This window comes from Ylistrum balloti, unplaced genomic scaffold, assembly GCF_031769215.1.
Source record: "Ylistrum balloti isolate Yb309-2 unplaced genomic scaffold, AGI_CSIRO_Ybal_v1 Utg369756, whole genome shotgun sequence".
Taxonomy (NCBI): Eukaryota; Metazoa; Mollusca; class Bivalvia; order Pectinida; family Pectinidae; genus Ylistrum; species Ylistrum balloti.
The window spans coordinates 1,584,010-1,656,098 of record NW_026781957.1 but is presented as its reverse complement, the minus strand read 5'-3'; the positions used below and the strand labels follow the sequence as shown (position 1 = coordinate 1,656,098).

The following is a 72,089-nucleotide window of genomic DNA, read 5'->3' as shown; positions in this document are numbered from 1 at the left end:
ATCTCACCAGTAGAGAGACTAGGGATATCTCACCTGTAGAGAGACTAAGGATATCTCACCTGTAGGGAGACTTGGGATGTCTCAATTGTAGGGAGACAAGGGATATCTCACCAGTAGAGACTAGGAATTTCTCACCTGTGGGGAGACTAGGGATATCTCACCTGTAGGGAGACTAGGGATATCTCACCTGTAGCGAGACTAGGAATATCTCACCTGTAGCGAGACTAGGGATATCTCACCTGTAGCGAGACTAGGGATATCTCACCTGTAGCGAGACTAGGAATATCTCACCTGTAGCGAGACTGAGGACTAATGATAATCTACAGGAAGGTTACAAATATCTCACCTGTAGATAAAACAGTAATGACTCACCACAGGTAGGGACAAGGAATACTTACCTGTAGACAGACCTATGATATCTTACCTGTTGGCAAGCTTGGAGTACCAAAACCATACATGTTGGCAGCCAACACTCTGAATCGGTAAGCCACACCTGGTTTGAGATTATCCACTATAGCAGAACGTTTGTTGGAATCTCCAACTAATACAGCACTGGGCTGGGAAATATCTATAAAGATAGCAATAATGATAAGTTAAAATCTCACTCAATGTAGAGAGAATGCATGGGCTGTTAAAATATACGCTGCATTTTGGCGATGGTGAAGAAAGACAAAGATATATTATTCAAACCTTATATTTCGAGACATTGACCATGTTTTCTATTCATCCTGCAACATTGACTGAAAATCAGAGTATTGAAACCTTAACAGTTTTGTTATTCAATCTGTGTTTACCTGACATTGATGTTACCCTGAATGTTGCCCGATGACAAACACTGCTCTGCACAGAAGTATAATCCAAACATCATTGGATATATAGTCAAACTTTTAATTTGAATTTCTTAATGTATCAAAGTTTTTGTCCAGTCCTAAATTTTTTTCCTCTGTATTACTACTGACTAACCTCATTATGAATCGAAGTTTTATAAGTTGAACTTTTAAATGTATCAAAGTTTTTTCAAGGACCGTAAGCTATAACAGTTATTGATACATCATGATTCCAACAAAACATTTACCTGCACTGTACAGGTATTTTCACCCCGCAACAAAATTCCATACATTTCATTGAAGAGTGCTAACCTGACAAAGGGATTACGATAGCCCCCTATCATAAGTTCTGTGTTACGAGGTTAATAAATGACTGGACACAGATTGAAATTTAACTGCTTACTTACAAGACATGATATTTAATCAAAGATAATGAGACGTCATGTGATGTTCACTGCAGTCATCATTGGGATGACATTTAGTTATGTCTGATTTATGGAATTGTAAAAACAATTGGAGAAATTCCTATCACTTGTATGATGATTTCACTCATTCCTAAAGTGTTAACTTTTAGTTTTAAGCATAAAAGCGTGAGAAACACAGTGATTTATCTGTCAATCATGCAATTTCTATGACCAAGGATGTGTGATGTTAGCGCTGTTGTTTCTAGACGGAATACATTGATATCAATTTGCTTTATTTCAAATTCATTACTGCCTACAAGATTTATGTATCAGTGTTGAATTAATCATTTTAACATTTAGAGACCACTTTAATGCTGCATGTCATTTCATTTTATATTAATCTGTAAAATACATAAACTGTGTGATATGAGTATATAAACATGCATTATCCATTGCTCATTGATTTCTATTAAAAATTATGCTTTTTCATGAATGAAAATGTTTTAAGATAAAAATGCATCTTTTCATTTAAACTTATGTTCCGGTATTTGCTGTGTTTGTTCAGGTAGAAATATTGTGTCATCAACTATATATAGCCATTAACATGGAAATGTCGATATAACCCACCATGCATGATTCAAAGTCTCAATGTACACAAGTTCTTTGGTAGTATTTGAGTAAATTCATAGAGTAATTCTGTCAAATTACCTCACATGCTAAAATACAGTTGTTTTAAGTCACTACTAAATACAGCAAAAATATATATGTGGCAAGTGTCTTTCAACAATTGCAGTGCTAGTAGTTTTATCATCTACAGAATACAATAAGGCATTAGTTATATGCCAAAGATTTTAATTCATGTCAATGAAGTGCTTTTGTTGAAATGTTACTGATGACAGACAGAAAAAATAGAAGTTCAATTATCAAGATACACAATATCATGTGTTATCTAACAAGAAATGTTCAAATTAACATCTTCTATTAGGGCTACTGCAATCAAACATCTATCCCACCCTAGAATCCTGGTTGTGTATAGGGGTACAAAATATAGAATTTAATTGATAATTTGATAAAAATTGTAATAGACAAGAAAACAATAAATAGATTAAAGTGATTGACTTTGGAGTCCTGGGGTGAAGTTTTACTGGAATAGCACTTACAGTGTGACTTAGTCAAAAACTGGACATTTATAACTCCTGTGAGTACATGTCGAGTAATTTTGTTCATACTTACTCACTGTCTGTAGAAACCATTTTGAGGAGTAATTGGTCTGGGCCTCAATCATGTAGAAGTTGATGGGGCGGCCATTACGCTTTCCATCTGACCATATGATCCTGGCTGAGCGAGGGTTGGGAGGGGGACTGGCAAGGTAATTATGTACACCAGCTGGTTCCCCTGGTGGACCTGAATAAACATTTAAAGTTCAGTGTACATGTATATCATTTTTGGGGGTTTTATAGCGGCTGATGAGTCCCATTCCCAGTTTTAATTATTTCATATATAACAATGAATGGCCGATCCTCATATGAACCTTTGCCGTAGTTTCTTAGGGTGGATCCATAATGTATTCAATAGACTCACTGATATTACATCCGCACACTCTAGGTTTGTTACTATTTACTTTGTCGACATGTTTCCACTGCTATGCCACCATCACATTCCAAAGACCAAATTCTAAAGAAGAGACAACTCACCAAGCACTGTTAATGTATTAGAGGCAAAATCTTGGTCGACTGGTGTCTTTGCGAAGCAGGTGTATTCTCCCTGGTGACGAAATTGGGCTCTACGGATATAAAGTCCTCCTCTTCCTCTGTCACCCTTTAAAATATAAAATGATTGCTTACAAAAACAGCTTAACATATGTTAACAGAAGGCTGATCCAGTATTAAAGGATGATCTGTCAGACCCAAGACCTTTTTATAAAAATATGCACTGAAGACTCTTATTAATCAGGAATAATTTAAGCCATAGTCCTGAGTCCTCAAAATCCAAATGAAATACTTGTTAAATTAAGGATTTAAAATATGGAAGTCAAGACAACTTGAATTCAGGACAATTTTACCAGGAATAAAAAGTTTTTGTTTTCCTGGATAAGGTTACTTATTAAGTGGTTCACATAATTATAGTTACATACATAGAACAATTTTATGATAATAACTCACAAGTGATCAACATAAAATAGGAATAAAACTAGAGACCTTAACGGTCATCTGACATAAAATACAAGATTTCAAATTTTGAACTTGAGAAGAAGTCGAAAATGTCTTTTCAAGATGGCGGCCATGAAGGCCATGTTGGATTTCGGACCAACCCGAAATTAACAAACTTTGGTCAAGATACATGTCACAATCATTTCAGGTAAGTTTCAGCTCAATGAGACATGTAGAACTTGAGAAGAAGTTGAAAATGTTTTACGACGGACGCCGCCGCACAAAAAGCGATCGCAATAGGTCTTCAGACCCTTCGGTTAGATGACCTAAAAAGTTTGGACATCAAAGAAAACCGTAAGGAGCATTTCAAAGATCAACAGATTGGATCTGCTGATGACCTTACCAGCTGGTAGTTATTGTCACGTTGGATGTCAATATCATGTCCGTTGAGTTGCCAGGTATAGATGAGGTCAAGGGCAGGGTCAAATGATGCCTGACACGGTATAAATGCTGTGCTGTTGATGATCACTTCTCGCTTCAGTGGAGGAACACTTATAAATGTCCTTGCTATCAGCATAACATAAAACATGGCCTTGTTAGTGTTTTAGAGAATTTCAAGTGTAAAATTTATTTTAATTCAGATGTATGACAAATGCTAATTGAAATGTGGGTGTTTATAGAAGTACCCAAGCCCCCATGTCTCAAACGATGTTTCAAAAAATAAAACTGAAATTGGCTTACAGAGCTTAAATAACGGTACAATATAGGACAATGAATCAATTTCGACCAATCAGAACTTGATAGTCATTAACTTACTTCATCTAATAGAGGTCATGAAAAATGACACAATATTCTATCTTAAGTCAACAATCATTTTCCTAGATGACCAACTAGAAAAGAGATTGAAGAACGCATCATCTAAAATTCAGACAAAATAGCAGTGTTGTTTGTGGTTAGATGGTTACAGAGATAAGACACATTAAATACACTAAGCTTAATGCTTAGACAGAAAAGTGTCGGGAAGCATTTCATATGTACACTTCAAATCTGCCAAACTGCGACAGTGATAGGTACATCAATGTATCTGATGGACAGTTATAGAGTTAATTGGTGGACAAATTTTTACACATACTCAGTATTTTCAGGTGTGTGGAACTCATGGCAGAACCTAAATCATTTTCCACTTTACAAGTGTATGTTCCTTCATCTGCATCACTCAGCTGTGTAAGATGCAGGTTGCCGTTAGCAAGCAAGCGAATTCGTGACGTTGTATCACCTTCACGTAGGTTCATATCAGTGCCTCTGTACAACCACAAAAACTTTGGGTAAGGTGCCGCTTCAGGATTACAGGCGATGGTGACATTTCCCAACCTGGCTGCCATCATTGAGGATGGTAGGGGAGACTTGATGAAGGTCGGTGGGAATTCTACAACAAAGTTCCAATTTAAATACAATATATCATATCGATGGTAATATTAATGGGTCAAATTTTAGCAATTTTCTTGAATTATACAGGTATAATAACGAATTAAAATTTTTGCATGTATCAAATTTTTGTGACCACATTAATGCAATGCAAAATAGTCCACTATACGGTATTTGTGAGGTTTCGATAACTTTCTGTCAATTTATTAAGTTACGTTGGAGAATTTTCAAGTAAAAAGATGTGAATTTTTGTATATTGTAAAAAGATCAAGCAGGTATATCTGCCTTCACGAAAGAGTTGTCATGGAATTTAAAAACAGAACAAACAGCACAGTCAATAAGCAGAAAATGGATAAAACATGCCATTTAGTTGTTTTACACAGGTGTTGCTAAATCAGATTTTCATTGCAACCCACTGGACTGATGAGATGGCCTGACTCAAAACTTACCTAGGACCCGGAGTTGAGCAGAGCTCATGGTGGTGCCGTGGATATTGCTAGCAGCACACTGGTACATGCCACTGTGTACCTTTTCAAGACTTTGTATGACGAGGGTGTTGCGTATGACAATGACATCAGAATTATTAAAGAGAGGCTGACCGTTCTTGTACCACGTATAAACAGCAAGAGGTTTAGACCTTGCCTCACATCGCCATGACAATTGTTTACCAGTATCCATGTGCTGGTTCTTCAGAGGAAGCGTGAAGAATGGTTTGGCTACAAAAGAAACAAAAGTTTTACATTTTCATCACCATTAAACAGTGTTACTCAACAATGAATTAAGTTTATCTTTTTATTCCATTTCCTTCAACATCTCAATATCCTGTACATGAATCACCCCTCCAGGAGAAGTTTAGAAGTTAGGGCACTGACTTCTCTTTGTATCTACTTTCTCTTATGTACCTGATTAATTCAATTGTCTTGAAAATATTAAACTTTGCATACTATATCAATACTTTTGATACTCTTCATTCCCAATCTGATTTCTTTGATGGTATGAACCACCCAGTCAGTGACACCAGCGACTACTGTGGTGCTCTCCTGGTAACCAATCAGTGACACCAGCAACTTCTGTGGTTCTCCTGCTATCTAAAATATAGTTCCCAGTGCGACTGGACTTTCACCTTCAATAGAAAGAGTAAACATCTTTATGCCAAAGGTGTCAGTTTTTCTGCTCCTCACTGTACAACTGTAAGTTCCTGAATCTGTCAGCCTGGAGTCAGCAATGGTGAGGACACGATTACTGTCCGACAAAGAAAGGCGGCCATCTTGTCTTCCAGGGGTTGTCCAGGAGTAGTGAAGCTTTCCACTGAAACAGAAAATTTCCTTTTACTGGCCTGTATAAAACCTGAAAGTTTCCTCTTACTGGCCTGTATAAAACCTGAAAATTTCCTCTTACTGGCCTGTATAAAACCTGAAAATTTCCTCTTACCTGAAAATTTCCTCTTACTGGCCTGTATAAAACCTGAAAATTTTCTCTTACTGGCCTGTATAAAACCTGAAAATTTTCTCTTACTGGCCTGTATAAAACCTGAAAATTTTCTCTTACTGGCCTGTATAAAACCTGAAAATTTTCTCTTACTGGCCTGTATAAAACCTGAAAATTTCCTCTTACTGGCCTGTATAAAACCTGAAAATTTCCTCTTACTGGCCTGTATAAAACCTGAACATTTTCTCTTACTGGCCTGTATAAAACCTGAAAATTTTCTCTTACTGGCCTGTATAAAACCTGAACATTTTCTCTTACTGGCCTGTATAAAACCTGAAAATTTTCTCTTACTGGCCTGTATAAAACCTGAAAATTTTCTCTTATTGGCCTGTATAAAACCTGAAAATTTCCTCTTACTGGCCTGTATAAAACCTGAAAATTTTCTCTTACTGGCCTGTATAAAACCTGAAAATTTTCTCTTTTTCTCTTACTGGCCTGTATAAGACCTGAAAATTTCCTCTTACTGGCCTGAATAAAACCTGAAAGTTTTCTCTTACTGGTCTGTATAAAACCTGAACATTTTCTCTTACTGGCCTGTATAAAACCTGAACATTTTCTCTTACTGACCTGTATAAAACCTGAAAATTTTCTCTTACTGACATGTATAAAACCTGAACATTTTCTCTTACTGGCCTGTATAAAACCTGAACATTTTCTCTTACTGGCCTGTATAAAACCTGAAAATTTCCTCTTACTGGCCTGTATAAAACCTGAAAATTTTCTCTTACTGGCCTGTATAAAACCTGAACATTTTCTCTTACTGGCCTGTATAAAACCTGAACATTTTCTCTTACTGGCCTGTATAAAACCTGAAAATTTTCTCTTACTGGCCTGTATAAAACCTGAAAATTTTCTCTTACTGACCTGTATAAAACCTGAACATTTTCTCTTACTGGCCTGTATAAAACCTGAACATTTTCTCTTACTGGCCTGTATAAAACCTGAACATTTTCTCTTACTGGCCTGTATAAAACCTGAACATTTTCTCTTACTGGCCTGTATAAAACCTGAAAATTTCCTCTTACTGGCCTGTATAAAACCTGAAAATTTTCTCTTATTGGCCTGTATAAGACCTGAAATTTCCTCTTACTGACCTGTATAAAACCTGAACATTTTCTCTTGCTGGCCTGTATAAAACCTGAACATTTTCTCTTACTGGCCTGTATAAAACCTGAACATTTTCTCTTACTGGCCTGTATAAAACCTGAACACTTTCTCTTATTGGCCTGTATAAAACCTGAAAATTTCCTCTTACTGGCCTGTATAAAACCTGAACATTTTCTCTTACTGGCCTGTATAAAACCTGAAAATTTCCTCTTACTGGCCTGTATAAAACCTGAAAATTTTCTCTTACTGGCGTGTATAAGACCTGAAAATTTTCTCTTACTGGTCTGTATAAGACCTGAAAATTTCCTCTTACTGGCCTGAATAAAACCTGAAAGTTTTCTCTTACTGGTCTGTATAAGACCTGATGACTTAGTTTTCTGTTCACTTGTCTAAGAGGAAGATCATTATCATTTTTCTACAATGTCCTAACAAGATCAAGGTCAAGCATCATGATAGCTGGAGCTTCTATTCCTATGGTAATTACAAAAAGGTTCCCAGAGGATCAGATGGTCAGAACTGATACCATATATCATTTTCAGTTCCAACTTTTAATGAGGATCAGTACTGTTTATGTTATGTACTTACGAGCCGTAGGCAAAACACTCCAGCACAAGTGTCTGTCCTTCTATTGGTATCCGTGGAAACACCTGAATGAAGCTGTCCTGGATCTGTACCGCTGACTCTCGGCTTGCTGTAAGTATAGTAAAATATGTCCACTGGAAAAGGAATTTATAAAAATGGCAAGGGGGAACAACTGTGGGGGGAGGTATGATTGGATTGGTGAGGATAAAACATTGAGGATACTGGGTATATTTAAGATTGCGGATGGTTGTGAAAGAAAGAACAGCTGTAGGGGTGACGTATAATATGGAGGTAGGGGAAACAATTGTGATAGTCGAATGTGACTGGACGTCGAAATACTACTGTGAGGTTGTGGTACAACTGTTACATAGAGTATGACTGTAAGGGTGGAGGATAAGACTGGTGGTGGAGGTACAACAAGTGGACAGAGGGAGGCAACTGTGAGTGGTAAATGTGACTGGAGGTATAACTAGTGGACAGGGGGAGGCAACTGTGAGTGGTAAAGGTGACTGGAGATATAACTAGTGGACAGGGGAGACAACTGTGAGTGGTAAATGTGACTGGAGGTATAACTAGTGGGCAGGGGAGAAAACTGTGTGAGGTAAATGTGACTGGAGGTATAATTGGTGGACAGGGGAGACAACTGTGAGTGGTAAATGTGACTGAAGGTACAACTAGTGGGCAGGGGAGAAAACTGTGTGAGGTAAATGACTGGAGGTATAACTAGTGGGCAGGGGAGAAAACTGTGAGAGGTAAATGACTGGAGGTATAACTAGTGGGCAGAGGAGAAAACTGTGTGAGGTAAATGTGACTGGAGGTATAACTAGTGGACAGGGGAGACAACTGTAAGAGGTAAATGACTGGAGGTATAACTAGTGGCGCAGGGTATGAATGTTCATGTTATAATGCAAATGTAAGAATGGAGGTATTGGAGGTAACAAAGTCTACAAAGTTAAGAGATTACCTTATTGTCACTCTAGACTTACGTTGAGGTATCACATCCAAATTTATCTCCCTGCTGATACGACTGGGAACTTGAGCTGACCCTACATAGTTATGAGATTCACTTGGACTAGCAAGGGTAGCAATACAGTAGTAGTCCCCGTTATCACTACGTGTCACCTCAGAGAAGTAAAGTTTCCCGTCACGTGATATAAACATGTATGGACTGAGATCTGTGATGATAAATTCTCGTTCTCTTTTCCACTGGTACATGATGCCTAACAAACAAAAATATCATTATCTTTACAGAATATGTCAAATCTAATGCGCTGACATCAGCAATAAAGATATTTTCAGATATCATCAGAAAAGCAATAACATTTTTAAACCTCATGGTTAATAATTAATGTAACAAAGCCTTATTGTTTACAGTCGAATGGAGATATCCCAGTGACTTTAGTGCTTCAGTGCTAGCAACATTTAGGAGACAAATATTTCTGCAAATTGTGAAGGTGACCTGTACATTGATTTACATAATTTTTGTGTGATGAATTTGCTCAACATATTCTTATCTGAACTCCAAAAACCATCTGTAAATGATGAGGCTAAGAAAATGCTGAAAAACATGGTAATCAGTCACACACAGCAACAAAACACTCTTTGAAAGGGAGATAAATATATTGAAAATTGCATCACTAACCCACTTTGGAGCGACTCTGAATTGCAGGACATTCCAATATCGCACCACTAAATTCATCTGGGCGAGTTGGAGCTCTGTCCACATTAGTGAATCCTCCTAAAACTGGAATCAAAACACATCAAGATCAATGACAATGATTATTTTTAATAAAACAACAGCTGAAACAGTCATTAAAGTTTATAAATCTAAAGAGGTCTTGACCAGTTATTGGGACTGTAGTTTTTGATAACAATTTCAAGTCAATCTCTTTATATGACTATTAAAACCATACTCTGTATTTAATTTGTATTCAAAATAAAAAAAGGATTGTATACTACCTAACTATATCATCAACACACACTTACCTGATTTTTATCAAAACAATACTGAAGTATACATACACGCAAATGAGAGGAGTACGGGAGCGGAGATTATTTTTCCAAATCGATTTTCAGCTTCACATTGATACTGTCCTGCATCTTTGCCTTCAGTAGGATCCTGGATTGACAGGCGGCCATTTGTCAGCGTGTAACGGGTGTCGGTAGCGGCAGTGATCACAATTTGTGAGGAGTTCCTTGTCCATATATAGGTTGGCTGGGGCTGCCCCTTCGCTGCACACTCCATAAACACAAGGCGTGTCACCCCCAGTATCTCTGTGTCCATGGGGTCAATATACATCTCCGGGCCCCGTGGTACTAAATTAGGGTTCACATGAGAAGTTCCATACGCTAAAAACAGTATCAAATAGACATTCAAATTTGATTTTGCCATTGAAGTATTGATGATGTAAATATCCAGTCAATTTTCCTGAATTACATTATTTATCTTTAAGTCAAATTATCTCTAGACTCAGCACTCCAGATAATTCTTTATACTATGGGTAAGGTGCCCTTACTTTTCCAACCTTGGAGATAGAAATGATTTTGTCCATACTAATTGATTACATTCTCAGTGTGGACTACTTATCATGCAGCTTGTCTGGAGCACTGTATAACATAAAATGTGATACTTTTTACACGACTTAAGTCCAAGACATCAGTAAAAACTGATATTTATACCAAACAAAAGTACATGGTTCTTTGATATGAAGTTTTATTCATTGAATTCTATTTGCAAGGTTTGGGTATAGCCATGGAAAAGTGGAAAGTTTCCAAAAATCAAACATTTCATAAGTTATAAAACACAAATGTCAGTGACTTCAGTCCCCATCTAATCTGTGTTGCATTTTCTGGCAATTATTTGTTTTTTGTAGGGAAACCTGTAGAAGGCAGTATTCTCCGAAACCTCTAAATAAGGGGTTTTTGTACCTAAAATCATTGCTAACTACATGCTTGATGTTCTAGAGCTGATGATGTGGGTATACACTTCTGTAAATCTATCAAATATACTCTAAACTCAAGTGAGAATATTGTTGAAGAAGTAACTCCCATACCGTTGTTTATCACTTTGAAGTCGATGAAGGTATGCTGGGAGTCACTTTGTAATACTTGGTAATAACTGGATTTTTTTTTACTTTACTACCGATGAAGGGAAGGTGTGAACGTTTCAAGTACTATAGTACTGAACAAAGTATTGATAGTATTGTACTGAAGTACTTCACCAATCAAATTCCTAAAATTTATGCAACAAGCTCTCTGATTGGCAGAGCCAAGTCTAGATCGATTGTGGGTGGAGCCAGGTGAAAAAATACTGTGCAGGCATTTTACAAACACTCGACTGTCGCGAGAGGTTAATTGGAAGAGTCCAAGTCACAGGTGGCTTCAGATCAGACCTAATTGGGTTGTCCCATTTTTTTCGTTCTACACCCAATTATACCTTGCTTTTCCATCGATGGTACAACGAGAAAACGAAAGTTACTCAGTACTAAACTAATTTACGTACAAAATATATATCAACAGGTTAGATCACTGGGACCGGAGAATTCATAACATCTTAACAGTGAATATAGTCATATAGTCATTCTGTACTAGTTTTATTTATTTATTTATTTTTTTGAAAGGGGTATTTCGGGGTAAGCCCAAGCTCTATTATATGTAACAAAGAATTACGAATTACCTGGGACCTCCTGATATATGCCGATAATTCATACTGCATTAAAAAATAAAGGAATTCTGTGGTCCCATATATTTTTTATTTTATTTTTTATCTTTCCATCGAAAATTATACATATCCGCAACATGTGAAAAAACTTTGAAGTTGGTTGGGCGGAATATCTAGAGCATTTACTACTGCAAGTTCCAGAAATTCTGACACAAGTCGGGTATTTGCCCGAAGCCTCTGTCTCATGACATTGAATACATATTCAGTTACGTTTTATTCCGTGGAATAATGCGGCTGAAAAACCAGGGACACGCCATATTCTTTCAGCATATTTCTTAAAATGCGCTCTCCCTGTCTATGGTGATGGAATCCACAATTATCCATCACAACCACATCGCCTTGTACAAAAACAGGATTCCCCATATCGTTCGTATCGGACATAATTTCGTCGAAGAAAATTTTGCGTACTGTTGCCGTCGTCGGACATTTGTCCAGCGATTACTTAGTAATTGTTATGTAACTGATAGTGTACAATAACTCCGCCTACCGGAACAAATTGGGTGTCAGATCAACTATTCAGGTTGTCCAAACTCCACCCCCGACCAATCACAGAGGACGTTGTATACTTGACTCGATTATTTGAATACTTCAATACAATAGTATCAATACTTTGTTCAATACTATAGTAAGTGTGTCGTTCACACCTTCCCTTCATCGGTAGTAAATCCTTAAACTTTAACTGATCAATGGGGGATAGGAAAGCTTTGTCCACATTGTAACATACTTACAGAATTCTCTTTTCTCCTGTATAATACGGTACACTTCCTTCTTTGGAATCTCACAAATAAAAGGAAGAGTATGACTGCCTTCAGTTCTTGTCCATCCATAGCTTTGTTTGCTTCCTGAATTAGCCATTTATAAATGAGCAACGTCCACTCTCATATTAAATTCCTTTCATAATAAATGTAACATCAATGGAATTTTAAGTAAACTTAGCACACCAAGATATTTATCAGACTTTCAGTGCAGACAATGATAATAACCAGATATTCTGCAAAGACATTAAAATCAACTGGTTACAGTACAGACTATTATATTAACCAGTTTCTGTACACACAATGTCTTACCTGAGTCACTGTACAAACAATGATATTACCCAGAGTTTGTGTAGACAATGATATTAACCAGTCTGTACAGATAATGATATTAACCAGTCTGTACAGATAATGACATTAACCAGAGTCTGTACAGATAATGATATTAACCAGTCTCTGTACACACAATGTCTTCACAGAATCACTGTACACACAATGATATTAACCAGAGTTTGTGTAGACAATAATATTAACCAGTCTGTACAGATAATGACATTAACCAGAGTCTGTACAGATAATGTTATTAACCAGTCTCTGTACACACAATGTCTTACCTGAGTCACTGTACAATGATATTAACCAGAGTTTGTGTAGACAATGATATTAACAAGAGTCTGTACAGACAATGATATTTACCAGTCTCTGCACAGATAATGATATTAACCAGAGTCTGTGCAGACAATGATATTTTCCAGTCTCTGCACAGATAATGATATTAACCAGAGTCTGTACAGATAATGATATTAACAAGAGTCTGTATGGACAATGATATTAACCAGTCTGAACAGACAATGATATTAACAAGAGTTTGTGTAGACAATGATATTAACAAGAGTCTGTATGGACAATGATATTAACCAGAGTCTGAACAGACAATGATATTAACAAGAGTTTGTGTAGACAATGATATTAACAAGAGTTTGTGTAGACAATGATATTAACAAGAGTCTGTACAGACAATGATATTTACCAGTCTCTGCACAGACAATGATATTTTCCAGTCTCTGCACAGATAATGATATTAACCAGAGTCTGTACAGACAATGATATTAACAAGAGTCTGTATGGACAATGATATTAACCAGAGTCTGTACAGACAATTATATTAACCAGAGTTTGTGAAGACAATGATATTAACCAGTCTCTGTACACACAATGTCTTTACAGAATCACTGTACAGACAATGATATAAACCAGTCTCTGTACACACAATGTCTTAACAGAATCACTGTACAGACAATGATATTAACCTGTCTCTGTACACTTAATGATCTTCACAAAATCACAGTGCAAACAATGATGTTAACAAGATGTACAGAAAATATTCACAGAAGCTATATATACAAATCACCTGATTTCTTAGAAGAAGCATTTACCAGAATATCCATAGACGACGTTGGTTCCTGTCTTCAACATGTCACTTGCACTGATCCAGTAACTTTGGTGATCAATCGGTGCCCCAGTACTCTGCCAGATAAACACTCCATCTCCCACGTAAATACCACTTGTGAACCACAGATTCCTGAAAAATACAAGACCACATGTCACAAAACTCAGCACATGCAGCACCTGCCTTGTCCGTCCACCTCTGTCTTCCTTTTGTATACACACATTGAATATTGGGTTCGAGTTTGAACACAATTCTCAATATATAATCAAACATGTACAATATTTTATGTTGGACAAAAAATAAAAAAAACAAAACAAAAGAAAAAACAGTATACTTAAACTTTTAATGTGTGACTTGGTGTTGGAGTAATCAGAGAAACTTCCTCTTTTAACTTTCACAAGCGTACACTCAACATAATAATCATATGTTTTATGTTCACAACATCCCCTACCTAATGTACTTACCTTGACTGATCTCTCTGACTGAGCCAGTTCTTGATGAAGACATCCTCTGACGTGGTCTCCACACTCAATAAAGCAGCCCCATAATCCTGTGATTAAGAAGGGAGATAACTATTGGTAACAATCACAAAAGTATCTAACAACCGCCATGATTCTTTACAATAAGAATGGCTTAGTGTAACTTACAAGAAATAATTTGGGACTACATGAATTTTGTCAGCATGCAGGGAAGGGTCTTCACTAGTATTTAACAGTACAGACACCAATGAAAAGATTGTTTAGTAAACCGTTCATAATATCAGGCCCTATATCTGTGCATAGACAAACTGTGAAGGACTAAAGCCAAACAAGTTCAATATTTGTCATTTAACGGTTTTTGAAATACAGCGATAAAATAAAGGATTATTTGTATAATTCATTTGCAAACTTATGTTAAATATTCACTGACAATCTTGATAAATTGCTTTCCGTTGTCTGTTGTATATACAAACTTTGGTCAACATAATGGTTGTAACATCGTAAAGAAGGGTGTAGCTTATATCCCCGCGTGTCTTATACGTGGATCAAATAGAAATAATCGCTAAAAACTAGCCCTGCTGCACACTCGGATGCTGTTTATAGCAGAATACAGAAAGTTAAAAGAGCAAACAGTATTACTCCAGAAACTTAAATAAATCATCCAGGCTATTTTTACTAAACACATGAAATATGATTCACAGGTACAAGTATGAAATGTCCTTTTATATAGTAGCAATACTCATCATCAACATTTTAACCTGAAAACTGGGTAGGGGAGTAAGAAGCATTAAATTACCTCACATAACTCCTTAACCTAAATATATGTTTTGTATAAATAACCTTACATAACTCCTTAACCTAAATATATGTTTTGTATAAATAACCTTACATAACTCCTTAACCTAAATATATGTTTTGTACAAATAACCTTACTTAACTCTTTAACCTAAACATATGTTTTTTATAAATAACCTTACATAACTCCTTAACCTTGACATACATTTTGTATAGATAACCTCACATAATTCCTTAACCTTAATATATTTTTTGTATAAATTACCTCTCATAACTTAACTCCTTAACTAAAACATAGGTTTTGTATAAATTACCTCTCATAACTTAACTCCTTAACTAAAACATAGGTTTTGTATAAATTACCTCACACAGCTCCTTAGCCTCATAATACGTCTTGCGAGGGATGAAGGAAAAATGATAACAGTGGTCCCCGTAATCAAACCAGTGTTGTGGACAATCTGAAAATTCAATAGGCAAAACACACATGAACAATAAAACTTATTTTTAAAGCAACCTTCTCTAAAACTTCCAATCCTATATATATTTATGTGTAGTATTTATGAGCAACTTTAATTAGTGTGCAGACTTGATCATGACGTTCATAGTAGGATGAATCTCGAACAGATAAAAATCAATATATAGTTATACACATACAGCATAGGGATGTTTGTTTGCCAGGTTTATCTCCCCTTGAACAGTGATTGACATTTTGAGGCTGGGTCTCCTTGTAGTAGCTGCCACACTGAACAACATACAAGAGGTCCACTGCATGCTATCCAGAGCAACTCAGGTAAAGTGTACATTTCCCTGTGATCTTAAAACCAAGGAAAGCACATATGGAACAAACTGTATCTTCAGCTTTCTAAAGAAACACAACTTGTCATGAGCAGAGATAGAGCCATGACACATTTTACAACTACAGAAAAATTGAAAAAAAAAATACACACCTAGCAAAAGCATAGTTAATTAATAGCTAACATCACAGAAAATTTTCATGAAACATTATAAAACAGCATGTCAAACACACAATTACCAGATTATTATAATATTTACTAGTTCTTTAAAATTATCTTACCGTAGGTTTGTCCCCAAACTGGACCAAACGACATCAGAACAACTATCCAAAACATGGCTGCATGGTGTCAACTGTCAATTTAGAAAGAGAGTGATTTCTGATATAATTACTATACACTGAATTGTTATCTTCAGAAGTTCTTGTCAGCACGACAAACAAAACATTATTACACACAAAACATAATATCAGACACACAAACATAATATTAGACACACAAATCATAATATTAGACACACAAATCCTAATATTAGATAGACACACAAATCATAATATTAGATAGACACACAAATCATAATATTAGATAGACACACAAATCATAATATTAGATAGACAAAAAGGTCATAATATTAGATAGACAAACAGGTCATAATATCAGATACACAAATCATAATATTAGACAGACACACAAATCCTAATATCAGATAGACACACAAATCCTAATATCAGATAGACACACAGGTCATAATATTAGATAGACAAAACATAATATTAGACAGACACACAAATCATAATATTTGATAGACAAACAGGTCATAATATTAGATAGACAAAACATAATATTAGACAGACACACAAATCATAATATTAGATAGACAAACAGGTCATAATATTAGATAGACAAACAGGTCATAATATTAGATAGACAAAACATAATATTAGACAGACACACAAATCCTAATATCAGATAGACACACAGGTCATAATATTAGATAGACAAAACATAATATTAGACAGACACACAAATCATAATATTAGATAGACACACAAGTCCTAATATCAGATAGACACACAGGTCATAATATTAGATAGACAAAATATAATATTAGACAGACACACAAATCATAATATTTGATAGACAAACAGGTCATAATATTAGATAGACAAAACATAATATTAGACAGACACACAAATCATAATATTAGACAGACAAAACATAATATTAGACAGACACACAAATCCTAATATTAGATAGACACACAAATCCTAATATCAGATAGACACACAGGTCATAATATTAGATAGACAAAACATAATATTAGACAGACAAAACATAATATTAGATAGACACACAAATCATAATATTAGATAGACACACAAATCATAATATTAGACACACAGGTCATAATATTAGATAGACAAAACATATTAGACAGACAAAACATAATATTAGACAGACACACAAATCATAATATTAGATAATACGACACACAGGTCATAATATTAGATAGACAAAACATAATATTAGACAGACAAAACATAATATTAGACAGACACACAAATCCTAATATTAGATAGACATACAGGTCATAATATTAGATAGACAAAACATAATATTAGAGAGACACACAACATAATATTAGACAGACACACAAATCCTAATATTAGATAGACACACAGGTCATAATATTAGATAGACAAAACATAATATTAGATAGACACACAGGTCATAATATTAGATAGACACAGGTCATAATATTAGATGGACAAAACATGATATTAGACAGACACACAAATCCTAATATTAGATAGACACACAAATCCTAATATTAGATAGACACACAAATCATAATATTAGATAGACAAAACATAATATTAGACAGACACACAAATTCTAATATTAGATAGACACACAAATCCTAATATTAGATAGACAAAACATAATATTAGATAGACAAAACATAATATTAGACAGACACACAAATTCTAATATTAGATAGACACACAAATCCTAATATTAGATAGACACACAGGTCATAATATTAGATAGACAAAACATAATATTAGATAGACACACAGGTCATAATATTAGATAGACAAACAGGTCATAATATTAGATAGACAATTTCAACTTGTATAATATAGATATAATATATAACAAAGCTTAAAGTGTTACAAATAACTGAAAAAACAGTAAACAAGAGGATCCCCCCAAACAAGAATTATATAATGATATATAATATATATGTAATAATATAATATATAATTATATATAGTAAAATAATAAACCGATCACACTGATGTTAGGGAGAGTAAGGTCTGAGTGACAGTGGACTGTAGGGATTGAGATATCAACTCTGCTTTTCCTACCACATTTAATTGACTACGAATATGGAGTTAAGATCCCAAATATCTACCTATGTATTTGCTGCATTGACCTAAGTAGTATGTAGGTCACTGGTATTGCAATCAAAATTTTAAACCTAATAAAATAAAATCACATTTCAAAAATTAAAGAAGATTTCAAATTGTTCATATAAATCATAAAACTTTAGCTGATATGCAGATTTAAAGCTATTTTTAGATACTTTCAACAATTCACAGAAAAACTGCAGAAAATAATAATCTTTATTCCTTTAGAAGCAAATTAGTGACACTGGTTCAAAATCTGATGACACAGGATTATAACCCCAAACGTATATCATTTTAAAAAATGTTTGATCTTGACAGTTACAACTGTACAGTGTATCTATACAGTGTGTCAGGGTCTTACTTATTATTTACATATTAATTTTATGATAGCTCTGACCCATTTAATAACATCCCTGTTCTTTGTCCCATATTATGTATTTCACTGTGATAACTATATACTGTGTTTTTACACTAAACCATAGCAAGTTAATCGCAGTCCTGTAACATATTATATACAGGGATAGGTAAAAAGGCCCAGTGGTGACTTATAGAGTAGTAAGTAAATAGGCCCAGTGGTGACTTATAGAGTGGTAAGTAAATAGGCCCAGTGGTGACTTATAGAGAGATAAGTAAATAGGCCCAGTGGTGACTTATAGAGAGATAAGTAAATAGGCCCAGTGGTGACTTATAGAGGGATAAGTAAATAGGCCCAGTGCTGACTTATAGAGTGGTAAGTAAATAGGCCCAGTGCTGACTTATAGAGTGGTAAGTAAATAGGCCCAGTGCTGACTTATCGAGAGATAAGTAAATAGGCCCAGTGGTGACTTATAGAGGGATAAGTAAATAGGCCCAGTGGTGACTTACAGAGAGGTAAGTAAATAGGTCCAGTGGCGACTTATACTGGGAGAAGTGAATAGGTTCATTGGTGACTTCTCTAATCTTAGCTTTTGTGTTTGTTTATTGAGCCGTGAAGTCATCGAAGTCCCCTTGTCTTACCGTTGGCCCAGTGGTGACTTCTCTGTTAGCTTTTGTGTTTGTTTATTGACTTCTGAAGTCATCGAAGTTCCCACGTCTTACTGTTGTAATCTTACACATGCCCCTAACACTTCTATGCTGTAGTAAGTGTGGACTTAGCACCGACTGGCCTGACGTGAGCCACTTTATCAACCAGTGAGAAGTGAAGCTCATTTATGTTACATAAATGATACTTACAAACGTAAGTGACACATCTTAAAACTTAATCAAGTTGATTATAAAATGACTTAGCTATATAATGCCCTCTGATTAGAGATGATTTTCTTCATATGTCGGGCTGAAAGTGGTATACAACATTGTGATTTTTAGTTATCCATGCATTTTGTTTTATAACTATCAAAAGTTAGCAGAAATTATTGTCACAAAAGTTAGCACAATCAATTAAAAAATCATAATGATACAGGCGTTCTCTTATCCTTCTGTGTTATACGTCCCTGTTACAACCATACTGGGCAATTTTTATCACTTGTTCAACACTTGTAGAATTTTATTTACATGACCTTGGGCTATAACCTTGATCTTACCCAGTGTACCACACGCCAATATCACAACATTAATGTTAACATAATATAAACACAGAACAGAACCACTAAAAAGAAAAATTATTCCCAAAGGTATAAAAAAATATCGTAATTAGAATTTCCACAAAGTCTAGAAAATATATTCTTTGATGTGGGCCAGTGTCATTCCTAATTGTTCTTTTGTTTATTGGTTTATTTACTTACTTATGTCAAATAATGTTTACTCAGAGAATATAATGTTACATTTATTTAGTTATTCTGAAAATCACCCCACAAAATTGACGGCCTATATACATGTACGCACGACAGCTATAGCTAGCTATAAAATATAGGCAGAGACCTGAGACGTCGCTGTGTAAGGAGAATACAGCGATATACAGGTCATGGGTTCGGAGATTGATTTCAAACTAACAGACCGTGCAATACGTTATGACAGGGTTGTTATCAATGACATTTACCTGTAGACGTGGAAAACCTCACAATGGCGGTAAACGTATCGAAATTACAATTACTCACCTTTCAAATTAGCGCCATCTGTTGTCCAGGTATATGTATTAGGGGACATAACTCTTGTCTTGTTGATGCTGATGTAGCTAACGATCTCAAAATGAGATTGATGAAAAATTTCTGTAAACTTGATGTTTTCGGAAAACAGTAAAATGACACAATTACGTTATCTATGAGTTAAATTTACACCGATACATTTGTAAATGCAATATGTGTGTCATGTACGCTGGAGATACTATAGATTATCATTAAATGTATTTCATCTGAACATCATTACATTTTTGCCAATTTGTACCAAAGTTACCGCTGTAATGTAAAACTTAGATCTAAATAATGTTTTGGTCAAAGGCCTGTAAACATTCAAAAGATTAAAAAAAACCTTCGTTATAACAAGTTAAGGGCAAACAATTAAAAAGTACTTGTACGGATTGACCTTGATGGATTTTGTTTCAATTTTTTTTCACTGGCTTTACTGGAGTACCATTATATATCTACCGTGACCTTGTATGACCTATTGTTTTGAGTGACCTTGATGGGACACCATTATAGGTTTATATCTACCGTGACCCTGTATGACCTGTTCTTTTGAGTGACCTTGATGGGACACCATTATAGTTTTATATCTACCTTGACCCTGTGTGACCTGGTGTTTTAATTGACCTTAACTTGGTGATAAGACCTTGCTGTTTACTTTGGATGTGGGGAGGAGTGTCATCAATGTTTAGTCGGGATCCAACCAAAACATTTTGCTCAGTTTACTTTAGCCAGCAATTTTAGGTTAAAAAATACTTAAAATATGTGATGACTTTGAATGAGTCTTTTTTTAACCGTATAAAGGGAAGACACGGTGCGCTAGCCGGAACTGAGTCTTTGGTAGACCTATAAATGATTTCAGTTCTCAAACGGATAAACAGTCAGATTAAATTAAATCGAAGTTTATTTCACAAGCAATCCTCTATACTCGTACAATAGATAGATTTTACCTGATATTATGCTACTGTCAGGTACTATAGTAATTAGACGTTCCCTATGTAATATAGAACATTCCAGTGTCACTATCTATCGTCTTAATGATTCTTGATTTCTGATATCACTCCGTATAGGATTTCTGGTTCGGGAGTGCACAAGATTTCGAGTTCAAGGGGACACACAGGATTTTGGATTAAGTGGGCGATTTCGGGTAAGAGAGGGCTCTGTATAGTTTCCGACTCCAATTCACACATTTTCCCGGATTTTGTTTGGTTTACATTTCTATATACAAAGAAGTGAAGTACTGTGCATGGCGAAGAGTGACAGATATTTGGGCTTTGTTTTAGACCAGATATATAGCCAACCGGGATTGTAAAAAATCAGGATGGTTTTGCAAATACGTGGCAGGTATTTGCGTAGAGGAAGCTACGCGTGCGGAAGTATGTCGTCTGCCTATAATATCCTTCAAAATCTCTCATTGTTATTTACAGATTTCCACCTGTCCGTAGCTGTACATATTCATAGACTGTGCCACTTCTAAGATAAGCTTCCTGGTCTTTCACTGAAAAGGCTTATTGTCGCCATTTCTCGGAAGAAATGGAGGGACCCCTTTCCACAATTTTCGTAAATGTATGTGTGTCGTTTTGATACCTGGTGTTAAATTATCAGTTTAGAAAACAATATAAAAGTAACAAAAAAATGTCTAAAGAACACATGCGTCTTGGATTTCGACAAATTCTCTGACCAAATATTAGATGTCTAGATTTTCGTTGATGCTTTCTTATCCGTGTTTAGCTTTCAGACTGATTGGAAAGGTAACGTGTGGTGTGTATTTCAAATTATAAGTTATTGCCATAAATAAATAAATAAAGAAAGAAAGAAAGAGAGAAAGAAAGAAAGAAATGTGCACTGCTTATAAATGACACAATACCCCCTCTCTTCGAGTCTGTTCTTTCGAACTTACAAGAATGAAAACACCTTTAGGTAGTAATACAAAATGTATGATTTGATTTTTATACTGACATACAAAGTCGCCAGTTCATTTGTGATTGAAATACTGTCGACTTATAAGCATGTGTGATGAAGAAGTTTTCATTCTTGACCAAATTGAAGTTGGGAGCGCCAGGTGCCCCCATTCTGGATCTGCCAATGGTGCTTCCCACAGAGATATCGTAGTCCAGTTGAATGCGTACTGGTCATTGTTTGACGAACGGTTTCAGCACCCATAAATTGGCAATTTAAACTAACAATATTATCTTCACGTTTTTATATTTATCGAACACGACTTGTAGTGAGTTGTTGTTTGGTGTTCTCACCCTTCACGCTTGTAGATATATTTCTGTTTTACTTAAGATTCCTGTGGTGTTGGGACTAATCTGGTGTCATTTTGAGCTGTTTCACTTACATGTAAATCAGTCTGAAACTCGGTTAATTGGGGCCCTTCCTTCAGAGCTTTCAATTCATTTAATGTGATATCTCCTAATAAGAACTGTTGAAAATCTATCCATATTTATTTGTTGCAAAATTATCAACACAACCATGTCGTTACGTCGATGTACAAAGAACTAAAAATAGAACTAGGGAAATCCGGAAGATTACTCATCAAGTATTAAATTCTACCCTATTGTAACCAGTACTGTTATAACTACATTTCGTGACCAATGTACGGCACTCCACCCACTCAATTTCCCAATTTAAGTCGAGACCTTAAAAACGTTTTGATTTCGGTGCATTCGAATATTTACAACGTCTACTGCATTGTTGAATAATAAAGTTTTGCCATGAAAAACACTGTCATAGTCAGTTTTTTTTCTTTTAAAATGATTTTGAAATAGTCAAGTAGACTGTATTATAATTTTCGCACTGTCAAAAACAAAAATCAGTTTTTTGGTTGACACAGTTCGGAGATAGCAGTTTTCGATTAGAACAGTAAATGAAGTTAGCCAATAGGTGTTCATAGGGCCATTACCTGTGGTGTTTACCATGCGAGGTTTCTATATAACAAAGTGTATGAAGGCAAGACTGACAGTGTGTACGAGCACACAGGTGTTTCTGTATCACACAGTGAATTGTGATTTGACAAAACTGACAGCGGGTGAAGGTCACCGAGCGAGTACACAGATGTTTCTGTATCACACATGGAATTGTGATTGGACCTAACTGACAGCGGGTGAAGATCACCGTGCGAGTACACAGATGTTTCTGTATCACACATGGAATTGTGATTGGACCTAACTGATCACACAGTGAATTGTGATTGGTTCTGAGTGACAGCGGGTGAAGGTCACCGTACGAGCACACAGGTGTTTCTGTATCACACAGTGAATTGTGATTGGTTCTGAGTGACAGCGGGTGAAGGTCACCATAATAGGTCTTTATATTGCACGATGAGTGGTGAGTGGTTCTGAGTGACAAATCTATTTTTAACAATCAACAACATCAGCGACAAAAAATAACTATAGAGTATAAATGTGAAATGTAAATGGAAAACGATAAAAACAAATGATACATGAGTATGAAAATTAACATTCAGTACAAAATTTTCATTAGGGGAAACATGCAATGTAAAGTAAAACACTTTGAATTTGTATATAAAATTAGTGAATAATACAGTGTTTGAAATGTGACCTTTGTTTCGCTCTTTGTGTCTAAATCAATGTATTTGTTAACATTCTCACCTTGACAAAATCAGAGTCAGAGGCAGGAACAAATTTAAAATTTCATTTGGTTGATCAAAGTAACGATATTCATTAAGCATAGTATGAGTTAGATAAAAAGAAATGAAATAAATCAATAAATTAATCATGCCGAAGTAGTGGGCATATTATTTGGCCTTCAATTTTGATGGGTTAGCATGTTTCATGTTTCACCACATTTATTTATGCTAATAAATGTGGTGAAAATGCTATTGAAAGTTGAATAGTAGAAATATTTTTAAGTGGAGATAATATTATGTATGTATCTATGTATCTATGTATATACATATATATATATATATTCATGTTTATCGTAACTACATAATATGTTGGCTCTATATTACAGAGCCTCGCTCTGTTATGCGGAACGCAAGTGTGAAACTGTCTAACCGAACGCACCTTATTTTGAATCTATGTCATTTACACGCTTCACGCTTCATAAAATTCCGGAAGTTCAGGTTGTGGAATTTCAGCGAGTGAGTTCTGCACCACAATTTGGAAGTTTGACGGATTTAGTTGTTTGTGCTGTTTCAGCATTGGAGTTCTTTGTGATCTGTGTCCACATATTAACTCATTGTTATCAGTGTTTATCTGAATGCAAACTGCGTCCCTGATGGCCGAACAGTCTTGCGGCTCCGTTCGGTCGGGCTTTCACCGGATCGAGTTGAACAAAACACTTTGGGAAGTTCTTGAAAAGTACACCAGTTTAGTACCCGTTGGTTCAGGGGCATATGGACAAGTTGTGTGAGTATTCTTTGTGTATGCTGAAAACGAATAAATGAATTAAAGGGGTAGACCATGAATGGCTGGATAAACAAACTGATGACCTTTATCACCATGCATTATTTTAACTCAACCCAAACCGGATGTGGGCGATTTGCCAATGTTACATCGCTTTTCTGTGTATCGACATACAGATGCATAACTTTTGTACCAACTTATTGTTTTTCTTTCAAATGTATCTTAGTTTATGTTTTCCAGATGAAACTACTTGACATTGCATTAGCTGTATGCACTCAGTCACTTTCCCTAGTAATGTTCAAAATATGTTGTATTTCCACTGTAAACACGGTTAAAAACCTACATTGCTTCACAAAAAAGCAGTGTTATTCTATAGGTTTCAACATTTTATATATATCATATTCTATGCTCAGGTGGTAGCTATTGAGGACAAAAGAGCTTCCATGATAGTATTGTGATAGTAAAATTACTATTGTGATCGTAAACTTTGTATTGCGATAGTCAAGTGACTATTGCAATACTATCATGATAAGTATTTTTACTTTTTAAATATGTTTTTCTAACCCAGAAATAACTGACATGCTTCATACATTGTTGGCACAGCCATGTAGGAAAAAATATTTAGGCCTAATAAAGGTAGGATAATCAGAATAGCTATTTACCAAATCAAGGTGCCTGTACTATACAAACAGGAGTTTAATTGTAATCAGTTTCTAGACACTTCGTCATTAATTTACACGAAATCAAAATGCTGCCCTACCTGTTTTTACTTTTTCGTTGGAAACAATTTTAAAAATGCTACTTCCTTTTGCTATGTTGTTTATTGAATTGGGTCATTACGAGGATGGGTCTAAAACATGGACCCAGGGTTAAAGGAATCACTATCTCCCTTACTTAGTTAGTAGATTTACTTACTTAGATCATATTAGAATCAATAACAATATAATATTTCTTCAAAATAGTTATTAAACATTCATCAATGTAACAACTTCTGCTTTAAACTGTGTTTCCTTTCTATGTCGGCGATTAGGCCATTCTTTTAGCCCAGATCATTTTCTTTTGAATTGCGAATGTACTGTGACTAAATATAATACATCAGATGATATCAATTAAAATCTAAGCAAGTATATTCATATTATGACCTCTCTCTGGACCTGACAGATTAAAATAATAATGTCATGTTGCTTTGTAGTATCAGTGTAGCCAGAGCAGGTCTACACATTTAAAGACAAGCAAGGATCTTGATCCATTTCATAATTTACTGGACTTATATACAAAGAGAAAAGGAAGACCGTCTAAAGCTTATGAATTCTCACAACCAAAATTAGTCATGTGTGTCCATCAAAGTCAAAAATTATAAAATGGATCAACATACTTGCTTGTGTCTGTGTAACCCTTTGAAACTTGAGAACAAGTTCTCCATTGGATGGAGAATATGTTACCTTACATCTTGGCTAGAGAAAAGTCAATCATTTAAGCTACAGACTAATAAGCCAGAAGTCAAAGGTTCAAATCCTAGTGCAGGCATTGAAATAGATAGTCATCTCTGTTACAACAAAATTACCACCATCATTGTAACTATTTTTTGTTATTTTCAGCTCTGCTATCAACTTACAGACCAATGTAAAATGTGCTATCAAAAAATTGGCACGTCCCTTCCAATCAAAAATCCATGCCAAGAGGACATATCGAGAATTGAAACTACTCAAACACATGAACCATGAAAATGTAAGTTATTTTTTGTGTCTGTTTTTCCTTCTTTTTTTTTTGACATGGGGTATATCTCTTTATGGCAATGTTCTTTTTACAGGTATTTTGACAACCAGGTAGATTAAGACCTAAACTTTTTACAGGTGTTGTGACAACCAGATAGACTAAGACTAAACTTTTTACAGGTGATGTGACAATCAGGTAGATTAAAATCTAAACGTTTTACAGGTGACAATTGTGACAATTTTTACAGGTGACAATCAGGGACTAAGACCTAAACTTTTTACAGGTGTTGTGACAATCAGGTAGACTAAGACCTAAACTTTTTACAGGTGTTGTGACAATCAGGTAGACTAAGACCTAAACTTTTTACAGGTGTTGTGACAATCAGGTAGACTAAGACCTAAACTTTTTACAGGTGTTGTGACAATTAGGTAGACTAAGATATAAATTTTTTACAGGTGACAATCAGGTAGACTAAGACCTAAACTTTTTACAGGTGTTGTGACAATCAGGTAGACTAAGACCTAAACTTTTTACAGGTGTTGTGACAACCAGGTAGACTAAGACCTAAACTTTTTACAGGTGTTGTGACAACCAGGTAGACTAAGACCTAAACTTTTTACATGTGTTGTGACAATTAGGTAGACTAAGACCTAAACTTTTTACAGGTGTTGTTACAACAGGTAGACTAAGACCTAAATGTATAGGAGGACTCTCCCATATAAAGTTGTAATATTCCAAAACCATCATCAATTGCATATTTATCTATTTACTGAAAATATCGTTATTAGTATCAAATGTATTGCATAAATTTTTAAAGCAGCTCTTCATATAATACATGAATTCTTTCAAAAGGCTGTCTATTTTTAACCATCAGATATTACAAGGACTGTCAAACTAACGCTGTCATAATGATCTGTTATGATCTTTTTAATTGATATTCCTTTGAAATTCAGTGTAAGAAACTAAATCACTTTTTTTTAACTGAGAATTTTCTTCACAGTCATAGTTAAGTAATGAACCATGTTATTGGGGTGTTCTTGATTATGTAGGTTATGTGACTTACGTTCATTACCTATAAGGTATTCCTAACATTGTATAGACGTATATCAAAATCACAGGCTGTTTTTAGAATTTTGTGAAGTCCCTAGATTGGGGAAAAACTTTATTTTCATCTTCATGTAAGATGTTGATATAAATGTTTGATACCTGCCAGATTAGTAAATGTGTATAATATGAGTGCCACAGGATGGGACAATATATACCTGTTCACTGCCAAAGAGAAATACATTTTTGTATTGAAATTAATAGAAATAAGGAAATGAAACAAACAGTTGTTTTATCAAAGTGCCACTGAGAAAAACAAATTTGTGTTATTATAAAGCCTACAAAGTTTGAAAGAAATCAGTTGGAAGATCAAAAAGATGAAAAAAAAAGAATAAAGGACAATATCACTGCCAAACCCTACCCAGTCTGTACACCCAGTCTGTACACCAGGTCTGTACACCAGGTCTGTACACCCAGTCTGTACACCAGGTCTGTACACCAGGTCTGGAAACATCGCTACAATATCACTGCCAAACCCCACCCAGTCTGTACACCAGGTCTGTACACCAGGTCTGGAAACATCGCTACAATATCACTGCCAAAACCCACCCAGTCTGTACAGCAGGTCTGGAAACATCGCTACAATATCACTGCCAAACCCCACCCAGTCTGTACACCAGGTCTGTACACCAGGTCTGGAAACATCGCTACAATATCACTGCCAAACCCTACCCAGTCTGTACACCAGGTCTGGAAACATCGCTACAATATCACTGCCAAACCCTACCCAGTCTGTACACCAGGTCTGGAAACATCGCTAAATGTGTAGATCATAAAGGACACCAAATTTTAAAGAGATTGGTAATAAATAAAAGAAATCTCTGGATGAGAAATACTGTAAAATAAGAAGAGCAGTTTAAATTTTCCAATAAATATTAAATCAAAATGTTGTCCTGGACAATACCTCTTTATGTCGTAGATATTCAAAAGCCTACCATAACTTGTGAAAAGATCTCTGGACAAAATTGAAATGCTGAATGCAACAAATAAACAGCAATAAAGATATCTGATAAGCTTGTTATAAAACCCAGTTGATTCAGGAAAACAAATTTTCATATGATAGTTATAACATGTACCAACTTTCAGAGAAATTGGTGGAAAACTGAGATATATCTCCCCACAAGATATCAGTTTCATAATCCTGTCGCTCTGACTTACTCTCTGTTTGATCTGTTAAACATTACAGTTAAATGAAGAGAGTGATATATGTATATAAAACACAATGCTCCACAAATACATTGATGCTGTGTAAAAGTTTTTCACACTGTTGTTTGACTTACACTGTACAGGGTCCTGTTGTTTGACTTACACTGTACAGAGTCCTGTTGTTTGACTTATACTGTACAGTCCTGTTGTTTGACTTATACTGTACAGAGTCCTGTTGTTTGACTTATACTGTACAGAGTCCTGTTGTTTGACTTATGCTGTACAGGGTCCTGTTGTTTGACTTACACTGTACAGAATCCTGTTGTTTGACTTACACTGTACAGAATCCTGTTGTTTGACTTACACTGTACAGAGTCCTGTTGTTTGACTTATACTGTACAGTCCGGTTGTTTGACTTACACTGTACAGAATCCTGTTGTTTAACTTATACTGTACAGGGTCCTGTTGTTTGACTTACACTGTACAGAGTCCTGTTGTTTGACTTACACTGTACAAAGTCCTGTTGTTTGACTTACACTGTACAGAATCCTGTTGTTTAACTTATACTGTACAGGGTCCTATTGTTTGACTTATACTGTACAGAGTTCTGTTGTTTGACTTACACTGTACAAAGTCCTGTTGTTTGACTTACACTGTACAGGGTCCTATTGTTTGACTTATACTGTACAGGGTCCTATTGTTTGACTTATACTGTACAGAGTCCTGTTGTTTGACTTACACTGTACAGAGTCCTGTTGTTTGACTTATACTGTACAGTCCTGTTGTTTGACTTACACTGTACAGGGTCCTGTTGTTTGACTTACACTGTACAGTCCTGTTGTTTGACTTACACTGTACAGAATCCTGTTGTTTGACTTACACTGTACAGAATCCTGTTGTTTAACTTATACTGTACAGGGTCCTGTTGTTTGACTTACACTGTACAGAGTTCTGTTGTTTGACTTACACTGTACAAAGTCCTGTTGTTTGACTTACACTGTACAGGGTCCTATTGTTTGACTTATACTGTACAGGGTCCTATTGTTTGACTTATACTGTACAGAGTCCTGTTGTTTGACTTACACTGTACAGAGTCCTGTTGTTTGACTTACACTGTACAGAGTCCTGATGTTTGACTTACACTGTACAGAGTTCTGTTGTTTGACTTACACTGTACAAAGTCCTGTTGTTTGACTTACACTGTACAGGGTCCTATTGTTTGACTTATACTGTACAGAGTCCTGTTGTTTGACTTATACTGTACAGAGTCCTGTTGTTTGACTTATACTGTACAGTCCTGTTGTTTGACTTATACTGTACAGAGTCCTGTTGTTTGACTTATGCTGTACAGGGTCCTGTTGTTTGACTTACACTGTACAGAATCCTGTTATTTGACTTACACTGTACAGAGTCCTGTTGTTTGACTTACACTGTACAGAGTCCTGTTGTTTGACTTATACTGTACAGTCCTGTTGTTTGACTTACACTGTACAGAATCCTGTTGTTTAACTTATACTGTACAGGGTCCTGTTGTTTGACTTACACTGTACAGAGTTCTGTTGTTTGACTTACACTGTACAAAGTCCTGTTGTTTGACTTACACTGTACAGAGTCCTGTTGTTTGACTTACACTGTACAGAGTCCTGTTGTTTGACTTATACTGTACAGAGTCCTGTTGTTTGACTTACACTGTACAGGGTCCTGTTGTTTGACTTACACTGTACAGAGTCCTGTTGTTTGACTTATACTGTACAGGGTCCTATTGTTTGACTTATACTGTACAGGGTCCTATTGTTTGACTTACACTGTACAGGGTCCTGTTGTTTGACTTATACTGTACAGGGTCCTATTGTTTGACTTATACTGTACAGTCCTGTTGTTTGACTTATACTGTACAGAGTCCTGTTGTTTGACTTATACTGTACAGAGTCCTGTTGTTTGACTTATGCTGTACAGGGTCCTGTTGTTTGACTTACACTGTACAGAGTCCTGTTGTTTGACTTATACTGTACAGTCCTGTTGTTTGACTTATACTGTACAGTCCTGTTGTTTGACTTACACTGTACAGAATCCTGTTGTTTAACTTATACTGTACAGGGTCCTGTTGTTTGACTTACACTGTACAGAGTTCTGTTGTTTGACTTACACTGTACAAAGTCCTGTTGTTTGACTTACACTGTACAGAGTCCTGTTGCTTGACTTACACTGTACAGAGTCCTGTTGTTTGACTTACACTGTACAGAGTCCTGTTGTTTGACTTATACTGTACAGGGTCCTGTTGTTTGACTTACACTGTACAGTCCTGTTGTTTGACTTACACTGTACAGAGTCCTGATGTTTGACTTATACTGTACAGAGTCCTGTTGTTTGACTTACACTGTACAGGGTCCTATTGTTTGACTTATACTGTACAGGGTCCTATTGTTTGACTTATACTGTTCATGAGTCAGATTGACTGTAAAAACTGTTTTTGCGATGAATAAATTGATAAAGGAAAAAAAAAGTTTAAAAAAAATAAATGCATAAACCCTGAAAAACAACTGCATTATATAAAATTATTAGATATGTAAGTCAGTGTCCCTGGTAATATAAGTGGAACACATTACTTAAGTAGAGTTTATCTATAAAACAGGATATTTTACTCTCATATTCTTCCTTGTAATGAGATCACATTTCTAGATAAAAAGTACATGTATGTAGATCTGTAACAATGCTGTGTATGGAGTGCTTATCACAGATCAGTAATATACATGTAGTGATCTAGTAACCTAGTTTATATATAAATAGACAATGTTGTCATACCCACTGGCTTCATAATCTACATAGAAAACAGAAGTTACAAATAATGTTCAGGTGTGGCATTTAATTTATAAAACATACACATTCAATTGGAAAAGGCTAACTGTACCTTAGTAAGTCCTTAAATAAGTGATGCATATATAGGTCTGACCTATACTGTACCTTAGTAAGTCCTTAAATAAGTGATGCATATATAGGTCTGACCTATATGTACTATATAGTAAGTCCTTAAATAAGTGATACATATATAGGTCTGACCTATACTGTACTATATAGTAAGTCCTTAAATAAGTGATATATATATATATATAGGTCTGACCTATACTGTACTATATAGTAAGTCTTAAATAAGTGATATATATATATATATAGGTCTCACCTATATGTACTATATAGTAAGTCCTTAAATAAGTGATACATATATAGGTCTGACCTATACTGTACCTTAGTAAGTCCTTAAATAAGTGATGCATATATAGGTCTGACCTATACTGTACCTTAGTAAGTCCTTAAATAAGTGATGCATATATAGGTCTGACCTATACTGTACTATATAGTAAGTCCTTAAATAAGTGATATATATATATATATAGGTCTGTTTTTGCGATGAATATATATATATATAGGTCTCACCTATACTGATAAAGGAAAAAAAAAGTTTAAAAAAAATAAATGCATAAACCCTTAAAACAAGTGCATTATATAAAATTATAGATATGTAAGTCAGTGACCCTATATAGGTAATATAAGTGGAACACATTACTTAAGTAGAGTTTATCTATAAAACAGTGATATATTTATATATATTCTTCCTTGTAATGAGATCACATTTCTAGATAAAAAGTACATATATAGTAGATCTGTAACTATGCTATGTATATAGTGCTTATCACATATATAGATCAGTAATATACATATATAGTGATCTAGTAACCTAGTTTATATATAAATAGACAATGTTGTCATACCCACTGGCTTATATAATCTACATAGAAAACAGAAGTTACAAATAATGTTCATATATAGGTGTGGCATTTAATTTATAAAACATACACATTCAATTGGAAAAGGCTAACTGTACCTTAGTAAGTCCTTAAATAAGTGATACATATATAGGTCTGACCTATATGCACTATATAGTAAGTCCTTAAGTAAGTGATATATATATATAGGTCTGACCTATACTGTACTATATAGTAAGTCCTTAAATAAGTGATACATATATAGGTCTGACCTATATGTACTATATAGTAAGTCCTTAAATAAGTGATACATATATAGGTCTGACCTATACTGTACTATATAGTAAGTCCTTAAATAAGTGATACATATATAGGTCTGACCTATATGTACTATATAGTAAGTCCTTAAATAAGTGATACATATATAGGTCTGACCTATAAGTCTTAAATAAGTGATACATATATAGGTCTGACCTATACTGTACTATATAGTAAGTCCTTAAATAAGTGATACATATATATATATATAGGTCTATATAGACCTATACTGTACTATATAGTAAGTCCTTAAATAAGTGATATATATATATATAGGTCTGACCTATACTGTACTATATAGTAAGTCCTTAAATAAGTGATGCATATATAGGTCTGACCTATATGTACTATATAGTAAGTCCTTAAATAAGTGATATATATATATATATAGGTCTGACCTATACTGTACTAAATAGTAAGTCCTAAATAAGTGATACATATACATTTCAACTTGCATGCAGAAAAAGAAGGAGTGTTCCCAATACAACTCAATTGAGCATTGAAAATTATCACTAGAATGATGAAAGTCAATCTTGTTGTTTAACAGATCATTGGACTGCTGGATGTTTTTACACCTCAGACCTCCTTGGCAGACTTTGATGATGTGTAAGTACTTTTATATTTAATCCACGGACAATAACTGGTTCCAGTTAATTACTCGTGTTGTATAATATAGTCTGAAGTCTGTCTATTGCATATGTAAATATGAGAAATGATTAATGTAATATGAATATTTAACATTAATGACAGTAAAATATATTACAGACTGTATATAAATATATTATAAACTAAGGTAACATAAGCACTAGGCATACATGTAAACACAAGGCATACATGTAGACACAAGGCATACATATAGACACAAGGCATACATGTAGACACTAGGAATACGTGTAGATACAAGGCTTTTTTTCACTGGTATAGGATGGAGACTTTCTGCCTTATTTTGTAAAATTGGTAAAATGAGAACGAAATTCTAGGTAGTTTGTTGGAATGAGAAAATGGGGCTCATCATTGGCCTAAAAAAAACTGGAAAAAAAGTCAGAATTTTATGAATTTGGTTTGAAATTAAATATTTTGAATTTTGAGTTAATTGAAAATTTCAGGAGTTTGGTTTAATTATGAAATCATTTCAGTTGGGAATGGGACTCATTAATGGCCCCCAAAACCTTTTAAAGAAGTGCTAAGTATATTATATGTCTGCATCTTCATGCATACACACCCAAACAGGCGTTCATGAGACCATGGATAAGTGTATATGTAAACAGCATATTGGTGTACAAAGGAGACTTAGGGGAAGTAGTGACGGTATACATCATACCTGCTTGTAGTTTCTCCTCATCTTTCTATCTACATGTACACAGCTGTTCATTCTGTCTTCATGCCGATACTGATGACATGATATCAAATGGTGGGCTTTAAACACCTACAATACAGAATATCATGAACGCTTACAGTATCAGTCCTTATTGTGCATACCATATTTTGAGCTTAATGAGATATTCAAGATGGCTAACAGCGGCCATTCATATTTTCATTTTGGATGTTTAACTTCTTTTTTTGAGAACTGATAAGAATCTTTTTGCTTTCTTCTCCATTTGTCCAAAATTGTTGAGAATTTTCCATTGGTTTATGTTATATTCAACGTAATTTGATGTAATTTTAGATTGAAGATTTAGACTTTGTACTTCTATTTCTGTATCCTGTTTTCATTAGTTCTGTCTAGGGAGTCCACTTTCACATGTAGACCAGACAAATCATTGGAGACCTGTTTAAGATAACCTTTGTAGATGTGTGTTGATGTAAACAAGGTGATTGACCTTTTGTTTATTACAGATACCTGGTCACTCACCTGATGGGAGCTGACCTTAACAACATAATCAAGACACAGAGACTCAGTGATGACCATGTCCAGTTCCTCGTTTACCAGATCCTCCGCGGACTCAAGGTACTAGCCTCTAACTTCTATGTAACCACACAGGCCAATTCTCCATATATATGTAGTGGGACTTTGATATTTTAAACAGAACAGCTCTTTATAGTAGTTTTTATTGCTGTTTTTACTATTTTGTTATAATAAATAAAAATTGCAGTTTTCAGGTTTAAGCTGGAACACATGTTGAATATATTATCATTAATATGAGGTGCACTGTTTATAATTTTGTGTTCAGAAAGATCTACCTGTTACATGATTGACAAACAACTTTTCATGTTTGTATAAATTTGCTTATTGTTCAGATGTCGGCTCACCTAGAGTCGAAACGTGTAAACAACGCTCTGACATAATACAGATTTAAACAAGAACTTGCCGTGTTCAACTTACTCCTTTACTACACATACCTTGATTTCTAGTGAGTCCTCTGTATACACTGGTATCCACGGCTTGTTCATCGAGAACTATATGTTGTGGCCCCCTCCCCATAGAAATTTGCATAATGTTTATTTTGTTTCTTTGCAGTACATACATTCAGCAGGAATCATTCACAGGGTAAGTAATCTTAATGTTAGAAGTTCATAGAACGCGGCGTTGTTGAGCAGGCTTTATGTCCGTTTTACCTGACAGTAAGTCCTGGTTGTTCAGTAGAATTAATGATAGATCTATTGCAAGTTTAACCCCAGACTTTGTATCAGGTTATGGTTGGACATGTATAATTATGTAGCCTTATGTTTACTTCCGTGTATTACAACTGATATGTTAAAACTTCATTATACAAAAATTGTACCAACATATTGACAGCTAGTGTCCACAGTTCCAGTGTATATATTTCTTGTTATTATTATGCCACGTCATTTCTCAGTCGGGGGATGTGTAATACTACCGTTGGCTTTTTTTTGGTGATTATTTTGCTTTCGCTACTTTTCTCATTAACTAATCTGTTAAGACTGTGATGTAAATGTAGCTGTGTAATAGGAAAGATGCAGTTCTGATCTGGTTATGGTCTGTTGATTTTTTATCAGAGTTATGGCCATTTAACTTATTAAAAAATTCACAATTATCAGTAAGGCCAAATTTGGAGAGTCTTGCCTTACTGCTGTAGGAACTGCCTTAACACAGTCAGTAACACGAGAAAGTTACTAACATCTTCTTGGTTCCACACACGAGGATTTCTGTTGCTTAGTCACATCTTGATTTATAAATATTTTGATATCCTGATTTTTCTCACCATAAGAACTCATGAAGTAACAACATGCAAAAGACATACTGTATAATGGTTAATTTTCATGAGACTTAATTCTCAGGGTTTTTTCAAAAATCCCTTTTTCGTAGACGTCTCAATAAATCTGCTTATACTTATTTAACAGTTTGCAGATTTTTGATTTAAAAATACCCACAAAATCAGTGAAAACTGATCCCCACTAAAAATATTGTTTTTATATTATGTCTGGAATGTTTTTAATGATATCTGATTTTAATGCTTTCACTTTCTCTGTTTGTAAATATTTTTCATTTTCAAAAGCTGGAGAATGTGGAATTTTTTCTTTGATTGATATAAGTAAAGCCTTGTGATACTGTTTAGATTTAGGGACAGATGTTGGATATAACTTATCATAAACCAAGGCAATATTGCTGTCATTGTCTGTAAGATTAATGTACTTTGTGGTAAATGTCTTCACTGTTCTACTTCTGTCTACAGGATCTCAAGCCTAGCAATATTGCTGTCAATGAAGACTGTGAGCTAAAAGTAAGTCAGAGTTGTGTAGGAGAGCAGACATGTTATTGTTACCATAAATAATTTCCTAATTCATTGACTTAACTTGTTCAAGTATTTTTCATTATATAGTGGTTCCTTAAAGTGTTTAGATCCCTGGGGATTCCATTACAGAAATTATCTGCTTTACAAAGGGCAGGGTGATGCATTCCTTTCAAAGAAACACATGTTAAGGGTGTACATTATAGATATGACATCCCTCTCCACTAGCTAGACCCTCGGGATGATATCATAGAATTCACCTCCGTTTAAATAGACTATGTCCTGCAATGATTTACCTTGGAGATTACTTTCCACCCTATTGATTTGGATTTGAAACACTTCCTGAAATTCTGACTGAAGTTTTCTGTGAAAAGAAATACATACCGTTGTATCTGTACATCATCATTTATCTACATTGTGAAGTCACATCCACATGAAGTTCTTCAGTGTACAAAGCTTGTAAAAGAACTAGATATATGTATTTTGTTAATAAGAAATATCTAAATATTGACATTGTTGTGTCACCTAGGGCTGTATGAACTACAATACAATAATGTTATATATTCTGTTATATTTACCGGGGCTACTGTTCTTCAGATTTTGGATTTTGGTCTGGCACGTCACACAGAGTCGGAGATGACTGGATATGTCGCCACTCGCTGGTACAGGGCGCCTGAAATTGTCCTCAACTGGATGCATTATTCTCAAACAGGTACTAAGGAGAAGTAACTGGGAGACATTCAGGCTTGGAGAAAGTAATGCAATGGATTGTAGTAGAATTTAAACATCATTTTGTGCTCTGATTAATTCTGTTGCTAGAATGGAACTCTTCTATCAAGTTTAATTGAATTTTTGTTAAAAATTCATTGTGAAAAAATTATGTATGTAAAAATTCATTGTGAAAAAATTATGTATGTTTTCAGTGGACATTTGGTCTGTTGGGTGTATTATGGCAGAAATGTTGACCAGTAAGCCACTCTTCCCAGGAACAGATCGTATCCTTTCTTACCTTTAACCATCATACTACCAGCGACTCTTCACCAGTTAAAATACCAGTACATGTCAACATTCTTTTCTAAAAAACAACAAAATAGATAAAATAAGAGCAGAAACACAGTAGAATATACTGAAGATAAATCCTTACAGAATAAACATGTATGTAGCCTTAAATCCTTTCACAATAAACATGTATGTAGCCTTAAATCCTTACACAATAAACATGTATGTAGCCTTAAATCCTTACACAATAAACATGTATGTAGCCTTAAATCCTTACACAATAAACATGTATGTAGCCTTAAATCCTTACACAATAAACATGTATGTAGCCTTAAATCCTTACACAATAAACATGTATGTAGCCTTAAATCCTTACACAATAAACATGTATGTAGCCTTAAATCCTTACACAATAAACATGTATGTAGCCTTAAATCCTTACACAATAAACATGTATGTAGCCTTAAATCCTTACACAATAAACATGTATGTAACCTTAAATCCTTACACAATAAACATGTATGTAGCCTTAAATCCTTACACAATAAACATGTATGTAGCCTTAAATCCTTACACAATAATCATGTATGTAGCCTTAAATCCTTACACAATAAACATGTATGTAGCCTGTATAAAAATTAAGAAAAAAAGGAATATGATAAATAGGCCTCAAAATGAAGGGAAGTGATGTCCTTGACCTCGGTACAGATATAGACCAGCTTAGCCGTGTGTTGTCCCTGACAGGGACTCCAGATGAATGTCTACTTCAAAAAATCAGCAGTAGGGAGGTAAGTCATGATGAAGGGGAGAAGGGAGGTAAGTCATGATGAAGGGGAGAAGGGAGGTAAGTCATGATGAAGGGGAGAAGAGAGGTAAGTCATGATGAAGGGGAGAAGGGAGGTAAGTCATGATGAAGGGGAGAAGGGAGGTAAGTCATGATGAAGGGGAGAAGGGAGGTAAGTCATGATGAAGGGGAGAAGAGAGGTAAGTCATGATGAAGGGAATAGGGGTGTAAGTCATGAGGAAGGGGAGAAGGAAGGTAAGTCATGATGAAGGGGAGAAGGGAGGTAAGTCATGATTAATGGGAGAAGGGAGGTAAGTCATGATTAAGGGGAGAAGGGAGGTAAGTCATGATGAAGGTGAGAAGGGAGGTAAGTCATGATGAAGGGAATAGGGGTGTAAGTCATGATGAAAGGGAGAAGAGAGGTGAGTCATGATGAAGGGAATAGGGGTGTAAGACATGATGAAGGGGAGAAGGGAGGTAAGTCATGATAGAGGGAATAGGGGTGTAAGTCGTGATATAGGGGAGAAGGGAGGTAAGTCATGATTAAGGGGAGAAGAGAGGTAAGTCATGATGAAGGGAATAGGGGTGTAAGTCGTGATATAGGGGAGAAGGGAGGTAAGTCATGATGAAGGGAATAGGGGTGTAAGTCGTGATATAGGGGAGAAGGGAGGTAAGTCATGATGAAGGGAATAGGGGTGTAAATCATGATTAAGATTAAGGGGAGAAGGGAGGTAAGTCATGATGAAGGGAATAGGGGTGTAAGTCGTGATATAGGGGAGAAGGGAGGTAAGTCATGATGAAGGGAATAGGGGTGTAAGTCGTGATATAGGGGAGAAGGGAGGTAAGTCATGATGAAGGGAATAGGGGTGTAAGACATGATGAAGGGCAGAAGAGAGGTAAGTCATGATGAAGGGCAGAAGAGAGGTAAGTCATGATGAAGGGGAGAAGGGAGGTAAGTCATGATGAAGGGGAGAAGGGAGGTAAGTCATGATGAAGGGGAGAAGGGAGGTAAGTCATGATGGAGGGAATAGGGGTGTAAGTCATGATGAAGGGCAGAAGAGAGGTAAGTCATGATGAAGGGGAGAAGGGAGGTAAGTCATGATTAAGGGGAGAAGAGAGGTAAGTCATGATGAAGGGCAGAAGAGAGGTAAGTCATGATGAAGGGCAGAAGAGAGGTAAGTCATGATGAAGGGGAGAAGGGAGGTAAGTCATGATGAAGGGGAGAAGAGAGGTAAGTCATGATGAAGGGGAGAAGGGAGGTAAGTCATGATGAAGGGGAGAAGGGAGGTAAGTCATGATGAAGGGAATAGGGGTGTAAGTCATGATGAAGGGGAGAAGGGAGGTAAGTCATGGGAGAAGAGAGGTAAGTCATGATGAAGGGGAGAAGCGAGGTAAGTCATGATGAAGGGGAGAAGGGAGGTAAGTCATGATGAAGGGGAGAAGAGAGGTAAGTCATGATGAAGAGAAGGGAGGTAAGTCATGATGAAGGGGAGAAGAGAGGTGAGTCATGATGAAGGGAATAGGGGTGTAAGTCATGATGAAAGGGAGAAGAGAGGTGAGTCATGATGAAGGGAATAGGGGTGTAAGTCGTGATATAGGGGAGAAGGGAGGTAAGTCATGATGAAGGGAATAGGGGTGTAAATCATGATTAAGGGGAGAAGGGAGGTAAGTCATGATGAAGGGAATAGGGGTGTAAGTCGTGATATAGGGGAGAAGGGAGGTAAGTCATGATGAAGGGAATAGGGGTGTAAGTCGTGATATAGGGGAGAAGGGAGGTAAGTCATGATGAAGGGAATAGGGGTGTAAGACATGATGAAGGGCAGAAGAGAGGTAAGTCATGATGAAGGGCAGAAGAGAGGTAAGTCATGATGAAGGGGAGAAGGGAGGTAAGTCATGATGAAGGGGAGAAGGGAGGTAAGTCATGATGAAGGGGAGAAGGGAGGTAAGTCATGATGGAGGGAATAGGGGTGTAAGTCATGATTAAGGGGAGAAGAGAGGTAAGTCATGATGAAGGGCAGAAGAGAGGTAAGTCATGATGAAGGGGAGAAGGGAGGTAAGTCATGATGAAGGGCAGAAGAGAGGTAAGTCATGATGAAGGGGAGAAGAGAGGTAAGTCATGATGAAGGGGAGAAGGGAGGTAAGTCATGATGGAGGGAATAGGGGTGTAAGTCATGATTAAGGGGAGAAGAGAGGTAAGTCATGATGAAGGGGAGAAGAGAGGTAAGTCATGATTAAGGGGAGAAGGGAGGTAAGTCATGATGAAGGGGAGAAGAGAGGTGAGTCATGATGAAGGGAATAGGGGTGTAAGTCATGATGAAAGGGAGAAGAGAGGTGAGTCATGATGAAGGGAATAGGGGTGTAAGACATGATGAAGGGGAGAAGGGAGGTAAGTCATGATGAAGGGAATAGGGGTGTAAGTCATGATTAAGGGGAGAAGAGAGGTAAGTCATGATGAAGGGGAGAAGGGAGGTAAGTCATGATGAAGGGGAGAAGGGAGGTAAGTCATGATGAAGGGGAGAAGGGAGGTAAGTCATGATGAAGGGGAGAAGGGAGGTAAGTCATGATGAAGGGGAGAAGGGAGGTAAGTCATGATGAAGGGGAGAAGAGAGGTAAGTCATGATGAAGGGGAGAAGGGAGGTAAGTCATGATGAAGGGATAGGGGTGTAAGTCATGATGAAAGGGAGAAGAGAGGTGAGTCATGATGAAGGGAATAGGGGTGTAAGTCATGATGAAGGGCAGAAGGGAGGTAAGTCATGATGAAGGGCAGAAGAGAGGTAAGTCATGATGAAGGGAATAGGGGTGTAAGTCATGATGAAAGGGAGAAGAGAGGTGAGTCATGATGAAGGGCAGAAGAGAGGTAAGTCATGATGAAGGGGAGAAGGGAGGTAAGTCATGATGAAGGGGATAGGGGTGTAAGTCATGATGAAGGGCAGAAGAGAGGTAAGTCATGATGAAGGGGAGAAGGGAGGTAAGTCATGATGAAGGGAATAGGGGTGTAAGTCATGATGAAAGGGAGAAGAGAGGTGAGTCATGATGAAGGGAATAGGGGTGTAAGTCATGATGAAGGGCAGAAGAGAGGTAAGTCATGATGAAGGGGAGAAGGGAGGTAAGTCATGATGAAGGGCAGAAGAGAGGTAAGTCATGATGAAGGGAATAGGGGTGTAAGTCATGATGAAGGGGAGAAGGGAGGTAAGTCATGATGAAGGGGAGAAGGGAGGTAAGTCATGATGAAGGGCAGAAGAGAGGTAAGTCATGATGAAGGGAATAGGGGTGTAAGTCATGATGAAGGGCAGAAGAGAGGTAAGTCATGATGAAGGGGAGAAGGGAGGTAAGTCATGATGAAGGGCAGAAGAGAGGTAAGTCATGATGAAGGGAATAGGTAAGTCATGATGAAGGGCAGAAGAGAGGTAAGTCATGATGAAGGGAGGGAGTGTAAGTCATGATGAGAGAGGGTAAGTCATGATGAAGGGCAGAAGAGAGAGGTAAGTCATGATGAAGGGGAGAAGGGAGGTAAGTCATGATGAAGGGCAGAAGAGAGGTAAGTCATGATGAAGGGAATAGGGGTGTAAGTCATGATGAAGGGGAGAAGGGAGGTAAGTCATGATGAAGGGGAGAAGAGAGGTAAGTCATGATGAAGGGGAGAAGGGAGGTAAGTCATGATGAAGGGCAGAAGAGAGGTAAGTCATGATGAAGGGGAGAAGGGAGGTAAGTCATGATGAAGGGCAGAAGAGAGGTAAGTCATGATGAAGGGGAGAAGGGAGGTAAGTCATGAGTTTTACGTACAGTCCTGTGTTGTCCTGACAGTGACTGTAGATGAAAGGTAGAAGGGCAGTAAGTCATGAGTTTTACGTACAGTCCTATGTTGTCCTGACAGTGACTGTAGATGAAGGGTAGAAGGGAGGTAGGTCACGAGTTTCATGTACAGTCCTGTGTTGTCCTGACAGTGACTGTAGATGAAGGGGAGAAGGGCGGTAAGTCATGATGAAGGGGAGAAGGGAGGTAAGTCATGATGATGGAGAAAAGGGAGGTAAGTCATGAGTTTTACGTACAGTCCTGTGTTGTCCTGACAGGGACTGTAGATGAAAGGTTAATTATGAAAGAAAAGAAAAAACACCAGAAAATCAGCAGCAGGTTCCTTGTTCTGTTATTCTCAATTATTAGTCAAAGATATTATTATGACAGATATTTGAGTAATGTTTGGTTAAATATGCTGCGACATATCACAGGATGTGACAACTAAACAGTTACATTGTTTTAATGACAATGAAGATTTGTAAATAATGTTATATGAGGAATTTTGTTTTTAAACTGTCCATCCCGGTTTCAGAGTGTGGTAGTTTGATATGGTACTGAATATGTATATTGTACTGTAAAGTGGAAATCTATATGACAGTAGGCAGACAATTCTAACATTTACTGTACAGAAACACGTCTGAAGTACTTAAATTTCTACTGACATAATTTTTGATGCATTTTGTCAGTATTGTTTCATGTTTATTATTACATAATGTACAAAGTTTGAGGCAATGTAAATGGTACATGTTTTATGTTTTATTTACAGGCAAGGAACTACATTTCATCAATGCCAAAGTGGAGTAAAAAGCCTTTAGATGAAATATTTTTACATGCAAACAAAAAAGGTAGGTATTCTTCATCCCAGTCAATAGTTTTTTAAACACAACATTGTGATTTTCAATGATGTTGATTCTGAAAGTCTGAATTCTAATTTATTTCCAAAAGCACCTTGTCATAAAATTTAAATGATTTCAACAGTGTTTATTTAATTTTGTTCAGACTGACTGCAGATTTACTGTAATTAACAGATTTCTTCTTTTCCACTTTAAAACTTACTGTCTACATCTGGTATTCAAAGCTGATAGATTGCTTTAAAAGATTTGTGTTTGTTGATCTGCAATGTCAGCCTTGATATAACGATCTGTGAGTTATGCTGCTAACTTACCAGTGAAAGATCAATTACACATTATTATGGGATACATGTAAAGTGGAAATTGCATGTGGTTTTGAAATGACAGCTGTAGTAGAATCATTCATTTTTCGTGAGAATTATCTAAGAGAGGTGGGGGAAGGGGCTGTATTTTTGCATTGTGTCCTTCCATTACTTCTGTCCTTCTCTGGGCCCTATCTCTTACAGTGCTTGCCACTGGACTTTCAAAACTATGTGTATGGGTTCACCTTGGAGAGATAGTCTGTCATATGTATCAAAAGATGGCCATCTGGTCAGAATGTGTTCTGTTTAGCAAACATATCTTGGAAATTTTGTAAGTAAAAGATCAAGCATGGTAAATATTTTCTACATATCTCTCTAGCTCTGAACCTGCTGGATCATATGCTGAACCTGGATGCTGATTGTAGGATCACAGCAGAGCTAGCTTTAGCCCACCCATACCTCGCCCAGTACGCTGACCCCTCGGACGAACCTGTTGCAGACCAACAGTATGATGATTCATTTGAAAATCTGGATCATGATATACCAGCTTGGAGAGGTATGTTTAGCTTTGTTGACACAAAATCAAATAAAAATGGATTCATTTTAATTTCACAATAGAGGAAAACATTTGAATTAAACAAATATAAAACATATCTACTATATTTATCCAGTCTTTGATACCCAGTATATAGGTCACCTTTATGTATTATCTACATGTTCTAATTTTAGAAATTAAATTCTTGTTATTATGTAATAATCCCCTTCCATATAAGGTCATATTTCTTAATACTTACACAGCATAGACATTGCTCTAGATTATCACTTCATTATTTGTATATATTTTATCAATTACATGTTGTTTATATTTATCCAGTACTCATCTGTATACACTTATAGTAATGAAGGGAACACAGCAAAAGTTGTTACCGCGGGGACTGTTCTGATATCATTAGTTAATGGTTTGTAGATGCCCATGTAATTGATATTATAATACCAATAGATTGTTCTAATGACGTTTTATGTGTTGACAGGCCGTTACGAATGTCATAATACAAGTAATAGTAATACAATATCACATGTAGTTATTTGTTAAATGTTGTTTATGTTGTGTTTTCTTTCTTTTTTTTTTTTAAATTTTTTTAATTTTATTTTGTTAAAACTTAAATGTTCTCAATTTGCTTCATTTCTATTTTCAGAGCTTGTGTACAATGAAGTTGTCAGTTTCGTTCCTCATGATAACATGCAACAACAAGTAATGTCATAACATGTGCATTCATGGCAATAGCACAAAACAACCTACACTGGATGTATGCAATATAACTGATAAAATGGTCCGGAAGTGGTTCATATGTGGGGGACATCCTACTGGAGCTTCATGTCCAAGGGATCAAAAGACAGCACAGTCTGACTACAATAATCTCTTCGACTTTCAGTATTAAATGGACTACAGTTATTACTGATGAAACAGATGTCATATCTGTAAATATTTTAACCTATCGAATGACAGATACCTAAGACTGAATCACTTATCTCTAAATTTATCAGAACACCTGGTATCCCAGGTAAAGAATAAAAGGACAGGCTATTTTGGTCAGACATGCTTATTGGTCATGTTATACTGTCAGGTCAGAGACAGTTATCTTACAAAACTTGATCATTTATCAATATTTCAGTGAACAAACATTTACATCAGAATAACTCTACTTCTAGCTGCTAGTCAGAAAGCTAACTATTGTCATTGTATTCATATGCCACAAAGAGCAAAAGTATCATTCTAAATTCATTTATAAATCATATAAAGCATTGATTGTATGACGACCACACAAAAAAAAATCCATGTAAAAACCGTCCCTGTTAATATTTGTCTGGTTTTATTTCATGCAACAGCCAGGGTCATGTGTGGATCATCAGCATAACCCAGGCTGGTGCTGGGACGTTAAATCTCGGGGGAAAAATTAAAATGGGTAGTTTTAACCGAATTCTATTGTCCATCAAGTGATAAGGCTTTTCTTTTCCTCTCTAAGACAGTCAAAAGTTTGTGGTCCCCCTTACAAAGTTTATTTGATTTGATTGAAGTCTAATTCTGTTATCATTTCATTGATGACGATATTTTTGACATATCATCTCTCTTTATTTGTTCATGTCTACATCTTATATGCATCAGGAAAATGATTTGTGTCTATATATATCTAAAATAAGGGATGTTTTGTGATTAGAACATAAAGTGTTTTATAACAGGTAACTCTAGTTTTGTAAGATTTGTAAGACATTGTGTATATAGGGTTATGTATATATAGATAGGTATCACCTCTAAATTAACTTATGGTTCAATTAGAAATGAAAAAGTAAATTGAAATTTTAAATCATGATAATTGTTGAGGCAAATAAAATTTATTTTCATTTAAGGTAAAACTGCTTGTTGTAAACTAATTGATTTACTGTGAACCATTTCATTCTTATTACTACGTCATACAGATATGAAGTATAAATGGCAATTTGGTAAACTTTAAACAAAGTTTTTTCTACAGGTTTAAGACATTACAATAGATTTTAAGAGTTTTGCAACAAAACAGCTCTTTAGTTTGCCATGAGTATACACTGAGTAAGGTTATTTACTTTTGTCGTACAGATCTATATCAGATATTAATGTATTAAAATGCTTTTTTAAAAATATAGCAGAATCTATGTTTAAAGTTGCTGTTTGATTGTTGTAGAAAATTCTTTATTCTATTTCTTGTTAAAGTTTTGTAAATTTATTATGTAAAAAGTTGATTTTTTTTCATGTACTTACCTCTTCAATATTACTGGTATTCTTGAATTATGATGTAAAATTGAAGTTTTACCGACAGCTAAACTCTTAAATATTACAATTATCAGGAAGTTTTTTATCAAACAACAAACTTGTTAATTTGTGATTAGATGTTTTCTTTTAAAAACACATTACAAACCTGACTGATGTTTTCTTTTAAAAACACATTACAAACCTGACTGGTCATCAATAACGTTGTATCATAGTTGGGAATTTTTTTTAAAAATGAGTGTGTTTATGGTTATAGAAATTGTGAATTAATTTAAAATGTAGTCCATATTGATTATTTTATTTTCTAAAAGATTCAAACAGAGCAATCTCAATTAATCAAATGATAAAATACCACCTGAGAACTGCATACAGTATCCAATGTGCTATTGGTTATAAACAACACAGGTGTATATTTGACCTTGTGAATAATACACTGAGTCAGACATGGTCCTTGACAATACAGGTATATATTTGACCTTGTGAATAAGACACTCACTCAGACATGGTCCTAAACAACACAGGTATATATTTGACCTTGTGAATAAGACACTCACTCAGACATGGTCCTAAACAACACAGGTATATATTTGACCTTGTGAATAAGACATTCACTCAGAAATGGTCCTAAACAACACAGGTATATATTTGACCCTTTGAATAAGACACTCACTCAGACATGGTCCTAAACAATACAGGTATATATTTGACCTTGTGAATAAGACACTCTGTCAGAAATGGTCCTTAACAATACAGGTATATATTTGACCTTGTGAATAATACACTGAGTCAGACATGGTCCTTGACAATACAGGTATATATTTGACCTTGTGAATAAGACACTCACTCAGACATGGTCCTAAACAACACAGGTATATATTTGACCTTGTGAATAAGACACTCAGTCAGACATGGTCCTAAACAACACAGGTATATATTTGACCCTGTGAATAATACACTGAGTCAGACATGGTCCTAAACAACACAGGTATATATTTGACCCTGTGGATAAGTTACCCCCACTTCTAAATAGGCTGTATTATTTGTACTTCCTAGAGGTTGTCAAAAGGTTGATTATATACTAAATAGATGCCTTCAACTTCCTCTTGGGAGTTTTCAGGAAAGAAGATCAGTTATTTTTATTGAAATAATTTCACTTTATTTGAGGCAATGCATTAACATTTTATAATATAAAAAATGTACACATATATATCTATATTTTCCATTGCTGCCTTTCTTGTGGTAGTTAAGCTTATGATTGTACGTCTTTAAGATGCTGGATTATCTGTTCTGTATATGTATACCTGTTATTACAGTGATGTATTGAATGAATTTATTAGTGTTGGATAATAAACAGAATGTTACGTGCTGTATCGGACACAGCTCCGAGATACTGTATGATGTATGTGTAGTTAAGGTCACATTTTCTTAACTTCTGATGATAAACAGAATGTTACGTGCTGTATCGGACACAGTTCCGAGATACTGTATGATGTATGTGTAGTCAAGGTGACATTTTCTTACCTTTGGAGTAAGGTAACTAATCAACTGCTCTGTTCATCAAGTTAGATAGAAATTCTTACTCAAATCAGTTGTTGCAGATTTAACTTTCTGACACTGCATGGTTCACCATCCTGGCAATGACTGTTCAACATAATGACATTTCATCATAAAATTTATTTCCTTCATGAAATATGAAATGACAATTAGAAAAATTATTTTTCAGTTAGTTGTTCAAAATTATCATTGAATGTATCCTGTTTCCATTTTCTGTTAGAGACCATAATATTATAATCCTTTTTTTTTTTTTTTTTGTCACATACTGTATATTTGATTAAGCCATGTGGCTAATGTTTCAATGTCAGCACAATGTGAGCTAGCTCACAGTGATTAAAGTTTGAACCTATCTACTCATTGGTATCCATGCATATAACACACATTTTCTATAAGTGTATTTCATTTCACACCGTCTTCAACGACCACAAAAATTAAACATCAAATCCCCCACAAACATAAGTTACATTCAAGCAAGGAGAAAGTTTTGGAATGGAAAAAAATGTTTTCTACTGGATTGCTTTGGTCAGTAGAACCTGATTAATTACTAGACAACAGGCCCCTGATATGCTGGTGATTTACTCTGAGAGATAAATTCAGAGTGTAAAATAAATATTTTTCGCTGAAAGTTTTCAATATGTCGTTGTGATGAATTTACTTTGTACAGTGTTTAATGAAACAAATTTCATTTCAGTCGTTGAGTTTTTCAGGGATGTGTTCTCTATGAACGTCCATGTAATATCAATTTGACAACTGCTGATCAATGCATTCTGACCTTAAAATTATCATAAATACATAAGCTTGGGACTGAATGCAGCCCAGAAATTCATGTTCAGAAATAACACACTTCAGAGGCTTAGATTAACATTGTATGTCATCAGAGTTTTATCCATACCATTTACAGCATACATTCTAGATTTTTTGTTTCAGTTTTAGGAGACTGAATATTTTCGAAATCTAAATTAGAAATCAGATCGTGTGTTATCCATTTCCAGTTTTGAAAACAAAACCATGGAAGTACATGCTTTAAGCCATTTTCCCTGGTGGCAGAAAATAGAAAGACTCCTTTCTGGGAGGAAATTTCTAAATTGTATTGTCTTTGTGAAATGGGAAGCATTCTGGTCTTTTTTTTTCTAAAATAAGAAGGAGATATATAAAATGGAAGTCGCCTTGGTGAAATGGGGACACGATTCCTTAAGTTGGGAGAGATAACAAGTTTACACCAGGTTACAAGTTTTTCATAGATAATTTACAACACATACTTTTATCATTATAATTCATGTTGGAGACAATTGTTTTCACTTCGATGAATGTAGTTAGATATCAACACTTGTAGCCATTTTGTTGTGATACTAAAGTACTTGCCTGGTTATCACAACATATACAGTGTACAGTATGTTTCTATGAATTAGTTGTAGTTTATAAATTAAAACCCTGTTTTCTATGATGATTTTCTGTGTATCAGTAAACACTATGCAGTGCATTGTTATACTTTGTAATTTTTAGTTGTCATATTGTCACCACTGGTACCAAGGTTTACTGAGTTATATTGTCACCACTGGTAACAAGGTTTACTGAGTCATATTGTCACCACTGATACCAAGGTATACTTAGTTATATTGTCACCACTGGTACCAAGGTTTACTGAGTTATATTGTCACCACTGGTACCAAGGTTTACTGAGTTATATTGTCACCACTGATACCAAGGTTTACTGAGTTATATTGTCACCACTGGTACCAAGGTTTACTGAGTGATATTGTCACCACTGGTACCAAGGTTTACTGAGTCATATTGTCACCACTGGTAACAAGGTTTACTGAGTTATATTGTCACCACTGGTACCAAGTTTGACTTAGTTATATTGTCACCACTGGTACCAAGTTTGACTTAGTTATATTGTCACCACTGGTACCAAGTTTGACTTAATTATATTGTCACCACTGGTACCAAGTTTGACTTAGTTATATTGTCACCACTGGTACCAAGGTTTACCGAGTTATATTGTCACCACTGATACCAAGGTTTACTGAGTCATATTGTCACCACTGGTACCAAGGTTTACTTAGTTATATTGTCACCACTGGTAACAAGGGTTACTTAGTTATATTGTCACCACTGGTACCAAGTTTGACTGATTTATATTGTCACCACTGGTACCAAGTTTGACTTAGTTATATTGTCACCACTGGTAACAAGGGTTACTTAGTTATATTGTCACCACTGGTACCAAGTTTGACTGATTTATATTGTCACCACTGGTACCAAGTTTGACTTAGTTATATTGTCACCACTGGTAACAAGGTTTACTGAGTTATATTGTCACCACTGGTACCAAGGTTTACTTAGTTATATTGTCACCACTGGTACCAAGTTTGACTGATTTATATTGTCACCACTGGTACCAAGTTTGACTTAGTTATATTGTCACCACTGGTAACAAGGTTTACTTAGTTATATTGTCACTACTGGTAACAAGGTTTACTTAGTTATATTGTCACCACTGGTACCAAGTTTGACTTAGTTATATTGTCACCACTGGTACCAAGTTTGACTTAGTTATATTGTCACCACTGGTACCAAGGTTTGACTTAGTTATATTGTCACCACTGGTACCAAGGTTTACTGAGTTATATTGTCACCACTGGTACCAAGGTTTACTTAGTTATATTGTCACCACTGGTACCAAGTTTGACTTAGTTATATTGTCACCACTGGTACCAAGTTTGACTGATTTATATTGTCACCACTGGTACCAAGGTTTACTGAGTTATATTGTCACCACTGGTACCAAGTTTGACTTAGTTATATTGTCACCACTGGTAACAAGGTTTACTTAGTTATATTGTCACCACTGGTACCAAGGTTTACTTAGTTATATTGTCACCACTGGTACCAAGGTTTACTGAGTTATATTGTCACCACTGGTACCAAGGTTTACTTAGTTATATTGTCACCACTGGTACCAAGGTTTACTGAGTTATATTGTCACCACTGGTACCAAGGTTTACTGAGTTATATTGTCACCACTGGTACCAAGGTTTACTTAGTAATATTGTCACCACTGGTACCAAGGTTTGCTTAGTAATATTGTCACCACTGGTACCAAGGTTTACTGTTTTTTATAACATATTCAGCAGGAGTCTACATACTGTACATGTGGATACAGTTCATCATGATATGCTTGTCTTTGGATTGATAAAGTTCTATGAACAAGATTTATTGTGTTGTGTTGTATTTTGTAGAAAATTACTTACAGTGAACAAAATGTTTTTGTGACCTCTTTTTTTAATCTGTAAAGATTTTCCACATTATTTGAAATGCAATGGTTACAAAAGACCTAGTTTTAAATGTGTTAGTTTTGTCCTCTGTTATATTAAACTGCTTTGTCAGCTGAGTGACAGCGATTTAACACTATACAAACCACACAGAATCACTCCTTCAACATTTCCCTGCCATTTTTCACAAAATTTCCTGAATCTCATCCAAAACTAACCACCACAATCTCATATGTAAAATGAAATAAAGGAGAAACACAAGTGAATTTGGTGATATTTATTCTGTTACAAGAACGCAACTTAAGCCATCTCTAAGATTCTATATTCTTCCAAAAGTTCTGTATTATAATACCAATTTGTGCTGTAATTGCTGAATGTACCATAGTTTTAACTGAATTTCATTAGTACCATTTTCATAGTTCATATACAATAATTAGTCGTTGTTTCAATAATAAGTAATATGTACACTATAAAATCAGTGTACCATAGTAAAGAACATCATTAACTACAGAATGTATACGTGTACAGAAATTTACTTTCCTAAGGTTGGGCCAATATACCTTTACACAGTCGTCCAAGTGTTAAATGAAAATCTTACTTACTCTTTTGAAGGTTTTATTGTTATTTTAATTAATTTGGAAAAAAAATCAGTAATGGTATCCAAAAAGTGATAATTAAGATTCTGAGATCATAAATTCAAAATATATACATGTAGAATGTAATCTGATCGAGTAGAACTGTTTAAACAAACACCTGAGTCTACAGACAACAAAAAGCATTGAGTGGATATTGATTATTTAAGAATGGAAAAAATCATATCAAATGTTTATTAATTTTACAGCAAAATTATGAGATTCAATCAAAATAGCAGTCACAGGTGATAATAACAAAAAATGTGTAGTGATATACAACCTAATAGTATATTATGATCTGCTGAAAGGCCGGAAGGCTGTATCAGTGGATGTACAAACTTGTTCAATACATAAATAAAAGTAACACTATAACACTCGGCATGCTTTCTTCTTATTGTGTATTCTGTTTAACTTATTGAAACCTATGTCAAAGTTTTCTCACAGAATTTATTTTACCCGTAAATCATCTAATCAAGTTTTGATAAGTGATTTTAATAAAAATAAATATAAATTATATTGAAGATATATGGTCTAATTATCTGAAATCTTTCATATAAAAATGACAAAAAAGTGACAACCATAAATATCGAAAATCATACTGACAAAAGGGTGACAATGTGGTCTTTTCTTACACAAAGTGTTTTAAATGATGAAACCAGAAGGACTCATTACAGTTTCTCTCAAAACATTTGAAAGGTCTTGGTGCTGCAACATATATTCAGAAAATTTCTACAGTGAAATGGTTGATCTTATAAGTACAATACAGTGACCATATTGTCCTTTAGAACAGTGTAACTTGCAGTAACATAGCCTATAGTAATATTAAGGACATAACAAATGAAAATAAAGAATAACAAAACTACACCTTTACATTAATTAATAGTTAACTAATTAAAAGAAACTTCAATGATTATAACTTAAAACTTAAAGTATTGAAGAAATTGCAGGTGTGAAAGCAATTTCTCAGGTCCAACAGTCCTTTACAAAAGCACTGTTTTTAAGTTTTTAAGAAAAGTTGTATTTTACATATCAATTATATCATTTTACAATAATTGATTCAAACAATGTGTTATTTTAAATCATGTACATTTATAGTGTATGGACGGACGCTGATGATCACAACAATTGACACCAATGAAATACAGCAATGTGTGTGTGCTTGTTTGTTTACTGGGTTTATTGCCCCCCACCACCACAAAGAACAGATAGCTGATGGTGGTTATAGCTACACCTCACTGAACATTGTTGCATTAGTGAATTGCCTTCCAAAGTAATTAGGGTATTCTCTGGTAAAGTGTCTCATCCAAGGACAAAACAACAACAGCACAGAATGATTGTAATAATGACCAACTTCCTAAGAAACACAAACCCGGTCTGTTGATCCATACATCTTAGAACTTCAGATGAGACCACATGGGACAACCTTTAGGTAATGAAATTTCTGAAATAAATTTGCCAATTTTCAAAATTTTATTTACACCTAGTGATTCATTCTCTAAACCAGAAGATGTAGGTTTTGTCTAACCCTCGGGATTTCATTTGACTGATTTAAAAAATAAAATCAGTTTATGTTATGAAAATTTGATAATGAAATATTTGTATGTAGGAAGTTTAAATGTTTGGACTAATGAAGCCCTTCATCGTGATGATATACTGTAAAATAATAACAACCCAAGTTTAATTGAAAGTACCAATATAGTTATACAAATCATCGACAATAAATTCTTAAACCCTATTTTTTTTTCATTTAAGATGAAATGAACGCTGAAATGGACAAATATGGATAAAAGTACAATAAATATTTTTGAAGACTTCAACCTAACTTGCAACTAGCTGATGATAATGAAGTGTTATCAGGAACCAAATATCAAGAATTTTGAAATTATTTTGAAACATTTCAATCAATCATTTTCATAGGTAGAATTTTTAGTGAGATCTTGCAGTATGATATTCTATTTCCCCTTTGTTATTTCATGAAGTTCAATGTTTACTTGCTCCTAGGGGGATCATGGTGATATTGATGTTCTATAACAATACCTGAAGTACAAACACATCTATTCTAACTTGATTTTACTCAAAACTTAATTATTGCTAATGACCACTATGTAGAAATACAGTTTTCATTCTTAATCATAATTGAAGACAATCATTAATGACAACAACTATAACCAATAATTTATGTATATCATAAACCTAGGACAATCTGACATACATGTATATCATAAACCTAGGACAATCTGACATGCATGTCCATGTACATCATAAACCTAGGACAATCTGACATACATGTCCATGTATTTCATAAACCTAGGACAATCTGACATACATGTCCATGTATATCATAAACCTAGGACAATCTGACATACATGTGTATCATAAACCTAGGACAATCTGACATACATGTCCATGTATTTCATAAACCTAGGACAATCTGACATACATGTCCATGTATATCATAAACCTAGGACAATCTGACATACATGTCCATGTATTTCATAAACCTAGGACAATCTGACATACATGTCCATGTATATCATAAACCTAGGACAATCTGACATACATGTCCATGTATTTCATAAACCTAGGACAATCTGACATACATGTATATCATAAACCTAGGACAATCTGACATACATGTGTATCATAAACCTAGGACAATCTGACATACATGTATATCATAAACTTGGGACAATCTGACATACATGTACATGTATTTCATAAACCTAGGACAATCTGACATACATGTACATGTATTTCATAAACCTAGGACAATCTGACATACATGTGTATCATAAACCTAGGACAATCTGACATGCATGTGTATCATAAACCTAGGACAATCTGACATACATGTCCATGTATTTCATAAACCTAGGACAATCTGACATACATGTACATGTATTTCATAAACCTAGGACAATCTGACATACATGTCCATGTATTTCATAAACCTAGGACAATCTGACATACATGTCCATGTATTTCATAAACCTAGGACAATCTGACATACATGTACATGTATATCATAAACCTAGGACAATCTGACATACATGTGTATCATAAACCTAGGACAATCTGACATACATGTGTATCATAAACCTAGGACAATCTGACATACATGTGTATCATAAACCTAGGACAATCTGACATACATGTACATGTATATCATAAACCTAGGACAATCTGACATACATGTGTATCATAAACCTAGGACAATCTGACATACATGTATATCATAAACCTAGGACAATCTGACATACATGTATATCATAAACCTAGGACAATCTGACATACATGTATATCATAAACCTAGGACAATCTGACATACATGTCCATGTATTTCATAAACCTAGGACAATCTGACATACATGTGTATCATAAACCTAGGACAATCTGACATACATGTACATGTATTTCATAAACCTAGGACAATCTGACATACATGTGTATCATAAACCTAGGACAATCTGACATACATGTGTATCATAAACCTAGGACAATCTGACATACATGTGTATCATAAACCTAGGACAATCTGACATACATGTGTATCATAAACCTAGGACAATCTGACATGCATGTGTATCATAAACCTAGGACAATCTGACATACATGTACATGTATATCATAAACCTAGGACAATCTGACATACATGTGTATCATAAACCTAGGACAATCTGACATACATGTGTATCATAAACCTAGGACAATCTGGCATAAATGTACATATTTATCATAAACCTAGGACAATCTGGCATAAATGTACATATTTATCATAAACTTAGGACAGTCTGGCATACATTACTTAACTATAGCAAAAAATAAAAACTTTCTTTGTTTTTTTTTCTTCAAATTTCTGTTCATTTCTGTTAATATTTTATTCCTCATAATGGTCGTGGTCCAACTATTTTGAAGATCTCCTAGAATACAAGAAATTTAGTTTCCGAAAATTGCTACAAAAATGGACCTTTGAATTTACACAAAAAAAAACAAAAAAACCCAATAGATATATTTAATTGCCTATTTTTACACACTCATCATCAACAGCTCCATTCTGCCCTGATAGACAATAACATAATATACTTCTTTCCTAAAGTCATTTGTTCTCCACATGGAGGTAATAATTTCCTGAAATATTATATACGTTCATTTAAGACATGTATGTAGTGTCAAAAATGTGTGGAGGAAATTGGAAACTTCAGAACTTTTCCTTTGGGTTGATTTTGGCATCACTATATCTCATTTTGTTTCCAAAATGCTTTTTATTTCATCTGATATCCACTCAAATCCCTCATGTAATCCTTCCCCTGTCAAAGCATTACTGGCACATATATGCCATGGTTTGTCACGTATGGAATCCAAATCCAGCATCAATGAACATCGGACACTCGACATGGAATCCCGCAAGTCCATCTTATTCGCAAAGAATAAAATTGGTATCCTTCTATTCTTAATATCTTCATTCTGCAGAGCTTGATCCAATTCGTCTTTTGCTACAGTCATCCTCAGTTTGTCAGAACTATCAATCACATATATAATTCCATCACAATCCTTGAAATAATGCTCCCATATGTTCCTATATCGTCCTTGTCCTGACATATCAAAAGCTGTAAACTGTAGAGACTTATTTTTAAACCTCTCTACACTGAAACCAACAGTTGGAGCAACATCCCCAGACCGCTTTTCTTCCGGCTTCAGTTTATCTATAATTGTAGTTTTACCGCTGTTGTCCAACCCTATGACCAATATTTTAGCCTCCTTCTTCGATATTCCTAGAATTTGTGCCAATCTTGAGAAAAATCCCATCTTGCTACAAAAGTTGTGTCGATTCAAAACAACGTTACTTTCAGTGATAGGAAAAATATGCTGGTCACGCAGGCTGGTGCTGTTCGAACTAAACCTATGCGTCGATTTTAAAGTAATACACCACTAAGACACGTTAACTGGTCCTAACATTTCGCACATTGTTTACGTCGTGTTGAAAACGTTTATAGAAACAGCGTGAAAACAGTCTTCCCAAGATAAAATATTACTTCACCTGTACCAACATGCCGTCGTTGAGGACTCCATGAAAATATTTCCCATAAGTCTCTATCATAAAAGTGGATCGTCCTCGATGCGTTTGAATGAAAGGTAAATTGGGATTTACAAGCGAAGTGCTATATTGACGCAGATTTACAGAAATTGGCCGAATTGAAAATGCACACAAAATACTTTCAAACCTACACCGAGAGGAATTAGGCCAAAAGCATATATGCGATGACCACCCTAATATTCCATCTAAGAATGAAATTTGATTGTGCAAGATAAAGACGACCTCTCCAGGTATTGAGACTTCCGAATACAATTGTGTGGACTAGTGAGTCTATGTTGTGGGTCATTTGAACTTAAGCTAGTCCGAATTGACTATCATTATCCAGTCTGAAAACTCACCCCGATGAGTGTACAAATAAGATATTTCGTTTTCCATTTTCATGGCATTTTTTGTTTTGTTTTGTTTTTTTTTCTCTTTCTTAAAATTGACCCTCCTCAAACAACACATTTGGTTTGACTTGTACAAGTGCATCCTCTTCGCAAAGTCTGGTAACTTTCTTATTCTTTTAATTGGAACGATTAAGTGTTCAACTATTGAATCAATAATTATATATCCGGTGCTTGTATGCGCCACTCCTTTGCAGCAATTCTGTTTAGTGTTGGTTATGCATGTTCGCTGCATCATTAACAAATTTACCAGGTGTGTGAAAACCTCACAGAACACTCACTCCTCCATGGTAACACAGTACGGTGTTCGTTGAACACACTCAACAATAATTTTTTGCATGTTGTTAGACATGGGTATCAATGTATAATATAAAAATGATTATAAAGATAATCTTCAATAACAAATTAGTTGCTGAGTGTTTGGAAACCTTACATGACACTCACTTCATGGTATCTCAACATTATGTATTACAGTTGTATTCTCCATCACATTTCACTCATTAAGCACATAATACTAAATATTAAGATAGAAAGCAAGAGATTAATATCAGATGACAAGTATACATGATAATGATTGTACATTTGTACTTGCAAGAACATCATACTTATTATACACTGTCTCTCAAATCTAATGAGTTTTTAATGAATTTAATGGTTGTTTGGTATATCTTTTCACTCATTTTCAGTGCTTGATTGTCTTTTTATATTTCTTTAGAAAATGGCAGATGAATACTGTCGTAGTATATTGCGGGTCAGTCTTGCCCAAATTTGTCAAAATCTTGGATGGAACGCTGCTCAAGCCACACCTCTGGAACTTCTTACAGACGTTTTGGAGCGATACCTTGTTGAAGTATCCAAAGTCACCCATCGTTACTCAGAGCAATGTAATTGTCTCTTACTTGTTTAACTTGTGTATCAAAAATTATTCTACCTGTGTGATATTTTGATTTTTGTCATTGACCAAGCAGTATTAAAACTTATTTTCTTTTTTTAAAAGAATGTGAATAGCAAGGACACCGAATTTCTTTTATTCCTAATGCCTAAACATTGATGACACATAATAGGTTTTCTTTATTCCTCATAATTTTATAATCACATACTTTGCAATTTCAATGATTCTTGATAAATGCTTTGTAATAAATGAAATTTATCAAGACTAACATTTTTCTCACCCTTATGTCACTTTGGATGACATGCTGAAAGAGAAGTCTGTATTCTTGATTGATATTGTAACTTCTATATATTGTTCTATCAATCAATAAACAGGATGAAGTACAGAAAACAAACAAGCACATGTCATGACTTTTACTTCAATGTTTTTAACAGTTGGCAGGACTGACCCTAACTTAGATGATCTGGGACTAGCGTTTCGACACTTAGGTGTACAGCTAGGAGAACTTGAAGATTATGTTCACCATGTTGATCCATTGCCATTTGCTCATGAGGTTGTGTCCTTTCCTGTTCCAAAAAGAAACAATCTTCAGTTTCCTAGAACAGAGAGTAGAGAAGTGCTACAGAGAGATGAACACATTCCGGAGCATCTCCCTGCAATGTTTCCAGGTTAGTATAACTTTATAATATCTCAGTGCATTAATAATTATGCCCATGGTAAAATTTTGAAAGAATAACAAATCATGATCAATGAATTGACCCTCGTACACTATATGCGATGGGCAGTATAATTATATATTCTAGCACAATACTTTCAAAGGTGAAATAAACTCACAACAACTGGTGACTCTTGGAGGACGGCATTTTACAGGACATTATTATAGCATTTGTTGTCATTTATAATCAAAATACAAACGATATGGGTGGATAAAATGTGTGCACATGTGCACAATAAAATTACAGAGAAGGGTTATGGATGAGGGATATTCCCAAATGAGACATTGTTGTGATTACTTACCAACCAAACTGACTTCAGAAGGAAACAATGTTATGTTCGCTTGTCCTGATGATGGTCTACATTTGTTCAAGCTGCTGGACGGACACGTTCACTGTGCTGGTGTTCATACTTTGAAAATTTTTCCACAGATGTGGTATATATTTACCTCTTGATATCATAACGTCTGGTTAATATCATGTTTTTAAGGTCATCTGAGCCGAAGGGTCATGATGACCTGTAGTCATTGTACTAAGTTTGTTGTCGTCAGCTGTCTGTGTGCGTAAACTTTTGACATTTCAAATTTCTTCTCAAGTTCCACCAGTGGGATTGAACTTAAACTTGCATGAAATGATCCTAAGATGGTTCTGACCAAGTATTGTTACTTTTTTGGGTATGTCTGAAATCCAAGATGACTGTCATGGTCGCCATCTTGAAAAACATTAAACTTCTCTTCAGTTCCACTGGAGTCATTGAGCTGAAAATTGGTGGAAATGTTAAAAAAAGGTAGCCAACAGTGGAAAAGATATCCTTTCTCCTTGCTGAAAGTTTCTGTAGTCAGATGACAGTAAGGCTAATGGGCCTCTTGTTTTTAAACACAGATTTTTTTATTTATATATTCTATGTTATCCAATATCTGGTAATATCACTTATTTTCACTTGGGCAAAGTTTTGACCACTATCACACAAAACCACAGGTAAATTATAGGTAATTGAGGACAGTGATTATGGCTTCATATCTGCAGGGTCATATGTCACACCTGAACACATTATGTAAACGTCATGTCTACCCTATGGGCCAACTTTCCATACCTAGGTTGAAGGAAGTATAGTGAGTTTGTTTTCTTAACTGGCTAGCACATTTCCAAGTTTTAAAATGAGTTTTTAAACCCTTTGTCACTTTGAAATTGTCATGCTGCTAAATTTTCTGACATGTCTGACCAGCTGCCGAAACTTCTTAAAAATGAGTCTTTAGTATGCATACCGAAATCAATTTCAAAACAAAAAAGATTGTTTTGCAAAAGACATTTCTGGAAATAATCAACCATAAACTGTAATTTACGATAAATTGTGTTTGTTTTGTTTCTTTTTACAATGACCCATTGGACACCAAACCACGAATCATTACGAATGTCATAATCTTTAACTTTTCAAAAACACATTTCCAATACAAAGCATAAGATGCTAAAATAACCATTTTGAACTTCAAGTCTCACGAAATGAAGTCTGGATTAGGCCTAACTGAACATAGAAAATTATCACACATTTCCTGGAAAGCTTCATTGACATTTTGATCTTTCTTCAAATCATTTATAGCTCAAATTATCACAAGCACTGGTAAAGTGACAGCAAACTGGTCTAAAACTGGGTTTTTACTTGGCTGTGTTTCACGACATCTGATTGGTCATTAGAAATGATCACTAATTTAACAGCAAAGGAAACATGGCATTTCATAGGTGAACAGTTTATGCTCTGTTGTCTGTTTTTGTCAACAATGTTCGAGTTGCAATCTCCAGAACACATTTTATCCAAGACACACTGTATATATATATTTAAAATTTGCAATGATGCCCTATTATGAAGCCTATACAGTAATGAATGAATAGATTATACAGCCAAATATCAGCTGATGTTACAGTGGTGTTGTATATGAATATGACCGCATGCAAACTGTGAATATGACAAATAATTATTCACGATAATTTATGATAGCAGTTTAGATATTTCAAAGAATAAACAAACAAAAGTGAAGGAAAATACTGTGTTTATGGGAAAAACAAATCAAATTATAAATTTCTTGTCTTCAAACAATTTCTGTTAGAAACGAGTGAGTTTGGCACATCAGAAAACTGACTTTCAGGTAAACTGTTAATGTCATGCATGGCTTATTAAGCAGGTTTCATTGTATTACTACCTGGCATATGATGCATGTGTATTGTTTTTCCCAATGGTGCACTTTTTTTCTAGAAGAGATTGCGACTCCACAGTCTCCTCCACACACTCAGCCCGAACCTGGATTGCTGGCAGTCCCTCCAACTACACCCATGGCTTCATCACCTTTAGACATACAAGTGGATGGTCCTGCGGTCAGTCCTGGATTGTCTGACAAACGACTTCTGACCAGTCCACCCTCCGGGGGACCACCATCAAAAAGAATGAGGTAACTTGTCTGTATCATAGTGGATGTATAACATTGTAACTTTATTCTCTGCCATGTGTTTTAATTACAAATTTAATCAGCGAAGAATTGTTAGTTGTGACTGATATGCTGTGGCTATCCTGGTATGGCTATCTTGTTGTGACAATCCTGTTCTCGCTTTCCTGCTGTGGCTAGTCTGTTGTGACTATCCTGTTCTCGCTTTCCTGCTGTGGCTAGTCTGCTGTGACTATCCTGTTCTCGCTTTCCTGCTGTGGCTAGTCTGCTGTGACTATCCTGTTCTCACTTTCCTGCTGTGGCTAGTCTGCTTTGACTATCCTGTTCTCGCTTTCCTGCTGTGGCTAGTCTGCTGTGACTATCCTGTTCTTGCTTTCCTGCTGTGGCTAGTCTGTTGTGACTATCCTGTTCTCGCTTTCCTGCTGTGGCTAGTCTGCTTTGACTATCCTGTTCTCGCTTTCCTGCTGTGGCTAGTCTGCTTTGACTATCCTGTTCTCGCTTTCCTGCTGTGGCTAGTCTGCTGTGACTATCCTGTTCTCGCTTTCCTGCTGTGGCTAGTCTGCTGTGACTATTGTGGTGTGGTTGTCTTGCTGGGGCTATCCTGGTATGGCCGTCCTGCTCTGGATGTCCTGCCACAGCTGTCCTGCCACAGCTGTCCTGCCACATCTGTCCGGCTGTTATCATTAATCTGTGTTACATACCTGGTAGAATCAGATCATCGATATGGTGTTTGATAGTTTTCCACTTTATTAACTGGCTTAAATTATTCAGTCAGTCTATGGTTAGTTGTAATCTTAAACTCTAAGTGATCTATGCATTGTGTCTGTGTGATGCATTTACATCTTATACTTCATTGCATTTCAGCTTTGATTGGAACATTTTTAAGTTTCATGCTGGGAAACTAGAAAGTATCTTTATCAAAGCTTACAATTAATTTTCATTTTCACTTGCCCTAGCTTCTCCTTGGATCTAAATTTATACTCCACAATTCATTCCAAATTTATACCAAGACAAAAAAACCTAAATACAAATGATGAAAATAAGACTTTTTTGGACTTAAGGAATTTTTCAACTTAACTGCTGGATAGACAACATAACATTAACTGGACAATGCTTCACACAGGTAAACATATATGTAGGAGAAGTGATCTGACGGTTGGATAGGTGTGTGCACAACAACTACATATGTGTGCATGTACACTGTGCAGTGGTAGCGCACTCGCCTTTCACCTAGCCGACCGGGGTTCGATTCCCGGAACGGACGTGAAAAGGTAAGGGGTCACCTACCCGACCACGTGGGTTTTCCCCGGGTACTCCGGTTTCCTCCCACAATAAGACCCCTCGCGCGCTTACATCCGGGCCAACAAGAGTGATTAGTATAAGTTGACATAACTTGTTTCACAATTGTTGTAAAATAAATGAAGTTTATATTTACACTGTTTATAAAAAATGAAAGAATTAACTTTCATCCCTAATGATGTTGAAAATGTCTGGTATTTTTTTATGTCTTGCCTTATAATTGATCTGATTTTTTGTCTCCTCACAGATTGACCAATCTTCCTGAAGAAGCAGCACACTCACAGTATGAAATGAAGAGCATGGCGATGAATGTTGTGGGTGAGGTGATGCCTACAGGAGGCTACATAGGCAAACTGCCTGATGCCAAAACACCCCCTCAGGGCTTCCCAAAGAGGTTTCCAAAGGATAATACTCGAGGTTCTTCTTCAAAATCAGCACCATTGGTACCTGTAGCAAGAGATATTCTTAGTGAGCTAAATAGCAAAAAAGATTCAAATGATAGTTCACACAAGAAGGAAAAAGATAAAACTTCTTCAAATTCTTCATCAAAAAAGAGTGGAATAAAGAAAAAATCAAATAGCAGCTCAGAGAAGAAAGATGTATCCAAGTCAAAGAGTAAAGTAAAGAAAAATTTGATTATTTCGAAACCAAGGCCAAGATCAAGGTCGAAATCCCCAGCAAGGGCTAAAAGTCCTAAGGGGCTTGGTAACAAGAAGGGACAGAATAAGTTGCCAAGTGATGGGGGTGCAGGACTTTTCTCAGAGACAATAATGTTAGAAAGACAGAAAGGACCGACTTCAGACAAAGGGAGGTCAAGTTCTCCAAGTATCCAGAATAAAGATGAATTGCACAACATCCTTGCTGCTTCTCATAAAAACAGGGATTCCCCAAGATCTACTCCTCTGGACTTGAGTTGTAAAAAAGTTCCCAAACCCACCGACTTGGAGGAAAAGAAACGACGGCTGGATGCTATTCAGAGTTCTATTGACAGTGTGTTAAGACAATCAGCCTTAAAGCAGCTTGAGAAGGAATCAGAGATTCCAGAAAACACATTTGTTCCATTAGAAATGCAAGAAGAAAAAGTTGTAGAAAAATCTAAATCAGTGGAAAAGATGAAAGAAGAAGGTTCAAAGTCAGTGGAAAAGATAAAGGAGTCAAGTATTGGTTCATCTATAGATGATACTATCAACGCTGTGATAGGAGGAGTGATGGACAGGACAGATACACAGGTAACTCCCATGCCAGTCAAGGAGGAGGCACTCGATGTTGTCACACCAACCCCAGTAGTCCCAACATCCCCAGTTGTTACCACACCTGTATCAACACCACAAACCTCACCACGCAAGAAAGGAAGACCGCCTAAAAAAGGTAAAGCTAAAAGTAGCAAGAAGCCTTCTACTCCCCCAGTGGCTCCCTCTGTCATGATAGAGCCACCACCAATGATGGAACCCAAGTCTCCAAAAGATGAGAAGTTTGCAGTGTTTGACTTTCCAGAGAGTCCACCGATGCGATCTACTCCTAAACCTGGCATCCTCCCACCTCCTCCACCTCCACCTCCACCTCCTCCTCCTCCTCCCACTCCTCCTTCCCAACTTACTGTACCCATGACTGCTCCACGAAGTCCCAGTCCTCCGCCACCTGTGGAACAACCTCCTGCAGTTGTGATTGAGGAACCATCTTCACCTGTGATTGAGGAAACACTCGTCAATGTCAAGGTGGAAAATAGTGCTCCTGTAACACCTACACCAGAGAAAGGGCACAGTAAAGACAAAGAGAAACATAGATCTAAGGTAAGATCATTTTATCTATCTTGTACTGTCTTACCTTAATAGTCTTAATGTAGGAGTCAACTTTTATCTGTTCAGTATAGATCAAAGTTGATCTTTTTTATAGGTGTTAAAATGTATTTGTCTTGGAGTGGTTAAGATTATCTGTGATATTCTAGTAGGGGTTGAGCTTTATCTGTCTTGTACATGTTAGACACTGTCTTTCTTGTAGGAGGTAATGTTTATCTGTTTTGTGGAGGTTAACGTTATCTGTCTTGTAGGAGGTAATGTTTATCTGTTTTGTGGAGGTTAACGTTATCTGTCTTGAAGGAGGTAATGTTTATCTGTTTTGTGGAGGTTAACGTTATCTGTCTTGTAGGAGGTAATGTTTATCTGTTTTGTGGAGGTTAACTCTATCTGTCTTGTAGGAGGTAATGTTTATCTGTTTTGTTGCGGTTAACTCTATCTGTCTTGTAGGAGGTAATGTTTATCTGTTTTGTTGAGGTTAATCTATCTGTCTTGTAGGAGGTAATGTTTATCTGTTTTGTTGCGGTTAACTCTATCTGTCTTGAAGGAGGTAATGTTTATCTGTTTTGTGGAGGTTAACGGCAAGGGGCCAAAGTTCATCTTTTTTTTAAGGGTTAAATTTTGTGTTTTATATTGTGCTAGTACACAAACTAACTTTATACCTCTTTATTGGTGTATACAAAGGTGAAAGGTCATGGTAAAGGAGCTTAATCCTGAAGAGTTCTAAGTTGGCAGGTTTCAGACACTGAAATGTTTTATGCCACATTTCCATATGATAAGCTATTACAGGGCTTATTATAGCAAGACAAATGAACAGATAAATGTTGGAACACAGGATTTAAGATAAAAACACATCATATGTTTCAGGAACATAAAAAGGAAAAGAAAGAAAAGAAAAAGGACAAAGAAAAAAAGAAGAAAAACAAAGATAAGGACAGGGACAAAGAGAGAAGCAAACACAAAGATAAGAGCAGCAAGGTAAGTATTGATTGTTGTTCACTGGTGACAATGACAACAACAGTTCCCAATATAAGTTAATGTCAATTATTGTGTCAATTGTTGTAAAATAAATAACATTCATAGGGTACATAGGCTTAGTATCAGACCACCAACTCGCACTTCTAGTTTGAGTTTGGTAGTCATTGGTCAAGGATAAAGGGCAAAAGGTCACATTTGGCAAGTTTCAAAACCTCCAGTAGGTATGCCCCGATTCCCAATGATTTGATGGTCTGGTTGGGGTGTATCATTGTTATCCCTACACACTGTTTTTTCTTCACTTCAGTATTTCTACTGTTATGAACAATTTATAACAGATACAAATTTTTTGAATGCCAGAAGATTACTAAGGTACATCTAATTTATTTCAGTCGCCTGGTACTTTCCCTGCTGGTTTGACCAAACTGAAGATTAGATTGGGTAGTTCCCCATTCTCTTCTACTGTGACGTACAGTTCTGAAGCTAAGGATCGATCGCCTTCAGGTTCACCAGCACAGAGGCCAGAAATACCCAAACTGTGAGTGATCATTTAACAACAGATAAGATAAAAATCTAATCAAGTTTTGATTAAGTAAATTAATATATGAAATATTACACTAAAACTTTTTAACCAAAATGTCTTCTTTCATTCAATATTACATACATTTTCTAGAAAACTGGAGTTAAACCATAATACCAAGCCTACCTAATTGTTCCTAAATAAAATATAAGAATGCTATGTTATGCCAAAACTTTTACAGTGTTTCCCTTCCCCCTAAATGAGGGTACAAAAGCCATCAAAATGGTAAAATTCAAGATTTTCCATGGAAGAGTAAAATGTATCTCCAGTTATAAAGTACAATGGGGAATACTGCTTTTGTTTTGTAGAGGTGAATTGTCATGATAAAGGCATAGATAATATTGTAGAGTTTATATAAAACTGATTACTCAATGTGTACATTCTGTAGGGTGATCAAACCGATGCCACCTCTTCCGTCTAGTCAGGAGCGGGGATCTGACTCTCCTAAGACCTCATCTGGTAGCAGTAAATCCAGTAAAAAGGAGGGTAAATCTAAGAAGGATGTGGGCCATATTGTGGTGAAGAAAGAACTGCCAGAAAAGCTACCCCTTACTCCACCTGCTGTAGCCAGGACCCCTTCTCCAGCCCCAGTAGCTAAAACCCCGTCACCTGTAAAGAGAATCCCTTCACCTGTTCCAGTTAAACAGGAGTCCTCCCCAGTGCCTCCTCCCAAACCTGCGACCTCTGTACCTCAACCCAAAACTGCCACCCCTGTGCCAAAGTTTACAGGATCAGAGTCACCAGTCCGAAGTTCTCATGATCGGCCACCTGTCCTCAAAATGGAAATGATGGAAGATCCGCCCATCTTGACCCCCCAACCTTCTCCACGTCATCAGACTCCAACACCCCCACCCCCAAACAATCCAACTCCTCCCAAGGTGCCTACAATCAAATCTGCTCCATCTCCTATTTCTAGTCCGAAACATTCACCATCACCCATGCCTGTATACTCACCTCTACGCGTCAGCTCTCCACCTCCTTCAGCTTTCACCTCTAAATCAATGTCATCGTCTCCAGTGAAGACACCATCACCTTCACGCACTCGTACACCCTCACCCATTCCTTCACTTCCTCCTTCACCTATTCATCAACCATCACCATCACCCACCCCTACAAAGCCCCCAACACCTTCCCCTACGCCTACACCTGCTCATTCTCCCTCTCCTGGCCCCCTTGTTATCAAAGAAGCACCTGTTATTCCACCAATGCCACCACCCTCCATTGGGACAGCAACACAACCTTCAGCAACTGCCAAGACTTCCCTCCAAAGGACCGTTACCTCGGAAACCATTGGAAGCTTTATTGTAAGTACTTACTCTGGTTTACTTTCACACTGAAAAAAGCATTCATTAAACTTTAAATCACTTTAGTACTTTTCTCTGATTTTTTATCCTGTCTTCAAGAAGAAAATTGGACATCATTTTTTCCAAATCCCTTTTTTCAGGTATTTGATATTTTTACAAGGTATTAATATATTCTTGAGTATAGTGTATGTAAGTAGCATTGCTTGATTTGTTTGGTTTGTACGTATGTGTCCTAGTATTAATCACTACAGTAAAAATTTAGCTAAAGAGGTAGAGCCAACATCAGTTCCAAGTGTGCTGGTAAATCAGTGGGTGCTTGGCGTTTGGTATGGATATCTACAGGTATGCAGAGCGACGAATTAAAAAATTAATACAACAATACTAAAGGTGTTGAGATGGTAGCATCGTTAATATTGTGGAGTAACTTGTAGTCTAAAGCTAACTTTCCTCTTGTTTTGTTTCAGGATGCCTCGTCTGGAGAAAAGATCTGGATTTGTCCAGCGTGTAAACGACAGGATGACGGCAGCCCAATGGTTGGTTGTGACATTTGTGATGATTGGTATCATTGGTAAGAAATACTTTTATTTCAAAAGTTCGCATAATATTGTTTTAAGTTCTCTGGGGTTTTTTCATCTAAATTATGACACAATATGTTTTATGCATTAATTTATTATTTACAAGATACATGATTTTGCAAGATTTTGTTTCACACTTAAAAAAAAAAGACTTTTACTTGAAATACTTTGGTACAGAGTACAAATCCAATAGTATATATTGCAGAGCATGATGGGATATATGATTACAGAATGTTCGGTATATGAATTCTCTGTCATATAGATACACAATATCAGTTATACAGTGTTGGAATAATATATAAATAACATTAAAGATAATATGGTACTCATGATCAAATTTTTAAAAAATGCAAATTTGGTGAACATTTTTATTTTTATGTACATTTCATGGTTTGTAGGGAATGCATAGGGATCAACAAAGAACCTGAAGAAGACAGCTGGTATTGTAACAAGTGCTTGGCGCCCACAAGGAAACCGTCTAAACGTGGACGGGGAGGTGGGCGGGGCAGGGGTAGAGGAAGAGGCAGGAAGAAATCACTTAAAGACTGATATCTGAAACAAAACCTGATTATTGTATTGTTTTGTAGTCCAAACTGAAGTGTTAACTAGAATATTGATGGGAGATTGAATGATAAAATGTGGCTGCGTTACTGTATTGGCACTGTTAAATATAAATGACATTGAATTTATTAGATATCTAGAGAAATCATTACTCAGACATTCAGATTCATCCGACATGAAAATCAACAAACATGCAAAAGCTTGTTACAGCCAAATGTAAAGAAATGGCTACTACTGTTGGTGATAATGTTACTATATGAAGCATTAAGGGCAGCAGGCTTGATGTCTTGGTATGACAGGAACTGTTAAGAGTTGATGACACATCATGGTTACAGAGTTCCCTGTGTTCCCCAATGATGGAAATGGATTTTACCATTACAACATATCATGGTATCAAAGCTTAGATATTGTGTTCATTTCTATTTATTCAATTTATATTTGTTACAGTTCAAGAACATTTTGTTTTTTATGAAGTTTAATGTAAAAAGACCAGCTTACTTGGTAAATGAAGATGTATGTTATGATGATAAAATTATATAAGCGTGCTTGAACAGTGTTTGTTTTATTGGTCTTTTAATGCTGTTACTTGTCAAAACTGATACCCAGGCCTGTCCTAAAGTCATTGGCAAGTCTTCATGTTGTTAGTTAGTGGAGATTAGCACGGAAGAAATTCACTCGCACCCATACATATAAATACATACATGTCAAATACATTTAGGAATTTTCTGCAAAGGGACATAATTCCAAAAAAGGGGCGAAATTGTTGGGAGAAGAGGAGGGGGCGGTGGGACGGCCTAGGAATGATAATATTGATTATCCAGAGATGTGTAACCTGGAGGGGTGATCATGATTTGTTTCAAGTTTCGTTGAAATTGGTTGAAGAGTCTTGGAGCATGTTCCGACGGACAGACTAAATCTAGCACACAAACCTAAATTCTCTGTACCAAAAGATTACTGTGTAAAAACTATCGCGAAAATTCGCGTCTCGGAAGGGTAATGTGTTTGAACAATACATTTTAAATCATCTTATCATATCTAAAGATATTAAATATATTAAATGCTTTAGAAAGGGATATCAATACGGGAATTTTTTTAAAATCACAAACCTAACCTATAAAAGGCGAAAAAACCAACCCATTAGTATACAGCGTATACATTGTGTACTGACAGGCTGCACGCTTGGTTTGTTCGCCTTATCAAGCGTAATGGTGGGCGCGTGTCTGGGTGACAAGAGATCTACCACAGAGTAAGGAATCTGGCTTGGCTTGGACAAAATTTCAACCATGGCGAGATATTTCTTTTTCGTATTGTGGATAGCGGCGACAACAACAGTTGGTATGTACCTTTATGATGTTAACGGTCCTCGTTTGTCCAATATCTTTTTGACCAATTCATACTGACACTGGGAATTATACTCAACTTAGTGAAAACTTCATCTGCGATCCTTTCTACTCATCTCGATATAGCTCTCTCATAAGTGTCATCTTTTAGAGAGTAACGCCGTTAGTCGACATTTTTGATAAATAGAAACAAGCTTGTCACAGGCACTCCGTGTCAAGACGTAGGAAGGAATACAATTGTCATAGTTAGCATGACCTGACGGGTTTTATTTTATTTTTTACAGTATTTAAAAAACTGTCAACTCGAATCCTACCACACTTTGTTAACATCGTTCAAACTGGTTGTGGTGATTGGAAATAAGAAAGACGGAATGACGTCCCCTGTACATCTGTTGGGCATTATTAACACAGAAAAACAATAGAAACATCTTTATTGAAGAAAATTGTGCAATTACACTAAAACGCTAGAAGATTGTTCAAAAGTTAACAGCAACTATCGACACATCTTTGATTAGATACAATAGAACCAGATAATGATATATACCATACAGCTGTTTCGTCCTTCTAGGACTCGTCAGTGATGCTACATCATACAGATGTTTCGTCCTTCTTGGACTCGTCAGTGATGCTACATCATACAGCTGTTTCGTCCTTCTAGGACTCGTCAGTGATGCTACATCATACAGCTGCTTCGTCCTTCTAGGACTCGTCAGTGATGATACATCATACAGCTGTTTCGTCCTTCTAGGACTCGTCAGTGATGCTACATCATACAGATGTTTCGTCCTTCTAGGACTCGTCAGTGATGCTACATCATACAGATGTTTCATCCTTCTTGGACTCGTCAGTGATGCTACATCATACAGCTGTTTCGTCCTTCTAGGACTCGTCAGTGATGCTACATCATACAGCTGCTTCGTCCTTCTAGGACTCGTCAGTGATGATACATCATACAGTTGTTTCGTCCTTCTAGGACTAGTCAGTGATGCTACATCATACAGATGTTTCGTCCTTCTAGGACTCGTCAGTGATGCTACATCATACAGCTGTTTCGTCCTTCTAGGACTCGTCAGCGATGCTACATCATACAGCTGTTTAGTCCTTCTAGGACTCGTCAGTGATGCTACATCATACAGCTGTTTCGTCCTTCTAGGACTCGTCAGTGATGCTACATCATACAGCTGTTTCGTCTTTCTAGGACTCGTCAGTGATGATACATTATACAGCTGTTTCGTCCTTCTAGGACTCGTCAGTGATGCTACATCATACAGCTGTTTCGTCCTTCTAGGACGCGTTAGTGATGCTACATCATACAGCTGTTTCGTCTTTATAGGACTCGTCAGTGATGATACATCATACAGCTGTTTCGTCTTTCTAGGACGCTTCAGTGATGATACATCAAACAGCTGTTTCGTCCTTCTAGGACTCGTCAGTGATGATACATCATACAGCTGTTTCGTCCTTCTAGGACTCGTCAGAGATGCTACATCATACAGCTGTTTCGTCCTTCTAGGACATTTATTAACACTATATCATACAGCTGTTTCGTCCTTCTAGGACGCTTCAGTGATGATACATCATACAGCTGTTTCGTCCTTCTAGGACTCGTCAGTGATGCTACATCATACAGCTGTTTCGTCCTTCTAAGACGCTTCAGTGATGATACATCATACAGCTGTTTCGTCCTTTTAGGACGATTCAGTGATGAGACATCATACAGCTGTTTCGTCCTTCTAGGACGTTTATTGACACTATATCATACAGCTGTTTCGTCCTTCTAGGATTCTTCATTAGTGCTTAGGACGTTAAGAGTTGAAACCGAGGAGGTGTTCATCTACGCCAATATCGGTGGAAATGTCATGCAGAAGAGGAGGTACACTTACCCCAAAATTCTGTAAATTTCGTTATTTTCAATGATTACATAAAAACGTCAAGTATATTCTGAAACGTGTGTCACTTCTCAAATGAATGAAAACGTGGCATTCAGCTAACAAAACACCTAGGGGGCTAAAAGTCCAAATATAGTGTCTCCCATTTGCAATCTGTTATTTTAATGTACAAATTAGATGTAATAAGGCCGACTGCTTTGTCTCTTCAGGACTCGCCATTGATGCTTTTGTTCTCTGTTAACAAGTTTGAAGTGTCCGCTGGTACTAAATAATAAGACAATGCACAAGGAATCTGTACGTTCAGGACTGTCTGTTTTTCGTCAGTCTGTTCAGTTTCTGATATCGTTGTATGTATGCACTGTTTTGACACTTCTGTCCCATGATCTAGACATTAATAACTGACCGTAAATATATCACCCTTGATTGTTTCATCCTTATTTTGAGAGTGTGAGGTTACTCAGATTTAATTGGCATATGTCAGCAATGAAGCCGATAACATCCTCCTGAACTGCTTGTCTTCGCCTCCCTGTCCGGTATGAAGGGTTATACCGGGACAATAATACAAGGTGTTATGAAGGGTTATACAGGGACAATAATACAAGGTGTTATGAAGGGTTATACAGGGACAATAATACAAGGTGTTATGAAGGGTTATACAGGGACAAT

The 72,089-nt window shown here is 36.0% G+C and overlaps 4 protein-coding genes across 4 annotated transcripts in view; 2 read left to right on the top strand and 2 right to left on the bottom strand.

Moving 5' to 3' along the window:
* LOC132543443 (contactin-like) overlaps nt 1–16,313 on the bottom strand; it is a 21,233-nt gene extending 4,920 nt beyond the window's left edge. Inside the window, exons 1-18 of the mRNA XM_060206944.1 lie at nt 16,259–16,313; nt 15,547–15,641; nt 14,374–14,459; nt 13,896–14,041; nt 12,433–12,546; nt 10,006–10,332; nt 9,626–9,727; nt 8,970–9,203; nt 7,987–8,092; nt 7,389–7,785; nt 6,050–6,688; nt 5,762–5,894; nt 5,256–5,522; nt 4,514–4,807; nt 3,785–3,948; nt 2,926–3,049; nt 2,465–2,635; nt 425–568 (exon numbers count right to left, since the gene is read on the bottom strand). Coding sequence (XP_060062927.1) covers nt 425–568; nt 2,465–2,635; nt 2,926–3,049; nt 3,785–3,948; nt 4,514–4,807; nt 5,256–5,522; nt 5,762–5,894; nt 6,050–6,688; nt 7,389–7,785; nt 7,987–8,092; nt 8,970–9,203; nt 9,626–9,727; nt 10,006–10,332; nt 12,433–12,546; nt 13,896–14,041; nt 14,374–14,459; nt 15,547–15,641; nt 16,259–16,313 — 3,598 coding nt within the window. The remainder of the gene's footprint in view (nt 1–424; nt 569–2,464; nt 2,636–2,925; nt 3,050–3,784; nt 3,949–4,513; nt 4,808–5,255; nt 5,523–5,761; nt 5,895–6,049; nt 6,689–7,388; nt 7,786–7,986; nt 8,093–8,969; nt 9,204–9,625; nt 9,728–10,005; nt 10,333–12,432; nt 12,547–13,895; nt 14,042–14,373; nt 14,460–15,546; nt 15,642–16,258) is intronic.
* An 8,271-nt stretch (nt 16,314–24,584) lies between these two features.
* On the top strand, nt 24,585–46,124 carry LOC132543418 (mitogen-activated protein kinase 14-like). Its single transcript, XM_060206920.1, has 12 exons — nt 24,585–24,860; nt 26,456–26,585; nt 33,450–33,508; nt 34,739–34,850; nt 35,361–35,390; nt 36,538–36,585; nt 37,192–37,306; nt 37,518–37,589; nt 38,302–38,381; nt 42,939–43,017; nt 43,705–43,881; nt 44,522–46,124. Exons 1-12 carry the CDS (start codon nt 24,712–24,714, stop codon nt 44,587–44,589), a joined length of 1,119 nt encoding a protein of 372 aa, XP_060062903.1. The 5' UTR covers nt 24,585–24,711; the 3' UTR covers nt 44,590–46,124.
* Nucleotides 46,125–55,262: 9,138 nt separating this feature from the next.
* LOC132543475 (ADP-ribosylation factor-like protein 6) lies at nt 55,263–56,607 on the bottom strand. The gene has a single exon (XM_060206979.1). It carries the CDS (start codon nt 56,390–56,392, stop codon nt 55,826–55,828), a length of 567 nt encoding a protein of 188 aa, XP_060062962.1. The 5' UTR covers nt 56,393–56,607; the 3' UTR covers nt 55,263–55,825.
* A 166-nt stretch (nt 56,608–56,773) lies between these two features.
* On the top strand, nt 56,774–68,713 carry LOC132543454 (transcription initiation factor TFIID subunit 3-like). Its single transcript, XM_060206954.1, has 10 exons — nt 56,774–56,911; nt 57,783–57,951; nt 58,394–58,627; nt 60,921–61,113; nt 62,654–64,196; nt 65,067–65,177; nt 65,567–65,712; nt 66,143–67,058; nt 67,523–67,626; nt 68,032–68,713. Exons 2-10 carry the CDS (start codon nt 57,786–57,788, stop codon nt 68,180–68,182), a joined length of 3,564 nt encoding a protein of 1,187 aa, XP_060062937.1. The 5' UTR covers nt 56,774–56,911; nt 57,783–57,785; the 3' UTR covers nt 68,183–68,713.
* Nucleotides 68,714–72,089: the final 3,376 nt, after the last annotated feature.

Coding starts and splice junctions, on each gene's coding strand:
- LOC132543418 (XM_060206920.1), top strand. CDS start 24,712: ATGCAAACTGCGTCCCTGATGGCCGAACAGTCTTGCGGCTCCGTTCGG. Junction 26,586..33,449: donor AACACATGAACCATGAAAAT/GTAAGTTATTTT, acceptor GTTGTTTAACAG/ATCATTGGACTGCTGGATGT. Junction 37,590..38,301: donor ACTCTTCCCAGGAACAGATC/GTATCCTTTCTT, acceptor ACCTCGGTACAG/ATATAGACCAGCTTAGCCGT.
- LOC132543454 (XM_060206954.1), top strand. CDS start 57,786: ATGGCAGATGAATACTGTCGTAGTATATTGCGGGTCAGTCTTGCCCAA. Junction 65,178..65,566: donor ACAAAGATAAGAGCAGCAAG/GTAAGTATTGAT, acceptor AATTTATTTCAG/TCGCCTGGTACTTTCCCTGC. Junction 65,713..66,142: donor AGGCCAGAAATACCCAAACT/GTGAGTGATCAT, acceptor TACATTCTGTAG/GGTGATCAAACCGATGCCAC.
- LOC132543475 (XM_060206979.1), bottom strand. CDS start 56,392: ATGGGATTTTTCTCAAGATTGGCACAAATTCTAGGAATATCGAAGAAG.